This window comes from Copadichromis virginalis, linkage group LG3 (genome assembly GCF_057382275.1).
Source record: "Copadichromis virginalis isolate Kocher_CV1m ecotype Utaka linkage group LG3, C_Virginalis_male_GT1.1, whole genome shotgun sequence".
Lineage (NCBI taxonomy): Eukaryota > Metazoa > Chordata > Actinopteri > Cichliformes > Cichlidae > Copadichromis > Copadichromis virginalis.
This window is the reverse complement of record NC_140620.1, coordinates 9,756,643-9,827,273: the sequence shown is the minus strand read 5'-3', so window position 1 is coordinate 9,827,273 and position 70,631 is coordinate 9,756,643. Positions and strand designations below refer to the sequence as shown.

General features: G+C 42.7%; 5 protein-coding genes, 1 long non-coding RNA gene and 1 other non-coding gene across 7 annotated transcripts; 2 read left to right on the top strand and 5 right to left on the bottom strand.

The window, feature by feature from the left end:
- Nucleotides 1-7,863: 7,863 nt before the first annotated feature.
- Nucleotides 7,864-17,875, bottom strand: LOC146712658 (E3 ubiquitin-protein ligase TRIM21-like). Its single transcript, XM_085452127.1, has 2 exons — nt 17,727-17,875; nt 7,864-9,792 (listed from the first exon to the last, which is right to left on the bottom strand). The coding sequence occupies exons 1-2, from the start codon at nt 17,763-17,765 to the stop codon at nt 8,113-8,115; spliced, it is 1,719 nt and encodes a 572-aa protein (XP_085308253.1). The 5' UTR covers nt 17,766-17,875; the 3' UTR covers nt 7,864-8,112.
- Nucleotides 17,876-31,921: 14,046 nt separating this feature from the next.
- On the bottom strand, nt 31,922-32,963 carry LOC146712657 (uncharacterized). Its single transcript, XM_085436864.1, has 4 exons — nt 32,907-32,963; nt 32,519-32,807; nt 32,199-32,438; nt 31,922-32,115 (listed from the first exon to the last, which is right to left on the bottom strand). The coding sequence occupies exons 1-4, from the start codon at nt 32,961-32,963 to the stop codon at nt 31,922-31,924; spliced, it is 780 nt and encodes a 259-aa protein (XP_085292990.1).
- Nucleotides 32,964-33,096: 133 nt separating this feature from the next.
- LOC146712656 (uncharacterized) lies at nt 33,097-33,782 on the bottom strand. The gene is made up of 2 exons (XR_014919070.1): nt 33,543-33,782; nt 33,097-33,372 (listed from the first exon to the last, which is right to left on the bottom strand). It is a non-coding gene; the product is annotated as an uncharacterized LOC146712656 (long non-coding RNA).
- Nucleotides 33,783-40,518: 6,736 nt separating this feature from the next.
- On the bottom strand, nt 40,519-43,445 carry LOC146712655 (E3 ubiquitin-protein ligase TRIM21-like). Its single transcript, XM_085452133.1, has one exon. The coding sequence runs from the start codon at nt 43,384-43,386 to the stop codon at nt 41,695-41,697; it is 1,692 nt and encodes a 563-aa protein (XP_085308259.1). The 5' UTR covers nt 43,387-43,445; the 3' UTR covers nt 40,519-41,694.
- Nucleotides 43,446-43,536: 91 nt separating this feature from the next.
- On the top strand, nt 43,537-60,441 carry LOC146712654 (uncharacterized). The gene is made up of 9 exons (XM_085436854.1): nt 43,537-43,849; nt 51,802-51,932; nt 54,330-54,504; nt 54,603-54,698; nt 55,004-55,327; nt 56,056-56,388; nt 58,722-59,051; nt 59,223-59,558; nt 59,624-60,441. Exons 1-9 carry the CDS (start codon nt 43,537-43,539, stop codon nt 59,713-59,715), a joined length of 2,130 nt encoding a protein of 709 aa, XP_085292980.1. The 3' UTR covers nt 59,716-60,441.
- A 1,088-nt stretch (nt 60,442-61,529) lies between these two features.
- On the top strand, nt 61,530-61,601 carry trnap-agg (transfer RNA proline (anticodon AGG)). The gene has a single exon. It is a non-coding gene; the product is annotated as a tRNA-Pro (tRNA).
- Nucleotides 61,602-66,325: 4,724 nt separating this feature from the next.
- LOC146712652 (uncharacterized) lies at nt 66,326-70,323 on the bottom strand. Its single transcript, XM_085436841.1, has 6 exons — nt 70,293-70,323; nt 68,624-68,890; nt 68,304-68,543; nt 68,044-68,220; nt 67,344-67,469; nt 66,326-67,078 (listed from the first exon to the last, which is right to left on the bottom strand). Exons 1-6 carry the CDS (start codon nt 70,321-70,323, stop codon nt 67,074-67,076), a joined length of 846 nt encoding a protein of 281 aa, XP_085292967.1. The 3' UTR covers nt 66,326-67,073.
- Nucleotides 70,324-70,631: the final 308 nt, after the last annotated feature.

Here is a 70,631-nt window from a genome sequence, read left to right as displayed (position 1 = left end):
GCTCCATCACAAGGAGGCAGAGCAGCTTCTCCAGCAAACGTCAGTGAATGAGATGTTCCGTTGGGTAATTCAGCTCCGAATCTATAATCCTTTTAAAAAACAAATTCCCTTTTCCTACAAAATGTTAATTGAACTCACATGTAGTTATAAGGAAAAACAGACTGTATGTGTCCAAGTCCAAACACTAAATGTATATCATCACTGTAGCTCCATCTTTGTAGAAGTAGTCAGTTTAAATCTGGTTTTACTATCTTAGAAAACATTATGAGTTGCAGCACTTTATAATAACTAAGAAGCTGTAAAATTAAAGGTGTTGAGGTGGCAGGCAGGATGTAGGACCCAAACGCAGGACCCAGAGACAGAATGATTAACTAAAGTGGCAGCTTTATTGCTGGAGAACATTCGAATAGAAATAGAAGAAAACAAAACTAGAAACTCAAAACTTAAGCCCAAACTAGAAACCCGGGAAACTAGAAAATCAAACCAGGAAAGAGTGAACCAGAACATTACCAGAAGCACATAGAAAACAAAACACAGTACAGTGAGGGTACAACACAACAACTAACAGAGAAACACAAGGCTTAAATACACAAGCAGGACTACGAGAAGATGGGGAATAGGTGGTAACACATCTGGGACAAATCAGGCCTAATGACAGAAGGGAAGCAAAACCAAGCACACTGCACACAGGACAGGGACTATCAAAATAATACAGGAAACACATGAGGCACAGACTTGATACTGAACAGAGGGAACACAGAGCACAGGGACAGGATTGACAAACTGCAAGATGAGACACGACTGAACAAGAAAATCAGCATGAAGACAGAACTAAACCTTGAGTAAACATGAGGGCTACAGGAAGAAAACCCAAGTACTAGAAATCACAAAACAAATAAGAACTAGAGAGCTAGAAACACAGAATCATGAATTTAAATGATAAACCATGATGGAATTAATGATTAATAATAACACAAAACCAAACCTTGATGTTTAAACGGAACCAGTTTAATTGTACAGCCATCACCTTGGAAATAAACATTTTGTTATATTTGTTATGTTATTTAAACATTTTAAATTAACATTTTATCATCATCATTACCATCATCGTCTGATAAAGTCTGATAGAAGCAGGCTGCACATACATTGTTTATACATATACATATACATACTTTATTCTTTAGTGTGTGTGTGTGTGTGTGTGTGCTGCAGGTTGTCTGGTGGGTGTGGTGCAGTTCACCATGGTGACAGAGAGATTCCTCCAATCAGATTTCCCCTCCTACCAACACCTGGGCCCTGTTTCAGGAAGCCGGTTTAGTGGAAAAACTGAGTAAGTATACCCTGAGTTAACGAAAACTCTGGGTTTTCGGTTTCACAAAGCGAGTTCAGCTGAAGCCTGAGTGAGTCACTATGACGACACACTCCGTGAAGCTAACCTGCCCCCTAGCAGGTTTACTACAACTAACCCTGACTGTCTCCGCCCCTTTGTCGGAAACCTGACAGTAGGAAGTGTCAGACATGGCGTGCCCCTTCCTTGAAGAGCCAGTAGATCGTGAAGCCCAAATTCTCTGCAGAGCTCACCGCCGGGAGAGAGTGATTAGAGCGCGTTTGGACATTTTATCATTTCCTGATGATTTTCTGTGCGAACGTTACCGTTTCTCAGCACAATCTATAATTTATTTGGATAACATCCTCAGGCCATATATTACGCATGTGACACATCGCGGACATTCTCTCAGTTCTGTACATATTATTTGTATTGCACTTCGGTTTCTTGCAAACGGGAGCTTTCTGTATAATATTGGTGACGCTGAGCACGTTTCCAAGGCTACCGTCTGTCGGGCAGTCAGGAATGTTACAGTTGCACTGAAACGTCTCCTGCACTCGTTTGTGGTGTTCCCCGGTCATAGACCCACAAGATTCATCAAAGAGGGATGCCACAAAATTGCAGGTATCAGGATGACCAAAACTAAATTTATGATGTGGTGATACTTGGACTACTACTTAAATTTTACATTTATTTTCAGGGTTCCCAGGCGTGATTGGCTGTACAGATGGCACTCACATTCCAATCATTGCTCCTTCAGTAAATGAAGGAGACTATGTGAACAGGAAGTCTTTCCACAGCATTAATGTACAGGTACATAGTTCCCTGTAGCATTTCAAACTAACAAATTATTTCATCATAGTAATGGATGCTAATTTGTGTTCTCTGCACTGTGAAGATCATATGTGATGCTGCCAACATTATCACAAATGTGGAAGCCAAGTGGCCAGGCTCTGTCCATGACTCACAAATATTCCGTGAATGTACACTGAGCACAAAATTTGGACATGGTGAGTTGAGAATACTTTAAAATATATAAAGACCAATTGCTTCAGGGACATTTGAACTGAAGTGTACCCTTCTGTCTTAGGAGAGTTCACTGGCTACTTGCTTGGTGATAGGGGGTATCCATGTTTACCCTATTTGCTTACCCCTTACCCTGACCCTGAACCGGGCCCACAGCAGCGATATAATCTGGCTAATTGCAGGACAAGAGCCAGAATTGAAATGACTATCGGAATGCTTAAGGCCCGGTTCCAGTGCCTGCAAAGACTCAGGGTCACCCCAGAAAGGGCATGTGACATTATTGTGGCATGTGTGATTCTTCACAACATTGCCACAATTAGAGGAGAACACTGTCCTTCTGAACCAAACATCAGCAGTGATCCAAACCATGAACATCCTGACCCTCCCACGGACATACAAGATGGAAGCGCAGTCAGAGACACCATATGTCACAATCATTTCCTTTGACCCATCACCTCAACATGTTGAAAGAAGAATAAACAGATTTTTTGTTCAACTGGCTTTATTGGTCACCTGTGTTTCCTGTACACAAAGTATTAAAAGATGTAAACCTCATAAAGTGTCTCTGTTGCTTCCTCCTCTGTAACAGCTGTCAATGTTTCTTCATTATTTTCCTGTAGTAAAGAAATAAACAACATTGCTGTTCTACTGTAAACTCATATAATCTGTGGAGTATTACTCACAACTGCATGTTGGTCTGGCTCAACAGGAGGCTGCACCAGATGCAGTACACCATCACCATCAACTGATAGAATATGAGGTTTATAAAGGTCACTTAAACTTACAAGGGACCAAATGGCAATTAACAAACATACCAATCACCTTACACTTCATTGTCATTATGCTCTCAAAGACAACCAAGACTGAGGGAAGGCAAAATCAGTAGGAAAATAACTTCACTACAAAATAATCCATTATGGTAAAGAGTTTATCAAATGAATGAGCAGCACTGCAAAGGTGACTGTGAAGAAAGGATGTATGCACATCATGTATTATTTTGAATTTACCCCCTATGTAGGCACTTGTGTCTTGCGGGGTTATTGACTCAGAGGATGTCCCCGCAGAGATGCCTTCGGCCACAGGGCGCCCACTGTTTTGGCTGAGGGCCAACTGCTCAGCCTCTGTGAGTGGTGGTGGTGGAGGACCCCCACCTGTTTTTCGGGCCTCCGCTTTTCTTCTGTTGGCTATAACGGGTCACATTTGAGTATACAGAGTAAGCAAATATGTACTTGTAATGTGCTCAGATAATTTCAATAAGTGCTTACAGAAAGAAAATTAATGTAGCCTCTAACTGCAATTGATTTACATGGGACAAACAGACCAAGCACTATGGCTCATAATACAATTACACCTTACCTGTTTGGACTATATTTTTATATTTCATTTTTACTTGCTGCCAGGAACGTTTGGGGCCTGTTGGGTTGCACCTGCGCTCACATCACATCACAAAATAAAATGTATAAAATAACAAATAAAATAACATATGATAAAATAACGTGTTAAATGGGTGGAAATCCCTAGATCAATGTTTAAATTAACACTCACGCATTGACTCTGTCGGCTATGTTTTGCCATGCATGCTTTTGCAGCTGTGGCTGTGTTACTTTTTTCCGCGGAATTTGCATGTTATCGGCATATACTGCCATCAGAATTTCGGCCTCAAGCGCTGTGAAATACATTGACCGCGCCTTCTTTCCCTCCGTCTCCATGGTGACTCGCTTAATCTGTGCTCCGCTTATCAGGGCTTTATGTATCCTCGTCCGCGCGCTTCACTTGGGGTTAAAGCAACTCCGCGTTGACTGAACTAATTGTTATCAGCCTTTCTGAAACGGAATATTCCGAGTTGGACAGTTCGGGGTTACTCAACCGTGAGTGTCGTTTTTCACTCTGAGTTTTCCAAACCGGCTTCCTGAAACAGGGCCCTGGATCAGGACAGGTTCATCACACACAAACACTGCAGGTACACACACACACACAACCTGCAGCATGCTGACTGCTCATTGGTCCATTCTCTGTGATGTAAGAGGGCGTCTGATTGGTTCAGGATGTGAGCTTCCTTCCTGGTTGTAAACATTACAAGTTAAATAAAGCTGGGTTCAATTCACAGGCAGGGCTCTAGACTAACTTTTTGCCATGGTTGCACTGGTGCGCCTAAAAATAAAATTTAGGCGCACCAGCACAAAATTTAGGCGTACAAGCACAAAAGTTAGGCGTACCCAAATTTTTAAACTGCATTACTTAACACCGCAGTTTTACATGTTCACGTTTTTTTTGATTTGTAAATGATTAACTAACAACCTTTCAAAATGATTAACTTGACACCCCCTTTGCTGCCCAAATTAACAGCAGCTCCATCAGCCCCCATAGCAATGATTTTATCCAACCAGTTACTGCACTGGTCCCCAAGAGCAGCAAATGCTTTCTTTGAGGCAGCATAAATTCCTAAACAAATTTAAAAAAAAATACCATTTACTTATCAGATCAAGAGTTTACAATGCAGTCTTTTTCAGTTTGAGTTTCTATATTCATGTATTATTGCTATGTTTAATTTTCAATGATAAGAACACGACGTAATATTATTAATCATATACATAGGCTACGTGACATGACATGGCTTACCTTGGGCATGGGCATGCTGGACCTCAATGTGTCCAATCAGTATATTCGCTGGTCTTCCTTTTTGCAAGATACGAGCGTACACAATGACACATTCTTTTGTGGCGATGTCTGTGTCTCCATCGATCAGGAAGGCCATGTATGTACTGTTCGCAATTTCCACTGACGTCTTTTTTTTCAGTGTGTCAGCGATTACGCCTATAAACTGGGCGCACGCAACATCATTGCTGTATGTGGGGTTTATGTCCAAGCCATTTTTCCTGTGAAGAGTTATTTCTGACTTGAACTTAGTAAACGGAACTTCTTCTTTTGCAATATTGTAGGCGATGTTAAACTTAATGATCATCTCGGCCTCCTCCGATGACCTGTTTACTCCTGCCTGCCGCTGAAAGGCAGTGGGGAGCGGGGACATTTATCGCGGCATATAATGTGTCTTCTCGATGCTGTATGCTTTTTCAGCGTTTCAATTCGAAACGTATTAGCACCAGTGACAAATGCTGTGTTGCCGGCCATGGTCTTTCCACACTCGCGACAATAAATGCAGTGCATCATATTGTCAGCTTGGCTGTATCTTAGCCAGGGAAACTGGTCAAGCCACTCGATTCGAAATCTATACATTTTCTCACTTTTACTTTCAGTGGACTCCGGCTGGGAGTCGATCGTATGTGGCTCATTTTCTGATGCCGTCTCCGGACCAGTGTTTGACAAAAACGGAGAGGTTGATGGCTCCGTGTCAGAGCGCTGGCTCAGAATTTTGGACTGATCAGGCCTTAACTTAACGAAAAAGTTATCAATTGTTCTTTTCATATTTTCTCAATACCAACTTCATACACTTCTGACCTGGGCTACTCACCCTTCTCTATCTGCCCGCACTTTCAAACGTAAACACAAGTAGGTCTGCAGGAATATCTGGACCACGGCCAATCACAGAGGTCCCCGCCTCTGAGTATCTCTGATTGGTTTAGAACACGACATGGGCATAATAATGTGTGCCTGTTGTTGAACACACGGAGACTTTCAGGGTTGCTGAAACTTTTTTTCCGAGAAAATACTTGGTTGCACCGGTGCGACCAAGTATTTTTTATTAGTCGCACCATGGAGAGATTTGCTCGCATTTGCGACCAAATTGGTCGCACTCTAGAGCCCTGACAGGGTTTACCTGCAGTTCTCTCTGGACCACCTGCACAGCCTGAGTCCATCTGTTGCCATGGAGACACACTTGAGACACAAGGGGGAGGAGCCAGGAGGGGATGTCACTGCCAGGAAGCAGACAGTGGAAGAAGAAGAAGAGACTGCTGGGAGTAAGAGGAGGAGAAGAGAAGAAGAAGAAGCAGACTCCGGCAACCCCTGGCCCTGTGTCTCCATGGTGATCAGGGTGGAGCAGAAGGAGGGTGTGTCCTGGAGGAATACAGGGGTGGAGGCAGAGGATCAGGAGGCAGGGCTCAGACTGTGCTTCTCAGTGAAAGATATATACACTCAACAAAAATATAAACGCAACACCTTTGTTACTGCTCCCATTCCCCATGGGATGGATGTAGAGACCTAAAATTCATTCCAGATACACAATATAACCATCCCTCCCAAACAGTGGTCACAAATCAGTCCAAATGTGTGGTAGTGGGCACATCTGCTATATTGAGATAATCCATCCCACCTCACAGGTGTGCCACATCAGGATGCTGATCTGACATCATGAGTAGTGCACAGGTGTACCTCAGACTGCCCACAACAAAAGGCCACCCTGGAATGTGCAGTTTTGTCTCACAGCAAAATGCCACAGATGCCACAAGCAATGAGGGAGCGTGCAATTGGCATGCTGACAGCAGGAATGTCAACCAGATCTGTCGCCCGTGCATTGAATGTTCATTTCTCAACCATAAACCGTCTCCAAATAAACGTTTCTAACAAATACAATGAAGAAGATTAAAATAATTCACTGTCAGTTACTGTCGCTGTGAGTTTGACGAGGTCAGCTGCTTCATTTGGTTCTGCCTAAAGTTCTCTCAGTGATCCAGTGTTTATATGATAAGATACGTGTTTAATGCAGAGAGTTGGAATTACAAGTTGGTAAGAAGCTTTTTAACAAAGGTTTGATTTAAGCTTTAAGTTCAAAGGTGAAAGAAATTTCACGTTTGATGAAGGAAGATCAAGGCTAACAAGGACATAGGTCAAAGGTCAAAATAAGGTAAGGTGAGAAAATATAATAGATATATATAATCAATCAATAAGGTGAAAATATCAGATAAAAGGGTTTTTTGGTTATAAGGAATAAAGAGGTCAAAGGTCAAAACAAGAGACACTGGTAGAGACCTCAAATCATTGTTACTGAAGAAGGAGGAGTTCTTTAACAGTACGACATTGATAGAGTTTGTTTGTGTGTTTGAGAGTTCAGACTGAAAGGGAGCGCACAATCGTGTGTGTGTCTGCAGCTGTTCTTTGTGTTGTTGCTGCATCGTTGCCTCAGGGGGAAAGTTGTGTGTGTGTTATGCAGACTAGCAGAGACTGCAGCTGTCAGCAGCCACACACACTTTCTATTCTTCAAATCAAATCACAGTGAAACATGTTCACTGACAGCTCAGCTTCAGCATCGTCTTCATGCTGTGACTGCAGCCGTTCAACTCTGTTTGTCTTTAACCCAAATCATCACAACATGCAAATATAATCATCAAAATGATGTGACTGGAAGGATGCAGCAGCCTGTGCTCCACCTTTCTCCTCCACACCTGCAGGTGGAGAACATGGATGCATGAATCTCTACAGAGTTCTTTGAATATTATTCGTCTCATCAGTTTTCAGTGAACAAAACTCCTCACAGAGCCAAAATAAGCAGTTTGTATCCAACATAACTCAGCTGGACTCTGATGCTCCGTATAACAGCCACACATGAGTCTGGATTCACTCAAAGCATTGAACAAACTTTATTGGAAATGAAGCTTTTGGACATTTGTTCTCTGATATTTGCTCTTCAGCTCGAGTCTCCATCAGTGGGAACATTTCCTGATTCAACTTTTCTTCTGTTCAAATCAAACTCCATGAGAATCAAAGTGTGAATCAGAGTCCTGATGATCAGATTCTATAGAAACATGGAGACTGTAGAGGATTTACACTCAACATGTTCATTTGTTCCCTTCAAGAAAAATCAATCATTCATCCAATAAAATCAGTCGTTGATCAGTTTGATTGACAGGACAGATGATCAGAGGTGCAGAGTTTTCACCTCCATCATTGAAACAGGGACTGAAGTATGGGTGGAGTTTGTGAGTGAAGGAGCAGCCAGTAAAGGAGTAGATCAGAGCTGCAGCACCTACATCATAAAAGGAGACCAGACCCTCCTCATAATCCACAAACACCCCCACCTTCTCAGGACCAGGATGAAGACAGAGACGGACTGAAGGGTCAGCAGCAGCTCTGTACTCATTTCCATTTCTCAGCCTCACAGTCCAGAAACCATCCTGAGGTCTCACTGTGATTTGTCCCTTCCTGTTGATCGACTCTGTGGCCACTCCTAAAGTCCACTCAGTCTTTCCTTTAACCTGAACCTCAAAGTAAAATCTGCCTGAAGAGAAACTCTGCTCTCCTAAAACACAAACACACAGAGAAAATCTCTCTGGGTTGTCTGGAAGTTTCTTCCTCACATCACTAGGATAAACTTGTTTTCCATCATCAGACAGGATGAGATTAGGATGAGCTGTATCAGGATCCAGAGTCACATCCACCTCATGCTGCTGCACCCTCTGCAGCTCAGCCTCAAACAGCTTCTTCTTCATGGGTTTCCAGACTGTCTCCTCCAGCTGAGCCGCAGCTCTCCCCACAGTCCCCTCATATGATGGTGGATGAACTCTGACCTCTGTCCAGTCCTTGCTGGGTGGAGCAGCTTTCAGGGAGGAGAAGCTTTGGAGGAGGTGGAGGTGGTCTTCAGAGCGTGAGAGCTGCTCCACCTCAGAGCTTCTCTCCATCAGCTCAGAGATTTCCTGTTCCAGATCTTTGATGAGACCTTCAGCCTGTTTCTCTGTAGCTTCCTGTTTGTCTTCGATCTCCTTCATGAGCTCCTTCAGGCGTCTCTCAACAGACTCCATCAGAGCCGTGAGGACCTGAACACCTTCTGCTTTCTGTCTGTCTGTAGCATCTTTACTCATCTTCACCGACTCTGTGATCTCCTGAATCTTCAGTCGTCTCTTCTGGATCATCTGCTGAATCTCAGCCTCTGTCTTCTCCAGCTCTGCCTTCTTTCCTTCATATTCTTCTCTCAGAGGAACAAACTCGTGGTTCTTGTGGTCTAAAACAGGGCAGAGCATGCAGACACATGTCTGGTCGGTCTTACAGAACAGCTGCAGAAGGTTATCGTGCTTCGTGCACATCCTGCCTTCCAGGTTCTCCACAGCATCAACCAGCTGATGTCTTTTCAGACGTTTCAGTGTCAGATGAGGCTCCAGGTGAGTCTGACAGTAGGAGGTCTGACACACCAGGCAGGACTTCAGGGCCTTCAGTCTGGTTCCAGTGCAGACGTCACAGGGAACTTCTCCTGGTTTGGCAGCTTGTTGCTCTGAGCTGCTGCTGCTGGCTTTCTGCTGAGCTTCACGTCTGAACTGAGCAACCATCTCAGAGAACAAAGTGTTGATCTTCAGCTGAGGTCGAGTGTAGAAAGTCTCTTTACACATGGGACACTGACAGCTCTGATTCATGTCCCAGTGCTGACTGATGCAGGTTTTGCAGAAGTTGTGTCCACATGGTGTAGAGACTGGATCAGTGAACACATCCAGACAGATGGAGCACAGAAACTGATCTTCAGATCGCAGATTGCTGGCAGCAGACATGTCTGCACTCTGAGGGAGAAAGAAGAGAAACATTTGATTCAAAATTCACTTTAAATTTCATTTTACAAAGAGAGAAACAAGCGTCAGTAGTCTGAGGAGCTTGGAGAGAAAAGCGTCTGGACTTCTTTAAGTTTCTACTCATCACAGAAGCTTCTTCACCTCATCCTCAACACGGACCAAGGAATGAATACTGCACTTTTGGAAGAACTCCCTCCCCTGCAGCATCTTATCGTCAAAGGGACGGAGGTGGAGAGGACAAACAGCCACAGATTCCTGGGACTGCAGGTTACATCAGACCTGAGCTGGACTCTCAACACTACAGCAACTGTGAAAAAAGCCCAGCAAAGGCTTTATTTCATTCAGCTGCTCAGGAAAGCTGGCATGAACCACCACCCTCTCACCCAGGCCTGCAGAGGACTGATAGACAGCATCCTCACCGCAGGCATCACTGTCTGGTATGGAAACACTACACAGACAGAGAGGAAGGCTCTGCAGAGTCATAAAGTCTGCAGAGAGGATTATGGGAACAACACTTGCATCCATGGACCTGCACATACAAAGCTGCACATACAATCTCAGACACAACAGAGCAGACAGCAGCATCACACACAGAACACGATTCTTCAACAGCTTCTTCCCCACAACTGTCAGACTGACGGCAAACAAAAACACACTGAACACTTAAAATAACACAGCACTACTTAACCTCACTTTGAATGTATCATCGGTTCACTGACCATCGGGCAATACACTCACAACAGACTTGTGAAACAGATCTGTGGAACAAATGTGCAACACTGTGAGTGCGATAAGAGGTAGAGAACTACACACTCTCTGTACATTTTCTTCTTTTTCTTTGTATATAGAAAATAGTACAACTACCCTACTCCGGACTTCATTTCTATCCTTCTGCTTTTTCTGTCTTTATATTGTTAAAGTGTGATTTGACTTGGAAAGCTCTGCACAAGTATTCCACTGTGCATGGACTGTTGGTCCTGTGTGCAAATGTCAAAATAAAAATCTTGAACCTTCAGTTGTCAGAGTAACTGGTGGAGACCCAGCAACACATTCAGAGACAAACTGGTTCATCTCAAACACAAACTGAACAACGTCGTGTCTGCTGTACAGTGCAGCGTCCAGATGAACAGGATCAACAGGATGAACATCTTTTTAACAGTCGTTACAAAGATGTGAAGTTGTTTGGCTGACACAGACAAACAGTATCCCACATTCTTGATTTTTAGCTCACAAACACGTCTTATAAGGACTTATTGATCCTGAAATGTTGGAGGTTTTAGCTCTTTAAACAGTAAAGTTACAGGAGGATACAGATAATTATCAGGAAAATGTCCTCGGTTTGTTAAAATGATCCCGTCCGATAACACACGAGAACAATAAATGTATCATTTTCTGTTGTAACCCACAAACTGAACGGTCACACTCATCTTTCATGTTGTCACTAAAACATCACTCCTTCCACGTCTAGTTGGTCGTGATGGAGGCGGAGTGCGTTGGGTCCGCTTTCCCTGCCCAGCCGATGTTCCTGACGCAGGGAAACAGATCCTGTTGGGGATCCCTACCTTGGCACAACACCTGCCATGGTCTTTGCACACTCACCACAGTAAATGCATCATGTTGTCAGCTTTACAGTATCATAGTCAGAGAAACTGGTCAGGCCGCTCTCTCTCCACAGAGCTTTTCTTCAAATTCTTTAATTCTCTCTCGCTTTTGCAACTTTGTACTTTTGTGTTACTCGCAGCAACAACTCCACCTCATTGTTAGTCCATTTTAAAACTCGGTGCTTTTCCTCCACCTTTTGCCGCGACGTTTCAAACAGCCGGAAAGTGAATAAGCGGCAGACAGAAATGAGACCGGTTGAATCGTCTTGCGTTTCACGCATGCGCAGGACTGGAACGTAAGCGTTTTCAGCCGTCTTAATGTGGACGCACAACTCTGTGAAAACGACTGAAAACACTAGTGTGGACGCGGAGCGCTGTTTTCAAATCTATCCGGGCGAGTGTGGATGTAGCCTAAGTGGCACCATGGAGAAATGAGGTGGCGCTGGCAGTCCCAGGCTTCTACCTTTCTACCTTTAAAACCCGCCACCAGCCAAATGGCTGGTAGGCTTTTAGCTAAGCTTTAGCTTCAGGCAAGTGGAAGCTAAATTGGCTAGTCATTCATATGTATATTAGGTTGTTAGCTGGGAATTCTGGAGGGAGGGGAGTGGGGGTGTGTGGATGAGGGGGTGGGGGAGCTGCTAAAAGCTGTGAACTTCCTTTTGTGTTCGTCTTGATGCATTCTCAATCATCCAGGGAAATAAATCTCCAAAAGTCACCAACTTGGAGTGTTTCAGTTTGCCATCTTAGGGAGAAATCAACACACATGGGTGTATGTCCTTTGTTGCTGAGATTTATTGATAAAAACAGTACAAAAAATCAACCATTTGTACACATTTTTACAAATAATTATAAAAAGTGAGTGAGTACATTTCAACATTTTCAGCAATCACTCACAATCCTGGCACTGCCATGGTATCTGTAGTCTGCATTTACCTTGGCTTGGCTTCCTGATCAATTGTCCACTACCAAAAGGAAGCCAAGCCCTGTGATCACACCTTGTTTTGTTGTAAAGGGTGGCAGGGCTTGGCTTCCTTTTGGTAGTGGAGCATTGATCAGTCGTCCATTGTGGCATCAATGTGATCACACCTTGTTTTGTTGTAAAGGGTGGCAGGGCTTGGCTTCCTTTTGGTAGTGGAGCATTGATCAGGAAGCCAAGCCCTATATATATGATACAATCTCACTACACTTATCCTAATCCTTCATTGCCCTGAAGAATTCTGTGGTGTACGGACCTCCTCTCCAAGGAAAGAAAATGCAGAGAAGACTCACCACTCAGCAGGCCTTGGAAATGATCCTGAGGGAAGTCGACCCTTGTGACTCGGATGGAGAAGACCTACAAGTTCAGCCGGATTCGGACTCAGAGCTGTCTGATCAGTCTTCCGGTTAGTTGCATTTCATGTTATTTCCTATTTCATTTCAAATAAGTAAGTGGATGTAGTTTGTAAGTAAGATATTTCAGACATTATTCTGATACAGAGGAGGAGATACTGGACCTTCCCATTGCTCACAATTTGAATTTGTTCACACTGCAGATGAGGAGACTGCTTCTGCACCTAAAAAGAGAGCTTGTTTGGGGACTGAGACAGCGAAAGATGGCACAGTGTGGCGTGAAGAACAGGTGGGGACCTGTCTCCCTTTCACCCCAATAGAAGCGTACGCTGCAGATGGAGAGCCAACGGCTAAGGCCAGGAGAAATATCACGAGTCGCCTTCGGAGCTTCCTGTGTTTCATCACTCTTGACATGCTTCGTAGCATTCAAGAATGGACTGTTCAACATGCACAGCAAACGGAGCATGTTCATTGGTTCATGGACCTCCCTGAACTAATGGCATTTATTGCAATTGTCATCTTGCGGGGGGTTTACAGGGTTCCATCTCTAAATGACTGCTGGTCAGCAAACCTGGGAAACCCACAGATAATTGGAACTATGGCACGAAACCGCTTCCAAGAAATCATGCAACACCTACGCTTTGATGACAAGTCCACCCGCAGTGATCGAGCAAAGACTGATAAGTTCGCTGCAATTTCCAGTTTGTGGGGATCATTTGTCACCAACTGCATCACGTGCTACAACCCTGGTCTACATATCACCGTTGATGAACAGCTTTTCCCATCAAAGACTCGGTGCAGTTTCCTGCAGTATATTGCAAGTAAGCCGGACAAGTTTGGGATCAAGTTTTGGGTGGCTTGCGACCTAAAATCCAAGTACATTTGCAATGTCTTCCCATATCTTGGCAAGGACCCCAGTCGTCCCACTGGGGAGAGACTTTCTGAAAATGTAGTAATGAGGCTGATGGAACCATTCCTAGACAAGGGCAGAAATGTTACCACGGACAATTTTTTCACATCGCTTTCACTTGCGCAAAAACTTCTTAGACGGAAAACCACCATCCTCGGCACAGTCAACAAGATTCGCAGGGAAATTCCTCAATCCACTAGACAGACAGATCGCAATGAATTCACCACTCAGGTATGTTGCAGGTCTTTTGTGGTTCTATGTTTATGTGTTTCATTGTGTGTAAAAGTGCTATGGAAATAACAATTTATCTTATTTCTTAGGTGTTTTCAACCTCTGCTGCCACGCTGACGGCGTATGCGGCCAAACGGAAGAAGACAGTCTATATTCTTAGCAGCATGCACAGCGTGGTTCAGACTGATAACACTACCAAAAGGAAGCCAAACACTGTCACCCTTTACAACAAAACAAAGTGTGGCGTGGATGTGATGGACCAGATGGTTCGGGAGTACACTGTCCGCAGAGGAACACGGCGCTGGCCAGTTGCCGTGTTTTATAACATGATTGACATGGCAGCACTGAATGCACATGTGCTGTATCAAGCATGCACCGGGACGAAGGAAAGACGGGTGGACTTCCTGGTGGAGCTTGCAAGGGAGTTAGCTCACTCTCATGTAGCTGCGAAGAAGGCAAGAAAAGAACAGTTGCCTTTGACACAACCCTCCACACCGAGCCCTGGAAAAAGAGCCATGTGTCAGGTCAAACACAGATGCAAGAACAATCATGCCACTGTGCGATGTGTTCACTGCAACAGATACACATGTGGTAAATGCAGACTACAGATACCATGGCAGTGCCAGGATTGTGAGTGATTGCTGAAAATGTTGAAATGTACTCACTCACTTTTTATAATTATTTGTAAAAATGTGTACAAATGGTTGATTTTTTGTACTGTTTTTATCAATAAATCTCAGCAACAAAGGACATACACCCATGTGTGTTGATTTCTCCCTAAGATGGCAAACTGAAACACTCCAAGTTGGTGACTTTTGGAGATTCATTTCCCTGGATGATTGAGAATGCATCAAGACGAACACAAAAGGAAGTTCACAGCTTTTAGCAGCTCCCCCACCCCCTCATCCACACACCCCCACTCCCCTCCCTCCAGAATTCCCAGCTAACAACCTAATATACATATGAAGAACTAGCCAATTTAGCTTCCACTTGCCTGAAGCTAAAGCTTAGCTAAAAGCAATTTGGCTGGTAGGAGGGTTTTAAAGGTAGAAAAAGCCAAATGGCAGTCCGTGGTGATGTAAGTGCTAGACCCTGATGAAGTGAACAGAGTGAAGATTTGTGTAGAAGCAGGAAGTGTGATCAGCTGCACTCACCACTGTTGCTGAGAGGAACCTGATGGACTCCAGTGAATCTTCTTTTAGAGACAAACAGGACTCGACTGCAGCTCTGCTGCTGCTCTCTCACACTTTCACTTCTGCAAAATGACGTTGAACTTCTTGTTTTTCAGCTGTTGCTCCGCCTCTTCTTGCCTCTCCCTTTACAGGAATCAGCCGGTCTGTACTCAGTGACTGTGTGCAGCGGGTGGGAGGAGTGAGGAGTGGTGTGTGGGTAAAGTTCAAACAGTAATGACGGCCTCAGGTGATCAGGAGAAACTCACCTGGATTTCCTTTTTCCACAGCAGACTGAGAGCTTCAGGTGGACCCTGAAGGAGGTCTCAGACGCAGGTGGTAAAAGTACATACAGTCTGTACTGAAGTAGAAGTACTACTGTTAAAAATACTCCAAGTACTAATTCAACTTCTTTACTCAAGTAAAAGTAAAAAGTACTGGCTGTGAAATGAGAGTAAAAAGAGCTGATTGAAGAACATTTCTAACACGTGTTTATACAAAGCTAACTGAACCATGTGCTGCATCAACGTGATAATAAAATAATATTATTCACTTTGTTTCTGTCTAAATTTGAATTCTAATAAATATTTTAGCTTGAAATAAGTGAAAAAAATCTGCCAATGGAACAAGTTAAAACTCTCTATTTTTTCTCTGGTTTCAAGATTCACTGTCTTGAAAAAAGTTCATATCCGGTGGCAGACGCCCTCAGACATCGGTGCGTTGGTGGTTCTTTGTGTCTGGGGATGGGCGTCCAGGTACACGCCGGCTCACTCCTTGGTGGGTGCTTATCGGGGCCTGGAGCCTGGGGCTCGCTCGGGCCACTTCGGAGGTGGGGTGCAACCGACCTCTGGGCCTGGGGCTCGGTCACTCAGGCACAGCTGGCTACCGGCAGAGCTCACGGGCGCGTCACTGCAACCCCCCCTGGCTTCTGCTCCGCGGCTGCTGAGTGAGCCCTCATCTGGGACTCTCCTCAGCTCTTTCTTTTTTTTTTTTTTGATCTCCTCCATACCTGCTTCATGCCCTGGAGGACGGGGCTGTGGCCCCCCCACACCCTCTAGCAGATCATTACATGAAGGAACCTTTTAAAAACAAGCGCGTCCATGCTCACAGGTGTACACACGGGTGATCGCACCCACAAACTACACCCTTTTTGGCTCCTACCTCAAAGCACACTGTGTTCTGTTGATCTTATGTGCTGCACAATAATGTTTAACATTTAGTATTAACTGTTATATTCCCATATATCATTGTGATGTTGTTTATTCTATTGCTCTTGTTCTCTGGATTCAAATATTGGGGATGGAAAATGGTCTATTTTTCCTTTTAATTTTTTTTTTAGGTAGAAATTCTCAAATTACACGAACCTGCTCTCAACTCAGGCATTTTAGACTAAACCAACTTCAGAATTCTCAAAAGAACCTCAAACCTATTTTCAGCTCTGGAGACCAGAGTCACTGAATAGGAGACTTGGATTTGCACCCTTTAAAAATGTGTAGCTAGTGTTAGTGTGTTTATTTAGGAATCACAAGCCAAAACACTTTATTTATGACTATTGTTTTTTAATGCATTGGATGATTAAAAAATCGGCGTGTACATGGATCTCTTCCATTCAGAAATCCGCATGGCTGCAGCCAACTTCCCAGGAGAGAGTAACCTGTCCTAGCAGTTTTATATCAGGACCAGTTAAAACTGCTGGGGTTGACCTGCTTGTTTTGCAGGCCCTAATTCTTTTATATTGATACGTCTGCAGGTTTCTAAGTAGTTGTTCAGTAAGTAAAAAACTACAGATTCTACTAATCACAACATTAAACCCAACATTAGCAGGTTCCCATAGCCAGTGCTGGCAAAGGTAGGTTAGGCCCAATCAGCTCTTACTGGCTAAGTAAAACAGAGACATTTAAAAAAGCAATCAGAGTTAATGAACCATCAAACCACCGAGATCACTGGATTAAAGTTAGGCGACTTTGGCAATATCAGCTGCTGAGTGAGCGACCTGAAAAATCTGTTTAGTAAACATTACAGTCGTTTGAGTCCCGCTCGTCTAAATCGCCATCAGAAAATTAACAAAGCGTACAGAAAATGAGGAAAATCCAACTTTAATTCTGAAAAACCAACTATCTTCAGTCATTTAGTTAGACTCAGTCAATCTGGTCTGAACAGAGGAAGTGATGATTACAACAGGCAGATAAGAAGAACATGTGGTACATGCAGCTAGGAGCCGTGGTTTCCTGAGTAAAGGTTAATGTTTGATGAAAACAGGTCACTTTCCTCTCTTACAGACACGACATGAAGCTTCAGCTCTGTGAGTCAGTCCAGATTACAGGACAGAGAAACGCAGAGTTAAACTTCTAAATTTTAAAGAGTTTATGCAATTGAAACAGTTTTCTGTCATTTGCTGTATCTTCATACACTCGAGTTAAATATGAGGTGCTTACAGGAAATACACCACTTGATTTGTGTCCAAACACACAAACAAATATCAGATACAACCAGCCTTAGATAAACAAAAGAAGTAGTGATCACTTCTTCTCACTAAGGAAAAAAAACCAACAGATCTGAACAGATTTCATGTGAGAGAAACTATCAGCGAGAGCTTCCAGCTGCTGAAAATAGGCTCTTTACCTTTGACCTTTAGTGTGTGTTGGAGCTGTGATAAAGAATTGAAGAAGGGAGGGTTTGACTCACCGAGGAGCAGAGCGACAGATGAAGTCGGCATGTTGTCATGTTGGAGACCGACAGCAGAGTGATACCTTCAGCTTCACCACTTCCCTGTTAACATCATCAGCTCGTCACGCTGCTGCTTCTCCACAAGGACGAGCTGTTTCTAATACACTCGTCTTCATCAGAATCACAGAAACTTTATTGATCTCAGAGGGAAACTGAGTTATCATAGCAGCAAATATACAAGAAACAACATATAAAATCAGTGTAGAAACAGAGATATGATAACAAAACTATTAAGATAAACAGATGAACACAAAGACATGGGACTAAATATAAATATACATATGAACGTGAAAAGACAAGCATACAGTCCTGAGTGGACATAAATTATATGTGCAGTTTGCTAATACTGCAGTTCATGCAGTCTATGAACAGCTCAATGCTCCTTCTGAGAACAGGAAATAACAAAGAGAATACAACTTTATTTATACAGCACATTTAAAACCAGCAGTACCCCAAAGTGTTTTACAGTAATACGATCATTTATAGGAGGGAAACATTAAAAGCCAATAAAGACACCAACAGGTGGAGCGCACTAATTTGCTGCAGTGCAGTGAAAATATGTAAAAGAAAATACAAACACAACTCGACTAGGAGATTATTTAACAATAAAATAAAATAATTAAAACTACATAAAAGAACATTTACAGGATACAGACAATAACTAGGGAAGGCTAGATTGAGTAAATCTTTTTATTAAATTATGACCCCTGTGACTTTACCTGTAAGCTTCTCACTGGGAAGCTGCAGTTTCAGATCGCTATGAAAGTCCCGTGACCGACTGTCACTGCAAGGCTGTGCTGAGCTTGAACAACTGCCTTTACAAACCCAGTTACACAAGATCTGGGGGCCTTCGTAAAATGTAAATAACAACAGAAAGAACTGTTTCGCAAATCTCAGATTTCATTTTTTATTCACAATAGTATGCAGAAGTCATTTAGAAAAAGACTGAGGTTGTGATCAGGAAGATTTTTCATTTCATGAAGTTTCTGCATCTATAACCAGAAATGGTGGAATTATGTAAAAACATACAGAAAAATGTGTCAGTGCTTCTTTAATTACCTTATTAAGCAGAGAAGACATCAGATCATCTTTTTTTAATGGAGTGTTTGCCCAGGGTGCCAAACAGGCTAGCCTCTGCCTATTACTAAAAACATAAATAAAAACATTTAAGTTTGTGGTTTTAAGGTGAAAAAATGTGTAAATTTTCAAGGGGTATGAAGACTTTTTCAAGCCGTCCTTAATCCCACAGATGATCTTCTGTAAGGGAAGTGAGTCTGGAATCAATGAGGCAATTAAACACCTGGTTGGTGGCAGAGCCTGTAGTGTGGATGGGATTCACTCTGAGTTCCTGAAGGCTCTCGATGTTGTAGGGCTCACTTGGTTGACAGGCCTTTGCAACGTTGCATATCTGGGGCCCTTGACTCTCAGACTCGGGTAGTGGTCCCCGTATTTAAATATTGGGGAGTGAAGGGTGTGCTCAGACTGTAAGGGGATCACACAACCTCAAAGTACAAATTTTGACCGAATTTTTCTTCCTTTCAGCTGATTGGTTAACGTCATGTCAATCACAAATGTAACAATCCAATGAGAGAACAGATAGGTTTGGCTGTTGGAGGGGTGCTTTACTGAGCTTCAGGTCCTGGAGGTAGTTCATTCTTATGGTTCTTATGGGCTAAAATTGTTGGTTCTTCAGCCTAATTATTATTAGGCTGGTAACAATAATAATTATTGTTATTATTATTTTTCTTTTCTTTCTTTAAAAAAAAAAACAAAAAAACCCAAATCTTTTTTGCACACACACCAATTTGCATCTATAGATGCACAAACATAAATGTTTTAGATATTTTGGTTTACAAGGTTACAAAACTCAGTTCACAACTAGTCGGTCAGATTTACAAGTACAAAATATTTATGACCACAATTTGAGCCCATAGATGTGTGTGGAGAATCAGTTTGTGTTGAACATGTTTCACCTTCACGAATCCTCACAGTCAAGGGAGGAGGAGACAGGAACCAATGAGAGACAAGGAGGAAACTGAAAAGAAGAAAATAAAGAAGAGTGAAATAAATGAGACAAGGAGAGAGTAGGCAACGAAGGAGGAGTGAAGGATGAAGGAAACTTTGAGACAAGAAGATAGAGGCAACATAGGAGGAGGCAGGAGATAAAGTGAAAGAAGAGAAGGGTAAAAAGAGTAAAGAAGCGATGAAGGAGACATACATAGAGGAGGAAGGAACAATGAGACTGGAGAAGTAAGAATGTGAGAGTGGGGAAGACATGGTGGAAGGAGGGAGGAGACAAGGAGGCAAGATGAAAGGAGACACATAAAGGGAACAGAAATAAAGAAAGTTAATTTTGGACAATTTATGCCTTTATTTTCAATCATGTGACTCCGACGCCCTCTGCTGGTCAGTGCTAACGTCACACAGCTCACAGAAGAAACATTTCCCTTTGTTTGCACTCAGGTTTATTTCTGATGTCATCACTCATCTCTGTGTCTGATAGAAGAGACAGGTTACTGTTAATGTTTGTCTGACTGACACAATAAAGCCTAAACATTTATTCTTTACTGACTTTAGTCACTTTGAATCAATAACCAGGATCCATTTACCTGACTTTACCTGTTTAAACTCATTTGTGCCTTTAATGCTACATGGAATATACAAAGGAGCACGAGGAAGATGAGGAGAGGACTGAACAGCGCTTGCCTTGCCTGAAGATCATTACCTCTCCTCACCAGCAAGTCTGCAGCTCTGACCTCAGTTTCCATCATTCATTTTCCATTTGATCTTCTTCTTTTGTGGTGTCTGTAGGCCCCAAAGACCTGGGCCTTCGTATGATGTGCCCAGTCACGCCACCCAGGTCTCACTGTCATTGTCCACATGAGCTCTAAAGTCTCCAAAGATTCACTGGATGAAGAACCCTTGAGTACCCCACCCAGTGACCCCCAACAGACTGGCTGCTCTCAACTGTTGTTTGGTGCATAAATACAAACCACAGTCAGGATTTGTTCACTTTCTAAAGATGAATTCATTTGTTCATGATTCTCTGGACCTCTGTGGTTAGTCCACATACAGGTACGCCCAGCCTACCTTCGTTCTCACCTGTGTGGCGACGTCAGTGTTGTTGTGTATGAGTGAGTGAAGGACTGAGTTTGAGTTTCTGTCTGTTGAACTGAACTCAGATTATTTGTAATTTTTTTTTTTACTGAGAATGTTTAGAGACAGTCTGAATGTCTGAGAACAAAATGCTTTTGTTCATTTGTCCATTTTTGAAATTGAGGTGCTGCGATAGTCCAAAGCCGAGACCCTAACATTGAATGAAATGTGTTGGTGGGATTTCAGAGAGCTGTGCATCACGTACATAAACGTCAGTGAGCTGAAGCAGCACTGTGAAGAAGATCACGTTTTTCAGTAGTCTTGAGATCAATGTCTCATGGAGGCTTCACCTGTTCACCTGTAATGACCTACGCCTGTATTCACACCTCTGCTCGTGTGATGACTCACATGATCAATATTCGGTCAATGACCTTCAGGACAGAGGTTAGTGTCACAGTTTCAATGTAGAAACAGACACAGTTACTCTTAATGACCTCTTTGCAGAGACCTTCATCAGACTGCTGCACATTAATCATGATGCTCTGTTTTGGTTAGTTGTCCATTAAAGTAGAAATAAGCAGTGACTATGCCACCAGTTTTGTCTTTGCAGCGTAGAGTGACATCACTTCCTGTCTTTTCAGGAAGTGTCAGGATGTCAGGATCCTTTCTTTATATAAAAATTAAAACAGCGTGCTGTTATTCTGATGATTAAATGAACGTGTCATGAGGGCCAGAACTGAGCAGAACCCTGGAGGAGAAGCAGGGTTTAACAACATTTATTGGTCTAGCACAGGTTAACACTTGGCAGTAGCAGAAAACAGCGACACAGAATGTAACAGTGACTTGGCGTGAGAAACCTGGTAACGTGGTTGTGGACCAAAAGCGGAAATTGGGCTGGAAGGGTAACTGGAGCGTGACAGCTTAGGTCTAGCTGTCAGGAGAACGGAGTTAGAAGAAGGGGAAACACTGGAGAGGGTAAGTTTAGCTGTATTTATAGCTCACTGGGAGTTGGAGTGAAAAACGCTTTGAGGGAGGGGCAGGGACATTTTGTACGTGACTGTAAGAAACAAAGAAGACAGTAACTCAGAATACGATAGCAGCTCAGGTGAAGAGAGCAGTTCAGACTGGGAAGAACCAGTCCAAGGAGCAGCCACCAGGCCCAGGATCCTGCAGCAGCCACCAGGCCCAGGCTCTTCCAGCAGCCACCAGGCCCAGGATCCTCCAGCAGCCACCAGGCCCAGGCTCTTCCAGCAGCCACCAGGCCCAGGATCCTCCAGCAGCCACCAGGCCCAGGCTCTTCCAGCAGCCACCAGGCCCAGGATCCTCCAGCAGCCACCAGGCCCAGGCTCTTCCAGCAGCCACCAGGCCCAGGCTCTTCCAGCAGCCACCAGGCCCAGGCTCCTCCAGCAGCCACCAGGCCCAGGCTCTTCCAGCAGTCACTAGGCCCAGGATCCTCCTGCTCCACCAGGCCCAGGATCCTCCAGCAGCCACTGGGCCCAGGCTCCTCTAGCAAGGCACCAACAAGTAAATCAACAGTGACTTCAACGGGCCATCACAAGGAAATACTAATCTCACCATTTTCAAAATGCCACCTAAAAAAGCTAACCCAGGAGTTGAAGAGGAGTTGGAGGAGATTAGGAAATCGCTTAATTTCATGTCTGATGAACTGAGCAAAGTGGCTAAACAACAAGGTATGCTACATGACCTAATGGATGAAATAAAACAACTAAAAAACCTCATAAAGGACAAGGACAAGAAAATAGACGACTTGGAACGGCGAATCGAGGACCTTGAACAATACACAAGAATGGATGATTTAGTCATAAGTGGTCTGGAGACGCAACACCGAACCTACGCCAGAGTAACAGCTGGCGGAGGTAAAGACGGTGAAGATGCCCCGGTAGAGGAGCTGCAAACGCTTGAACAGCAAGTGATAAAATTCCTTCAAACGAAGAATGTAAGTATTCAGAGCCATCATATTGCAGCATGCCACACGCTCCCCAGAAAAGACAGTAAAACAAAGCCAGCAATCATTCTTCGGTTTGTGAGTCGCAAAACAAAGATTGAGTTACTGAAACAGGGTAAGAAGCTAAAAGGGACTGGTGTGTATTTAAATGAACATTTAACGAAAAAGACTGCTGAAATTGCAAGACAGGCACGCAGCCTGAGAAAACAAAATAAGATACAAGCGACATGGACGAGGAACTGCAAAGTAATGATAAGACTAAATGGCAATCCCGAAGAAGCGAAAGTTGTGATGATAAGAGAACTCAAAGACTTAGAGCAATATAAATAATCAGGAATCTGCTATGGAATCTATTGGAAAAGTGACGATTGGATAATGAACAATGGGTATGGAAAGTGTTTCTGGCCTTACGGCTCAAAAACAATGGAAACAACAACAACAAAAACACATAAATGACAAGTTTGGACACAGATTATAGGTTTCCATTCGGAGATATTGAAGAGGAAGACTTTGATTATGAAAAGGACTGTCAAGGTGGTTATTTTGCCACACACGCTGAGAAAACGAACTTCAAAATGTTTAACTATGCAGAGCACAACATGAATGACCCTGAAAGTAACATTGACCCAGATACCCACTTCTACAATAACACCAATAATACTTGTGAGTACTATACAGATGACCAATTCAATGTGAATATTAAAATGGCAAATGCATTGTCGGTCATACATTTCAATAGTAGAAGCCTGTATAAAAATTTTTCTAAAATTACAGAATGCTTAAGTAAGTTAAAAAAGTTTAACATAATTGCAATATCAGAAACATGGCTCGATAATGAGAAAGTTAGTGAAATGGGACTGGAAGGATACGAATTATTTACAATGAACAGGGTGAATAAAAAAGGAGGCGGTGTTGCTTTATATGTAGATAAAGTTTTGAAATGTAGTCTGATTGAATGCATGTCAAGCACCATAGATAACATATTGGAATGTGTCACTATTGAAATTCATGTTGAAAAAGCTAACAATATAATTATAAGTTGCATCTATAGGACACCAGGTTCATGCCTTGAGATATTCAATGAAAAACTTGCTGCTATGTTTAGCAACCTAAATGATAAAAAAGTGCAAATAATTTGTGGTGATTTTAATATAGATTTGCTAAACCCAAATGGACATCAGAAAACAACAGATTTCATAGATACAATGTATAGTAACTCCCTTTTCCCTGTAATTATAAAACCAAGTAGAATAACAATTGATACAGCTACATTGATAGATAATATATTCACAAATAAAATTGACCATGAAATAGTAGGTGGACTTCTTATAACTGATATAAGCGATCATCTTCCTGTTTTTGCAATTTTTCAAAATTATTTTGGGATTAAAACTAAACAAAAGAATCAAACATTTGATATGATACGACATAGAACAACAAGAGCCATTGCTGCCCTCCAGGTGGACTTAAAGGAACACAATTGGAATGAGGTTTTTGCAAATGAAGATTCAAATAGTGCGTATGATGCATTCTTATCAACTGTAATTTCACTATATGAAAAACATTGTCCTTTAATGAAAATCACTAGAAAGCATCACAGATCAAATAAGCCATGGATCACAAAGGGGATAGAAGATGCATGTAAAAAGAAAAATAATCTATATAAGAGATTCATAAAACAGAGGACAAAAGATGCTGAAATAAAGTACAAGTTATATAAAAATAGATTAGTAAATATTATAAGAACAAGTAAGAAAGAATATTACCACAAATTATTGGAGCAAAGTAGAAGTAACACACAAGAAACATGGAGGATATTAAACAGTATAATCAAAAAGGGCTCAAAAAATAAGAATTATCCAGATTATTTTAAAAAAGATAAAGATATTGTGCTTGATAAAACTAAAGACATTGCAAATGAATTTAATGATTTCTTTGTAAATGTTGGCTTTAATTTAGCAAAAGAAATTCCAGAGTCAAGAAATAATAACGACCTAAATAAACATATTACTCAGAATGTGTCCTCCATGTTTATTGGTGCTGTAACTCATAGAGAAATAATTAACATTGTGAAGACATTTAAAAATAAAAAGTCCACTGACTGTTTTGGTACTAACATGATATTAGTTAAAAGTATTATAGAATATATAGTGCAACCTTTCGCATACATTTGTAATCTGTCCTTTCAAACTGGTGTGTTTCCCTCACAAATGAAAATAGCAAAAGTTATTCCAATCCATAAAAACGGAGAGAGATGTCAGTTTACCAATTATAGGCCAATATCACTACTCCCACAGTTCTCAAAAATTTTAGAAAAGTTATTTGTTAATAGACTTGATAAATATATTGAGAAGCATAATCTCCTAAGTGATAACCAATATGGCTTTAGAGTGAAAAGGTCCACTTCAATGGCAGTGATGGAACTTGTTGAAGGGATATCTAATGCTATAGATAATAAGGAATATACTGTTGGTGTTTTTATAGACTTAAAAAAGGCGTTTGATACAATTGATCATTCTATATTAATGAATAAACTAGAGAGATATGGCATAAGAGGGATAGCATACAAGTGGATGAAAAGTTACCTGGATGAAAGATATCAATATGTCGAATTCAATAATGTAAAATCTAAGCAGTTGAAGGTAACTTGTGGTGTTCCTCAGGGCTCTGTGCTGGGCCCTAAATTATTTATATTATATATAAATGATATATGTAGTGTTTCCAAACTGTTAAAATGTGTATTGTTTGCTGATGATACCACTCTGTACTGCTCAGGTAAAAACTTAGAACAGCTTCTGACTACAGCGGAAAAGGAGTTAAATATATTAAAAAACTGGTTTGATGTAAATAAGTTATCATTAAATATAAAGAAAACAAAATTGATTATTTTTGGCACTAGACCAATGAAAAATGTATCTAAAATAAGGGTTAATGGAATTGAAATTGAAAGAGTGTACGAAAATAAATTTCTTGGAGTGATAATTGATGATAAGCTGAGTTGGAAGTCTCATATAAACCACGTGAAAACAAAAATGTCAAAAACCATTGCTATTCTCTATAAAACAAAGCATGTCCTGAACAAAAAAACATTATACACACTTTATTGTACTCTGTTGCTTCCATATATGACTTACTGTCTGGAGATATGGGGTAATGCATATAAAACGAACACTCTTCCTATTTTCAAGTTACAAAAAAGAGCTATAAGAATTATAAACCAATCAAACTATATAGAACCAACTAACATTTTGTTTATTAATCTGAATACCCTGAAATTTTATGATTTAGTTGAATATAAAATGGCACAGATAATGTATAAAGCACAAAATAACTTGCTTTGCCCCAGTACTCAGAAGCTGTTCAAAGTCAGAGAGAGTCAATATGACTTAAGGGGAACAGATTTCTTTAAAAAAAACAAGATAAGGACAAATATAAAGCAGAGATGTGTTTCTGTTAGAGGAGTTAACCTGTGGAATAGTTATGACAGTGATTTAAAAAGGTGTAGTTCATTTTCCTTGTTTAAAAATATGTTTAAAAATAGAGTATTAGAAAAATATATAAATCAAGAATGAAAAGAGCAAAAAGGAGAAAGAAAAAAAAAAAAAAACAACCTCTTGATTCTTTTGCTTTGATGTAGTTACTTATCTAAGGTGGAAAGTTTTTTTTTTGTTTGTTTTTTTTTTTTTGTTTGTTTGTTTGTTTGTTTGTTTGGTTTTTGCTTTGTTTTATTATTTTCTTCAAGCCCTGTGTACAGGAGCTGCATACAAAAAGATATTTTGTGAAAAGGGTTGGCGTAATAAGCAAATGCTTCAGCCAATACCTTTTGATTAGCCTTGTCTCATGCTTTCTTTCTTTATGGTAGATTTTTGTTCTGTTTTCACTGTTTGTTTGTTTGTTTTTTCACTGTTTTCACTGAGATTTGAATTTGAATGCTAATCAATAAAATCAAATCAAATCAAGTGTGAGTCCAGGTGAGTTGGATGGTGTGAGCTGGCTGATCTACGTTCCACAGGTTTGGATGGAGCGGGATGGCAGGCCGGTGAGGCACGGAGAGATTTCCAGAGTGAAGGTAAGTTGTTCGAGGTCCAAGGGATGAGCTTAAGGTAGAGTAAGAGACGTGGAAAACTAAGGCACACGAGAACAAGGGAAGCAAAGCCAGCTCCAACATGGAGTAGCTGACTAACTGGTGGAGAAGGAACGTCAGTGTGAGGCTTAAATATCTCCAGCCTGATTGCCAAAAATCAGCTCCAGGTGAGTGGAGCAGATGAAGAGATTATGGACCTGCTTGGGGCGGATATGAAAGAGGTTCAAGAACCTGGTGGAAATTTGCAGCCACTCACCTCGATTGTAACGGAATGACACACCAGTAAACTCCACTGATTTGTTGTTTGTTTGAGTTGATGCTCCCCACTCAGGCTCTCAGCAGCTTTGGCTAAGTGGACAGTAAAGGTACTGCAGGCAGGTCTTGCAAAATAAAAAAGCACATTCTTGAAGGTTAGATGTTTATTCCACCTCAGCTGTGGGATGAACAGTGTGAAAAAGCTGTTTCATGGATTCTATTTGCAGGTTTACGTCCTGTTTGAGTCTCACTTTGCTCGTATTTGAAGCTCATCATCAGAAAGTAACAAAGCATACAAACTCTGAGAGAAATTAAATTTGACTCAGTTGACATGATGGAAAATTTGTAAACAGAAGAGGAAGTGAAGACTATACAACAAAGGCCGGTCAGACAAACATTTAGTACATGCAGCTAGCAGCTGTGGTTTCCTGAGTGAAAGCTGATATCTGATGATTGTTGGCTGATATCTATACAAACCATCATGTTACAGAAACTGAAAACATCTCTACTTGATTTCCTCTTCACAACATGACAAACAAATATCAAATAAAACCAAAACACAAAAGAAGATGAGTGAACTCTTCCTGTCGCCTAAACAACACATGAAACTGTGGACAGACCTGAACAGATTTGATTTGAGAGTCAGTCAGTGAGAGCTCACACTCTGTTAGTGTGTCCATCTGTGACAGATGAGTGAAGCACTTCAGTGTTTACACTCAGTGTTTGTCCTGGACCATGGTTCACTTCATCAACTCACCTGCAGTGCAGACAGCAGCAGCACACACACACCTGCAACAGGAGGTCAGAGGTCACTGAAGGTCAGAGGTCACTAAAGGTCAAAGGTCATTTAAAGACACTGTTAATTTAATGTTACAGTCACATAGTCTTTGGCTGTTGCCAAATTCAGAGGCCGCATTTGTAGGCCGAATACGTCACAGTGAGGCGATGAAGGTTGTTCATATTTGAAGGCTCCTCCAAATGTGGCCCACAAATGCGTCCTCTGTCTCCCCAGATTTGAAGGATGGGTCTCGCGAATCCTTCATGGACAGCCATAAATGCAGCAGCAAGGCGCATTAAGATCAAATGAATATCGTGGAGGGGAAATCAACAGAGGACAGGAAATCTCTACCTTATCCCACTGGGATTCAGCATTCTGAACAAGCTGAAGATGAGAGAGCAGAGCCTGGCTGATACCAAAATAAAGACTATCACAGTAATCAAGCCTGGATTAAATAAATGCATGAATAACTTTCTAAAGTCAGCAGATTACAAAATGTTCTTATTTTTTGCCCTGAGCTGGAAGAAGTTGGCTTTTACAACGGAATTGATTTGTTTCACAAATGAAAAACTGCCATGAAAGAAATCACTTGCAAATTTTTTAATCAGGAAGTTCTGGAGTTTTCCAAAGGGCTAAGGTCACCGTAAAGATAATAACGGGGCTCAAATCGTAAAATCTACGTTCTTTGATCATTTACATGCAAAATATTTAATGTCAACCATGATTTTAAATCATTGGGTTAATCTAGCAAAACTGCACCAGCTGTTTGTGGTCAAACAGCCGCTAAAAAGAGCTTAGTAATAGTAATAACGAGATAATAATAATAGTAATAACATCTTGGAGATTGAGAGACCAGTGACGGACATCTAGAGCAACTGTAAAATTGGCAGAAACAACCAGAAAGAAAGAAAGCAGGGAAACTATAACTGATACGGGAAAATTTGACTGAACCACACGGCGTTGTTGAGGTGGAACTGCTGAGTGAAACAAAGCTGACCTTGAGGAGACAGGCATTTGAGGAGGGAGTTTGTGGGTCGTCTTCTTCCTTCTACTCATCATCATCATTCTTAGTTTACTGTAGTTCATGAGGTCATGGTATTTCATTCTCAGTAATAATTTGATCCAGTTCAGCACACTCTCATGTTCTGTCAGACACTGTTTATCTTTTCTTTCTTCATGGCGGGAAACAGTCCACAACGTTCGAACAGCAGTTAAACTGAACTTAAACACATAAAACACTTCGTGGTTTATCACACCGGTTGTTTTACCTTTGATCATTTCCCACTGGTGTCAACAAGGAAGCCCTGTCACGCAGAGACTTCAGCTTCTCTCAGCAGTTAACCACACCAGCAGCACCTGTTTTGATGTGGGTGAATGAACACTCGACTCTGGGAAAAAACAGCTACTGACTCAGGTGACTTCACCATTTATCTGCTTTTGATGTGACTGCTGCGTCTCACACAGGAGAACTTTCTCCCGTCACTTTGGTGACTCTGCATCTTCATCAGCTCCTCGTGTGGAATCTAAAAGGTGGCCTAACCTCATCTTTGATCTCTCTCTGAGCGACTTGTCAACTTTATTTTTCACCAAACACACATGGATAAAGAAAATTTCCCACATTTATTTTGGAAAAGGGCAGACGTTCATACTAACCTGAACTGACTCACACTATGTACCAATCACATTCTTCCAATGCAGCGATCTGTTGAAGCTGCAGGATCAGTGCCACGGCTGTCTGACACTGTCACTGTCCCATTTTTCAAACAGTGACTCGACCACAGAGACCACAGTAAAGGTTTAGTGGAAACCAGTGACAACGTTAACTGTAAAACAGGAAACTAGCGACAGAGCTGCAGACCTGCTGTGGATCCTGCGTTCCTGTCCCACTTTCAAAACTTTTGATATATTTGAGGTAAAAATATTTTTTCCATGACCACATGTTACGACCTCAAAGTAGTGATGCTGTTTAAAACAAATAAAAACAGAATCCAATGATTTTCAAGTCTCATATTCTCTCAAAGAGAGAAAACCAAACACATATCAGAAGTGTAATTTTGTAATGCTCCTGTACAGCCTCGCCTTTTAACATCATTCTGGAAATGTCTGTGAACTGAGGACAGCATTTTGGACTTTTTGGGAGTGGGATGTTGCTCCATCCGTGTCTGATGGAGGGTTTTAGCCGCCCAGCAGTCCTGGCTCTTCTTTGTCCTGCTTCTGGTTTCATGATTGTCGCGGGGTCCTCTCCTAAACTTCTCCCGAACAAATACAGGCGTAGTCGGAAAGCATTCAGTGTGGATAATTTATTTATTTTGCCGGCCTCCCAGGTGCACAAAAAGTTATTTACAAAGAAAATAGAACTGACTTAAGTCAGCTCAAACAAACATCTATATACAAAACACAGTCTGCATGTTACCCTCTCTGTAACAGCTCACTGGAAAAAAAACAACAGGTGGGCCCTGACCGCCTTCTCTTATACCCCATAGCCCCTCCCACTAGGCGTAATAGTCATCTCTTTATTATTTCTTTTATCAAACCGTCTTTCCCCCTCAGCTTATTTCCTGCTGTAGTCCTACAATACATATATGTATATACAGACATTTATGGCCACTTCCAGGCAGCCTACAGTGTTTCACAATAACACCAAACAAACCAAAAGAATAATGCAGTTCACGTGACCCTTCAAGCGCACGCGAACCCACTATTTAAACCCCGGAACACCATACCATCGGCTTGCATAACCCCCGTATAATCGGCGATCACAGCGAGTCTCTGCGACCGGCTTTATTGAAGGTAAGTGGGAAAATATGTTGGCCACCCTCTGCGCTGCTCAAAATATACCTCTCACCCTTTTTTGTTTATCTGCCCGGTCGCCGAAAAGCCGCGCAGCCACGGTAATTGTAAAAACTAATGGTGGTGGTGCGTGTATGCGCCCAGATCAGCTGTCGGCGGCTCGGGACGGTGTAACTCCGTCACAATGATGCTCCAGATGTTTTCATTGATGAAAGATCAGGACTGCAGGCAGGCCAGTTCAGCACCTGACTCTCCTACTATGAAGCTGCGCTCCTGGAATAGGTGGTGTGGTGAACTGTGTTCATTGACAGTCATTTCTGAAAGTGTTCCTCCTCCAGCTGTTGGTCTTTGGTACCACTTGGTTTTCTCTTCTTTTAACCTGTAGAGACAGAGGTCAAATACACATGGCAGCATGAAGAGGAGAAAAAAAGTCTCATCTTCTTCAACTCTCAATTTCTCTTGCTTTTATCACTCATTTATGTCACCTGCTAGAATGTGTACCTGTAGTGTTTATGCTCAGGCTGGAGTAAATCACTTCTGGTTGGATGACTGACATCTTATTGGCTGACTCTCTAATGGTGACCTCGGCATATGTGACATCATTTGTAGAGGCTGGCTGGTGTCTCCCTGCAGAAATGATGTGATGTGAATGAACGTTGGTGATCACTTCACTGCTGTAGGATGTTTAGAAGACTTTCATAGACAGTCTGATGTTACAGGTACAGGATTCAGGAGCAAAGACTGGTTGATTATGGATTAAGCAGAGCCATGATGGCAGCATCAGAGTGATGAGACCACAGAACACTGTTCCTGTATCATACCACCTTAACAAGTGACAGCCAATCAGGAAAAACAACCCAAACTGGTGTTTGTGTCTGTGGGGTTTTAGTCTGAATCTAATTTCTAGGGAGCGATCCTACAATTGAAACCCTGATGGAAGCTGTCTGGACGTGACTTTGGATGAGAGATAAGCCCAGTTTATATCAGTAATACTTTTCATTTTTATGGACCCACTTCCAGAACTTTTAAAACTTTTCAATTGGGCCATGGGAACGCATCAGTCTAAAGATGTTGGGACCCAGTGCTCTACAAAATAAATGCAGACAGGAAAGTCCCTCAGATTTTCTCAAGTGAAATTTCAAAATATTTTAATTTGCTGCTTGAACCAAAAGAGCCCAGGTGGGTCAGACAGATATCATATCTGTGTGTTTCTTCCAAAGAAGCTGAACTAGAACCAAAACCAGAACCACAAGGACCAGAGAACCTACAGTAACTATGACTGGGATGATGAAGGAGGGATTAGGAAGAGGAGGAGGAGAACAGGAGATATGGATGTTTGCTGATGTTTTTGTTGTTGGTGGTGTTGGTGTAGTAGGATCTGCAGGAAAGATATGAAGCTGGGTCATTCAGTTTGTTATCTTCTCAACAGGTTTAAGCTTTAAGAGGAAACAGTGTTCTGACCTCTGACCCTCAGAAAGCTCTGAGGAGATGATCCAAACTCATCAGGAGCACACCAGTAGAGACCTTCATCAGACTGCTGCACGTTAATGGTGATTATGTTCTCTGATGTAGGTCCAACAGGACGTCCATTAAAGTAGAAATAAGCTGCAGCTGTGCCACCAATTTTGTTTTTACAGCGTAGAGTGACATCACTTCCTGTCCTCACAGGAAGTGCAGGGATCTCCAGGATCACTTCTTTATCTGAGGAAAAGACCCACAGAGTGATGTAGAGGTGGTATAACAGTCTGCTGTTAGTCTGATGAAATGAATGACTTCATTACCTGATACAGTGATGTTGACTTCTTCACTCTTCTCTCCAGCTTCACCTTCACACCAGTAAACTCCACTGACTGGGCTGAACTCATCAAAAACACAGGATGGACCATTTATCTTCCCAAAGCCCCGCCCACCCGCTCCACATGACTCAGTCCCACTTCCTGTGTCCCTCTTCACCGTCCATCCATCAGAGCCCAGCTGACCTTCACATGTCAGAGACACTGAGGCTGCTGTGAAGAACTGCTGAAGGTTTGGACTGACGCTCAGAGAGACTGGAGGACAGACGGACAGTTTCTATCAGTGTTTACACTCAGTGTTTGTCCTGGAACCTGGAATTTTAAATCATTATGCTATTATTATCATTTCAAAATGCCAATCACTGGCTGTCACTACAGGTCTGTGCTGGACTTTCAGTAACAGCCACTTCCATGCAACAACTGCCTGAAACATAGTACACTAAAAATTCATTCTTTACAAATCCCTTTGCAGCCCTGGCAAAAGCCTGCTTTTAGTAAATGGTAGAAGGACTGGTTCTTATGTAGCACTTATATAGCGCTACTCTGACGCCACAGCCAGGGTTCAGTTTATCAGCAAGAGATTTTTATTTAAACAAAGGAATAAACTGAAGGCTTATTTTTGGCCAAGACAAACATCAAAGTTGAAGGCAGCTGGACATTTGGATGCAGAATGTACACTTTTTAAGCAATGGCAAGAAAAACAGATGAGCAGGGCCTTCATTCTGAAAAACAGGACAAGCTCTAAATCTTAGCAGGGAGCTGACGGGACTGGCAGAGAGAAAATCCTCTTCTTCCCATCCTCCTTTAAATTTGATCTGGGAAACTCCATCAATAACTCAGCCCTGATGCACAAGAGAACGAGAATGAGTAGATGGTTAAAAGAGAATCCAGGAGATGGAAAGACAAGAAGAATAGAGGAGCAAAGAAATTATCACAAGGACCCACAGTGGACAAAGGGTCATAATCATATTTTGTGAAGCAATAACTTGTTGGATAACAGCTGAATGTGTACCTGCAGTGTCCTCGGACTGGAGAAAACAACATGTGAGTGTGTATCTGTAATTTTATTGGCTGATTGTCTGAAGTTCATATCCTGATAGGTGACTTGACTCAGACTTGATGACAGCGTCCTTTCTGCAGGAATGAGAAAGACGAGGATTTAAACACGAGACAAATAATAAAAGATTCTAAACCGAAGACGTCTGCCAGCATGGAGCACAAACTGGGTGTCATCAGGACGCTACAACACAGAGCGAACACCATCCCCACAGACACAGCAGCCAGGAGGAACATCACATCAAGAAGGCCCTGAGTAAATGTGGTTATCCCAGCTAGTGATGTGTCGGTCGCGAAGGAAACTCTCAGAGCCGACTCTTTGACGTGAACGACACGAGCCGGCTCCTTATCGCGAGCCGTGGGTTTTTTTTTTCTCTCACCCTCTCTCTCTCGCACTTTTTTTCGCTTCACTGAGCAGAGGGGGGAGGGGCGGTAGTTACACTCAGTAGCACAGGAACAGAGCGGGAGGGAGAGAGAAAGAGAGGCAGGGACAACAACGTGACATTAGAAAGGTATAGTAATCATCCACAACTATTTTCAGTTGCAGATGATAAAGGATTCAGAAAGTTTATTCATGCAGGTCCATATGACAGAGAATATGCATCTTCTTTTTGTTTTCATATTATAATTTATATTTAATTGTGTTGTGGTTTGCAGTGTTTTGTGTTGTTTCACTTTAAATTTGTAAAAGGAAAAAGCTGAAAATTTAAATAGTTAAAAGTTGAAATGTAATTAGTTGGTTTTTGTATTATATGATTTATTTATTACATTTTATGTGGAGTGAATAAAAAAGTATATTTACGGTGGCCCCTACAGACAAAGCACGTACAAACTCCGAAGCACATACAGAAGACAACAGAAGTGCTCCAGGATGCTAGGGGGCAGTGTTGAGCTTTTGTTACCTAGAGGCTACACAAGCCAGCAAGTACCAACGACCGGATTTGGTGTGTGGTAGTAACAGGCAGTGTTGGTCAAGTTACTTGAAAAAAGTAATCAGTAACTAATTACTGATTACTTCCCCAAAAAAGTAATCCCGTTACTTTACTGATTACTTATTTTGAAAAGTAATTAATTACTTAATTACTTAGTTACTTTTTAAAAACATGATTTACAACCTGAAGAGGTGATAAAGCGATAGATCTTTCAGCCCAATTCTAATTTTTCTGCATAATCCATCATACAAAATGTAATCAAATGGAAAAGTCTCTTTTTTTTAACTTGTTTTATCAGTTTTAATCTTTTAACTTTATGCATCAAGCAAAAATTTAATTATATGCAACATTCTCTGACTTGAATAAATTAGTTTAACATTTAAACCTATTTTCTGCACATTCCAGCACATAAAATAAAATATTTTTTGTGTTTACACTCAGTCTTTCAAATAGATGCAAGTAAAACACAGCAGAAAATAAATAAAGTCAAAGACTCAGCGGTCCTGTTGCTCTATTTTCACCTGTAAAGCAGGAGTGGGGTGTCAGCAACATGGTCTTCATGTTGCTGACACTTAGCTGGGCAGAAAGTTTAATCGCTGACTTAGTCCAGACTATATGGTGACTTTCCTGCAGGATTCCAGGTTAAACTGCTGAGTCTGAACCTCTGAGAGGTTTGCAGTGATGATGAGATCGATTTAAACCGAAAAACTTTCATCATGCATGTTTGAAACCATTTTCTATCACTCTTCATACATTTCAGTTAAAAGTGTGAGCTCCATTATTCAACATTAACATCACTTCTTGGTTCCTGCCCAACTTCACAGCCACCAATCAAATGAAACCAGAAAGACATAAGAAAGAGAATGAACTGTTCCTCCTGCCTTGACGAAACTTTTCAGAATTTTTACATGAACTTTAAAGTCAGTAGCTGCAAGCTTGTAACTGCTGAAAGGTTGTTTTCCTGCCATATTGTTTGTTGGAGCTGTGATAAATAAATCGATGATTTTAGTGTTTGACTCACCGAGGAGCAGAGAGACCGATGCAGTCTTCATGTTGTCTGGATGACGACTGAACGTCAGTCTGAGCAGCAGAGAGACGCCTTCAGCTTCAGCACTTCCCCGTTAACAGTCTTCAGTACGTCACGCTGCTGCTCCATCACAAAGAGGCAGAGCAGCTTCTCCAGCAAACGTCAGTGAATGAGATGTTCCGTTGGGTAATTCAGCTCCGAATCTATAATCCTTTTAAAAAACAAACTCCCTTTTCCTACAAAATGTTAATTGAACTCACATGTAGTTATAAGGAAAAACAGACTGTATGTGTCCAAGTCCAAACTATAAATGTATATCATCACTTTAGCTCCATCTTTGTAGAAGTAGTCGGTTTAAATCTGGTTTTACTATCTTAGAAAACATTATGAGTTGCAGCAGTTTATAATAACTAAGAAGCTGTAAAATTAAAGGTGTTGAGGTGGCAGGCAGGATGTAGGACCCAAACGCAGGACTAGTGATGTGTCCTGTGTGTCGAAGCTTCGAATCGTGCGTCGGGTAATCGCGGGGGCGTTTTTCTGAAGCGCGTATCGAGGCTTGCTTTGATTACGTATGCAGTGACATTCGAGGCCTTGCGGGCAGTCCGTACCACGTAACTGATTCAGGGACTGGTTCACCGGTTCGCGCCAGATTCGAAATAACATGGGCAGGAAAACAGCTGATTCCCCATCACACCGTGTTGTGGAATTGGATTACGTACGTGCTACATAGTTACTTGTGCATTTCTTCTTCGATGGAACCAGCAAGGAAGAGATTTTTTTTTTTTTTGTCTCTCCTAATAAAGTATGCACACAATAATAAATATCACAAATGATAAACACCAAAATATAAATAAACAACACTACACATCCTATAATCTGATTTCTGTCTTTTAGTTTATTAAAAAGTGAAGCACCAAACACTAGTTTGTGTCATTATCCAGATGTACATAAGGTTTACACATCATTATAATCAAAGAGCCCGCTTCACTTGAATTGAGTAGTAGAACAAATGAATCATCACAATGCTTCGAACCATGAGTCGACCAATTGGATGGAAAGCTTCAGTTCATCATGAGGCTTCATCTCACCATCACTACGCAGGACCCAGAGACAGAATGATTAACTAAAGTGGCAGCTTTATTGCTGGAGAACACTCGAATAGAAATAGAAGAAAACAAAACTAGAAACTCAAAACTTAAGCCCAAACTAGAAACCCGGGAAAGTAGAAAATCAAACCAGGAAAGAGTGAACCAAAACATTACCAGAAGCACATAGAAAACAAAACACAGTACAGTGAGGGTACAACACAACAACTAACAGAGAAACACAAGGCTTAAATACACAAGCAGGACTACGAGAAGATGGGGAATAGGTGGTAACACATCTGGGACAAATCAGGCCTAATGACAGAAGGGAAGCAAAACCAAGCACACTGCACACAGGACAGGGACTATCAAAATAAAACAGGAAACACATGAGGCACAGACTTGATACTGAACAGAGGGAACACAGAGCACAGGGACAGGATTGACAAACTGCAACATGAGACACGACTGAACAAGAAAATCAGCATGAAGACAGAACTAAACCTTGAGTAAACATGAGGGCTACAGGAAGAAAACCCAAGTAGATTAGATTAGATTAGATTAGATGAAACTTTATTAATCCCTCGGGTGGGTTCCTCCAGGAAATTCAGTTTCCAGTAGCAAAGCACCGAAAGAAGTTGCATGTTACAGATACATTAAGGGGAATAAGAGTAAGGATATAAGCATAAATACACCATATATACACATATAGATACAGAATATACAATATGGATAAATAGGATTGCTCATTTGAGTGAGTATATTTCACCGTTGCTTTCGTATACATGAAGCGGACATACCTGAGTGGCTGTGATCTAATCCTGTTTACATAAAGTAAGCCTGCTCCCGAGCAGGTTTACGCTTACGGATCTGTTGCTATGACAGCAAGTCCCGGATGAGCTTCGGAGAACCGAACGATCCAAGATCACGCGAAATCGTCAACAATCAAATCCAGCTAACTTACTTACCCCCTACCCACCTGGCCTGTTGCCGGGTAACACTCTGCTGTTGTCTGGTTTCCAGAGGAGTCTGTCCAGGTGAGACACACATAGACAGGCTTATAAATGTTTGGACTCTTTATTTGGACTCATTTCCAACAATGTCAGCCCCAATAAAGTTCTGGATCATCTTGCATCAATAGGCTGCTGGTTTTCTTTACTGGTTTCAGGTGTTACCAGCAAAATAGTTGTTTAATCATCTGGAAATGTACCCAGATTTATTTATTTAGACAGAGATCTTGACCCCCCAATGTTCAATACAAAGTCACGCCGATGGTTACGTACCTGTGCGGTTTACCTGTGTGTGTGTTTCAGGACAGGAAGTGTGTACTGCACGTACTTACCTGTCAGCTCCATAACTGTGGTCTCCCTGGGAGACACCAGGTAAGTTTACAGGTAAAGTCTGGTTCACGTGTTTGTCGTGCTGTTGTTTATTTGTTTGTTTGGTTTCTATACGCTCGGCCCAGCCTCCTCCTCCTGCTCCCATCATGCACCTGGGTGAGTGGGCTCTGAGCAGTGAGTCACATGCTCATCGTCGTCTTTAAACTTTATTTTATCTTTAAAAATTTAAGATCGGGTCATGTTTTTATTCCTGAGGCTTTAACTGTGAAAGGGCACATCCTGTTTACATCCTGGTAACAGCTCCGTCTGCTCACACTTTACTGCCGAACTGGTTTGGGGGCGTGGCGTCAAACTGAGGGTTTTCTTCATATTTACAGTCGGTGTGAAAACGTCAGAAGGTTTGAGTGAAAAGAGAGAAAAAGATGTTTGTGAGGATTCACGTTGTGGATATCTGAGGTTATCAGAGTGTCAGGAAGGGAAACCTGAAGAAAGTCAAAGAGCCGCCCAGCACAGAACAAGCCTGTCAGAGCAAAGACTTCAAAGACTCTACAGGCTGCACAGGGACGCACTGTGAGCTCACAGAGCTCCACGTCTGCAGACACCTTCAGCCACACTGCTGAGGACGAAGACCTGCAGACTGAAACGTCCTGTGGTCAGAGGAGGTGAAACGAGAAGAAGATGCAGCTACAACCCAAAGAACAGCGTCCACACAGTGAAGCACGGTGGGGACGCTGTGGGGGGGCCACCACAGAGAGAAACAGGCGTCCTGCAGGACGTTTCCACAGGGCCGAGCCGTGACTCTGCAGAGACATAACCTCTGTGTCTGTCTCAGGTGTGTGACGGGGACGCTGACGACTTCCTCCTCCACTTCCTGTTGTGTCTGTGCAGCAGTGATGTCATGATTCGGCCGCTCAGCCTCACCTGCAGGAAACGCACCAACCAGAGACCAGAAGATAACCCCACCCTCACCACCCTGACTGCAACCTTCAGAGTCGTGTGTGTGTGTTTCAGAGGTGAGGAGGTTCACTCGAGGAAACAGAGTTCCTGACCAGACTGGCTCCTCCCCTTCAGCTCACCTGTCTGCACCTCCACCCTGACTGAGCTCCACCTGCTTCGTTCTGACTTCATCTGTTCTACGTGTTCGTACAAATAAAACTTTATTGTTCCTCCTCCTGTCACATGGTATCTCACCTTCACTGACCCTAACGCTGGTGATCAGGGTCAGAGGTCACACGAAGCTCTCTGGGTTTAACCTCACACGAAAGGGGCGTCGCTGTCATCATCACAACGGGGCCTATAACAGGTCATGTGACCCTTCTACAGGAAGTGATCCCTGTGGGTGGCGCCCACATCAGAGACGTTCTCAGATGGTGATTCATCAAACCTGCACCAGTAAAATCTGACAGTAGAAGGATGATGAGTGAAACTGGTTAATCTGGTGTTTGTGGCACAGAAGGTTTGACCTCCACTGTGTGACACGGGTCAGACTCCAGCTGGGCCTGCCGCTCTCAGCCTCACTCTGAGGAAGCCTACAGTCTGTCACAGTGGAAACTACACCGGGGGACCCCATCCTTGGGGTGGACCCATTTTTGTTTTAGCGTGTTTTGGGGTTTAAAAGCCACAGAGACGCGGTGCTTAGGAAAAATGCATTTCAGCTGTGCTGATGCTCCTGACACGTATAAGACTGGGGAAACCTGCATTCAGCTGGACCTGAAAAACACTATGTCCAGATAAACACAATCAACTTTTGGAGAAAAATAAAAGATTCTTCATCAGACTAACAACTAAAAACATGACACTTACCTTAACAGTATGGGCTACATCAAATATATTCAAGACCGACAACAACACTTCTCACTGCTGCTAATTTTAACAAAACTAAACAAAAAGTAGAAAAAGGCAATTCACCAAGTCTTGAAAAGTAAAACTGAAAAATAGAAACACAGAATAAAATAAAACATCCATCCAGATCTTTACCACCAACAACATAAAATCTATCTTAATTAAATGGCCAAATTCTCCAATAAATGAGCAATAATAAAGTAAGAAAAAATAAGACATTCAATTTATGGACGCTCAAATTAACAGAGCGACATTAAACGCACCTCATTGCCTGCCGTAGCGTTCTTCGCAGCTGCACTTCACCTCAAAGGTCGGTTAATACATCGGATTGAACTTAACCAAAGTCCAATTAAAGGAAAATAAATGTTTCTAACAAATACAATGAAGAAGATTAAAATAATTCACTGTCAGTTACTGTCGCTGTGAGTTTGACGAGGTCAGCTGCTTCATTTGGTTCTGCCTAAAGTTCTCTCAGTGATCCAGTGTTTATATGATAAGATACGTGTTTAATGCAGAGAGTTGGAATTACAAGTTGGTAAGAAGCTTTTTAACAAAGGTTTGATTTAAGCTTTAAGTTCAAAGGTGAAAGAAATTTCACGTTTGATGAAGGAAGATCAAGGCTAACAAGGACATAGGTCAAAGGTCAAAATAAGGTAAGGTGAGAAAATATAATAGATATATATAATCAATCAATAAGGTGAAAATATCAGATAAAAGGGTTTTTTTGGTTATAAGGAATAAAGAGGTCAAAGGTCAAAACAAGAGTACTGTTAAGTTAAAATTAAAGGGTCAAAGGTCAGATTAAACAGGTTACACAGAAAGGATCGGCAAAACTTAAACAAGGATAAAGAAATAATACATTAAACAAGGAAATAAATTAAAAGTCTGAGTTAATGAGAAATTAAACGTTTAAATCAGGTTAAGAGTTAAATTTTAAGCTTTTCTTAGTTAAACTAAATAAAATAATCAGAATAAACGATTGGAGGAAAAAAGCAAAGATGTTGTGATCAAATAGTTTGTACGGCAGAAAGAAAAACATGTTTCAGTAGATTGTATGTTGGAAACCACAGTAGACACAGTAGACTCAAATCATTGTTACTGAGGAATTCTGCCTTAAACAGTAAAGTGTTCTTTAACAGTGTGTGTGTGTCTGCAGCTGTTCTTTGTGTTGTTGCTGCATCGTTGCCTCAGGGGGAAAGTTGTGTGTGTGTTATGCAGACTAGCAGAGACTGCAGCTGTCAGCAGCCACACACACTTTCTATTCTTCAAATCAAATCACAGTGAAACATGTTCACTGACAGCTCAGCTTCAGCATCGTCTTCATGCTGTGACTGCAGCCGTTCAACTCTGTTTGTCTTTAACCCAAATCATCACAACATGCAAATATAATCATCAAAATGATGTGACTGGAAGGATGCAGCAGTCTGTGCTCCACCTTTCTCCTCCACACCTGCAGGTGGAGAACATGGATGCATGAATCTCTACAGAGTTCTTTGAATATTATCCGTCTCATCAGTTTTCAGTGAACAAAACTCCTCACAGAGCCAAAATAAGCAGTTTGTATCCAACATAACTCAGCTGGACTCTGATGCTCCGTATAACAGCCACACATGAGTCTGGATTCACTCAAAGCATTGAACAAACTTTATTGGAAATGAAGCTTTTGGACATTTGTTCTCTGATATTTGCTCTTCAGCTCGAGTCTCCATCAGTGGGAACATTTCCTGATTCAACTTTTCTTCTGTTCAAATCAAACTCCATGAGAATCAAAGTGTGAATCAGAGTCCTGATGATCAGATTCTATAGAAACATGGAGACTGTAGAGGATTTACACTCAATATGTTCATTTGTTCCCTTCAAGAAAAATCAATCATTCATCCAATTAAATCAGTCGTTGATCAGTTTGATTGACAGGACAGATGATCAGAGGTGCAGAGTTTTTACCTCCATCATTGGTACAGGGACTGAAGAATGGGTGGAGTTTGTGAGTGAAGGAGCAGCCAGTAAAGGAGTAGATCAGAGCTGCAGCACCTACATCATAAAAGGAGACCAGACCCTCCTCATAATCCACAAACACCCCCACCTTCTCAGGACCAGGATGGAGACAGAGGGGGACAAGAGAGGAAGCACAAGCACTGTACTTATTTCCATTTCTCAGCATCACAGTCCAGAAACCATCCTGAGGTCTCAGTGTGATTCGTCCCTTCCTGTTGATCGACTCTGTGGCCACTCCTAAATCCCAGTCAGTCTTTCCTTTAACCTGAACCTCAAAGTAAAATCTGCCTGAAGAGAAACTCTGCTCTCCTAAAACATTAGGACATGGAGAAAATCTCTCTGGGTTGTCTGGAAGTTTCTTCCTCACATCACTATGATAAACTTGTTTTCCATCATCAGACAGGATGAGATTAGGATGAGCTGTATCAGGATCCAGAGTCACATCCACCTCATGCTGCTGCACCCTCTGCAGCTCAGCCTCAAACAGCTTCTTCTTCATGGGTTTCCAGACTGTCTCCTCCAGCTGAGCCGCAGCTCTCCCCACAGTCCCCTCATATGATGGTGGATGAACTCTGACCTCTGTCCAGTCCTTGCTGGGTGGAGCAGCTTTCAGGGAGGAGAAGCTTTGGAGGAGGTGGAGGTGGTCTTCAGAGCGTGAGAGCTGCTCCACCTCAGAGCTTCTCTCCATCAGCTCAGAGATTTCCTGTTCCAGATCTTTGATGAGACCTTCAGCCTGTTTCTCTGTAGCTTCCTGTTTGTCTTCGATCTCCTTCATGAGCTCCTTCAGGCGTCTCTCAACAGACTCCATCAGAGCCGTGAGGACCTGAACACCTTCTGCTTTCTGTCTGTCTGCAGCATCTTTACTCATCTTCACCGACTCTGTGATCTCCTGAATCTTCAGTCGTCTCTTCTGGATCATCTGCTGAATCTCAGCCTCTGTCTTCTCCAGCTCTGCCTTCTTTCCTTCATATTCTTCTCTCAGAGGAACAAACTCGTGGTTCTTGTGGTCTAAAACAGGGCAGAGCATGCAGACACATGTCTGGTCGGTCTTACAGAACAGCTCCAGGAGTTTATCGTGCTTCGTGCACATCCTGCCTTCCAGGTTCTCCACAGCATCAACCAGCTGATGTCTTTTCAGACCTTTCAGTGTCAGATGAGGCTCCAGGTGAGTCTGACAGTAGGAGGTCTGACACACCAGGCAGGACTTCAGGGCCTTCAGTCTGGTTCCAGTGCAGACGTCACAGGGAACTTCTCCTGGTTTGGCAGCTTGTTGCTCTGAGCTGCTGCTGCTGGCTTTCTGCTGAGCTTCACGTCTGAACTGAGCAACCATCTCAGAGATGAAGGTGTTGATCTTCAGCTGAGGTCGAGTGTAGAAAGTCTCTTTACACATGGGACACTGACAGCTCTGACTCATGTCCCAGTGCTGACTGATGCAGGTTTTGCAGAAGTTGTGTCCACATGGTGTAGAGACTGGATCAGTGAACACATCCAGACAGATGGAGCACAGAAACTGATCTTCAGATCGCAGATTGCTGGCAGCAGACATGTCTGCACTCTGAGGGAGAAAGAAGAGAAACATTTGATTCAAAATTCACTTTAAATTTCATTTTACAAAGAGAGAAACAAGCGTCAGTAGTCTGAGGAGCTTGGAGAGAAAAGCGTCTGGACTTCTTTAAGTTTCTTTTCATCACAGAAGCTTCTTCACCTCATCCTCAACACGGACCAAGGAATGAATACTGCACTTTTGGAAGAACTCCCTCCCCTGCAGCCTCTTATCGTCAAAGAGACAGAGGTGGAGAGGGCAAACAGCCACAGATTCCTGGGACTGCAGGTTACATCAGACCTGAGCTGGACTCTCAACACTACAGCAACTGTGAAAAAAGCCCAGCAAAGGCTTTATTTCATTCGGCTGCTCAGGAAAGCTGGCATGAACCACCACCCTCTCACCCAGGCCTGCAGAGGACTGATAGACAGCATCCTCACCGCAGGCATCACTGTCTGGTATGGAAACACTACACAGACAGAGAGGAAGGCTCTGCAGAGTCAGAAAGTCTGCAGAGAGGATTATGGGAACAACACTTGCATCCATGGACCTGCACATACAAAGCTGCACATACAATCTCAGACACAACAGAGCGGACAGCAGCATCACACACAGAACACGATTCTTCAACAGCTTCTTCCCCACAACTGTCAGACTGACGGCAAACAAAAACACACTGAACACTTAAAATAACACAGCACTACTTAACCTCACTTTGAATGTATCATCGGTTCACTGACCATCGGGCAATACACTCACAACAGACTTGTGAAACAGATCTGTGGAACAAATGTGCAACACTGTGAGTGCGATAAGAGGTAGAGAACTACACACTCTCTGTACATTTTCTTCTTTTTCTTTGTATATAGAAAATAGTACGACTACCCTACTCCGGACTTCATTTCTATCCTCCTGCTTTTTCTGTCTTTATATTGTTAAAGTGTGATTTGACTTGGAAAGCTCTGCACAAGTATTCCACTGTGCATGGACTGTTGGTCCTGTGTGCAAATGTCAAAATAAAAATCTTGAACCTTCAGTTGTCAGAGTAACTGGTGGAGACCCAGCAACACACTCAGACACAAACTGGTTCATCTGAAACACAAACTGAACAACGTCGTGTCTGCTGTACAGTGCAGCGTCCAGATGAACAGGATCAACAGGATGAACATCTTTTTAACAGTCGTTACAAAGATGTGAAGTTGTTTGGCTGACACAGACAAACAGTATCCCACATTCTTGATTTTTAGCTCACAAACACGTCTTATAAGGACTTATTGATCCTGAAATGTTGGAGGTTTTAGCTCTTTAAACAGTAAAGTTACAGGAGGATACAGATAATTATCAGGAAAATGTCCTCGGTTTGTTAAAACGATCCCGTCCGATAACACACGAGAACAATAAATGTATAATTTTCTGTTGTAACCCACAAACTGAACGGTCACACTCATCTTTCATGTTGTCACTAAAACATCACTCCTTCCACGTCTAGTTGGTCGTGATGGAGGCGGAGTGCGTTGGGTCCGCTTTCCCTGCCCAGCCGATGTTCCTGACGCAGGGAAACAGATCCTGTTGGGGATCCCTACCTTGGCACAACACCTGCCATGGTCTTTGCACACTCACCACAGTAAATGCATCATGTTGTCAGCTTTACAGTATCATAGTCAGAGAAACTGGTCAGGCCGCTCTCTTCCAAATGTCTACACTTCACCCTTTTACTGTCAGTGGGCTCAGAGTCCATCTAATGTGGCTCATTATCTGATGCCGTCTGCAGACCAGTGTTAGACACTGAGAGGTTGATGGCTCCGTGTCAGAGCACCGGCCTTAACGAAAAAGTTATCAATCGTTCTTTTCATCTTTTCTCATTACCCACAGCTACATCCACTCCTATCACGCTGCTCACCTCTGCTGCGACGATTCAAACAGCCGGAAAGTAAATAATTTGGAGACGGTGCGTTTGTGTCACAGTGAACAGTGAAAACAGAGACTTTCTAAAACAATGATGCATGTTAGTCATGTGATGCAGGCATGTGACCAATTAAACAAAGATAGTGGAGAGCATTATACAGCAGCAGTTTTGACAGTCCTATTAAAGATGAATATCAGTCTGCACATGCTCCACAGAGCTTTTCTTCAAATTCTTTATTTCTCTCTCGCTTTTGCAACTTTGTACTTTTGTGTTACTCGCAGCAACAACTCCACCTCATTGTTAGTCCATTTTAAAACTCGGTGCTTTTCCTCCACCTTTTGCTGCGACGTTTCAAACAGCTGGAAAGTGAATAAGCAGCAGACAGAAGTGAGACCGGTCGAATCGTCTTGCGTTTCACGCATGCGCAGGACTGGAACGTAAGCGTTTTCAGCCGTCTTAATGTGGACGCACAACTCTGTGAAAACGACTGAAAACACCAGTGTGGACGCGGAGCGCTGTTTTCAAATCTATCCGGGCGAGTGTGGACGTAGCCTAAGTGGCACCATGGAGAAATGAGGTGGCGCTCTAGACCCTGATGAAGTGAACAGAGTGAAGATTTGTGTAGAAGCAGGAAGTGTGATCAGCTGCACTCACCACTGTTGCTGAGAGGAACCTGATGGACTCCAGTGAATCTTCTTTTAGAGACAAACAGGACTCGACTGCAGCTCTGCTGCTGCTCTCTCACACTTTCACTTCTGCAAAATGACGTTGAGCTTCTTGTTTTTCAGCTGTTGCTCCGCCTCTTCTTGCCTCTCCCTTTACAGGAATCAGCCGGTCTGTACTCAGTGACTGTGTGCAGCGGGTGGGAGGAGTGAGGAGTGGTGTGTGGGTTCACACAGTAATGACGGCCTCAGGTGATCAGGAGAAACTCACCTGGATTTCCTTTTTCCACAGCAGACTGAGAGCTTCAGGTGGACCCTGAAGGAGGTCTCAGACACAGGTGGTAAAAGTACACACAGTCTGTACTGAAGTAGAAGTACTACTGTTAAAAATACTCCAAGTACTGTTTCAACTTCTTTACTCAAGTAAAAGTAAAAAGTACTGGCTGTGAAATGAGAGTAAAAAGAGCTGATTGAAGAACATTTCTAACACGTGTTTATACAAAGCTAACTGAACCATGTGCTGCATCAACGTGATAATAAAATAATATTATTCACTTTGTTTCTGTCTAAATTTGAATTCTAATAAATATTTTAGCTTGAAATAAGTGAAAAAAATCTGCCAATGGAACAAGTTAAAACTCTCTATTTTTTCTCTGGTTTCAAGATTCACTGTCTTGAAAAAAGTTCATATCCGGTGGCGGACGCCCTGAGACATCAGTGCATTGGTGGTTCTTTGTGTCTGGGGATGGGCGTCCAGGTACACGCCGGCTCACTCCTTGGTGGGTGCTTATCGGGGCCTGGAGCCTGGGGCTCGCTCGGGCCACTTCGGGGGTGGGGTGCCCTCGGCCTCTCGGCCTGGGGCTCGGTCACTCAGGCACAGCTGGCTGCCGGCGGAGCTCACGGGCGCGTCACTGCAACCCCCCCTGGCTTCTGCTCCGCGGCTGCTGAGTGAGCCCTCATCTGGGACTCTCCTCAGCTCTTTCCGGGACAGTGGCGCGGCTGCCCCTCTGTTGGTCTTCCTTGGTCTCTTGTGTTCTGGGGGCCTCTGGATGTCTGGAGTTTTGATCTCCTCCATACCTGCTTCATGCCCTGGAGGACGGGGCTGTGGCCCCCCCACACTCCCTAGCAGATCATTACATGAAGGAACCTTTTAAAAACAAGCGCGTCCATGCTCACAGGTGTACACACCGGTGCTCACACACACAAACTACACCCTTTTTGGCTCCTAACTTAAGGTCAAGGTCATGGTCAAATTTATTTATATAGCACATTTCAAACAGCCGATGCTGCACAAAGTGCTTAACAATATAAAAATGGTATTGAAAAGCAACAATGTAATACAATAATAACAATAAAAAACAATAATAGGACAGTAAAAGAATTAAAACAATAACTAAACTAATTCAAATAAGACCAAAATGTTTGGGTCATAGTTTGTTAAAAGCCAGGGCATAGAAATGTGTCTTTAGTAAAGATTTAAATTGCTCAAGTGTTTGTGCAGATCTAATATTTAAGGGGAGACTATTCCAGAGTCTGGGACCTGCCACAGAGAAGGATCTATCAGCACGGGATTTGAGGTTAGTCCGTGGGATGGACACCATTAGTTTTGAGCTAGACCTCGTGGTTTTTCCTGGAGCATAGGCAGAGAGGAGCTCAGACAGGTAAGGAGGGGCTCGGGCGTTAAGTGACTTAAAAACAAAAAGTAAAAGTTTAAATTGGATCCTGTAGGAGACAGGAAGCCAGTGTAAAGAAGCTAAAAGTGGGGTTATATGCTCTCTCCGTTTGGTACCAGTTAGCAGGCGAGCAGCTGCATTTTGAACCATCTGAAGATGATGGATGATGGCCTGATCTAGACCATAATAAAATGAATTGCAGTAGTCCAATCTGCAAGTAAGAAAAAGGTGAATAACACGCTCAAAGACGTTAGCCGGAAGGTATGGCTTTACCTTGGCTAGCTGTCTTAACTAAAAAAAAAACAGGACTGAACTACTGCACTCACCTGCTTATTCAATTTAAAAGAACCATCAATATAGACACTGAGGTTTTTTACATGTGTTTTACAATACGAGGAAAGTAGCCCAGAGTGCTGTCGATATGATTAAAGTTGCCAAAAATGACAACCTCAGTTTTATTTTCATTTAGCTTTAAAACATTTAATGACAACCACTGTTTGACATCATCAAGGCAGCGTAATAAGAGCTGGGGATGGTCTGACCCTGCTTTTAAAGGTAGATAAATCTGCAAATCATCAGCAAAACAATGAAATGAAATGCTGTACCGCGAGAAGATGGAGCCCAATGGCAACAAATAGAGTACGAACAGAGCAGGACCCAAAATAGAGCCTTGAGGTACACCGTATTTAAGAGGGGCTATTTTGGAGTTGTGGGGGCCCATACTGACATAAAAAAACCTTTCTGACAGATAGGACCGAAACCACTGTAAGGCAGATCCTTTTAGGCCAGCATGAAATTCTAGCCGTGATAACAGGATGTCATGGTCGACCGTGTCAAAAGCTGCTGACAAGTCCAACAATAAAAGGGCAGCAGGGCTGCCAGAGTCCAGAGTTAAATGAATAGCGTTAAAAATCCTTAAAAGTGCCGTCTCAGTGCTATGTAGTGGAGGCCGGAGACAGCCCTGATGCCAAAGGATCCCAAGAAGCAAGTGGTCTCACCCGAATACCTCGGTACTTCAAGTTCCTGTTAGGCATAGCAACAAAGAGGAATAAGGATTAATATGTGAGTGGGGCACACAAAGGAAAACTACACTGACCAACATCTGCACCACCTGCATTTACTACAAGAAAGCCTATGACTCTGAGCCTCACACAGGGATCCTGGAAGTGCGCAAGATCAACTGGACTGCAAGGACCTTCATAAGTCACCATCAAGTGCATTATTTACCAAGGAGTTGCTCTGTCCTCACAGCTGTTTCTTGAAGACGTTTCATCCGAGAAGCTTCTTCAGTTCTAGGGTCGAACCGTGGAAAATCCCAGATTTAAGCCCTGTGGGAGTGTCCCCCCCAAGAGGGACAATGGTGTGAAAACGGGTGTGGGTCACAATCAGCCAAGGTTTTTGGGTGAGTTCATTGTAAAACCTAACGCCACCCTATCATGTGATTTCCTGAGGTCAGATGGCCCAGGGTGTGAGTGGGCGTTAAGGCGTCTGGGAAGGATCTCAAAACTGGATTATAGATGGCAGATAGTTGGTGTCGTAAACCACCGCCTCTGTTCAAAGATGGTCGCTCACAGTGGACATAGATGGCTTGTGAACTTTGGCATCCTCAAAAGAGTGACCTTTGTCCTTTAGATGCAGATGGACTGCTGAGTCTTGTCCTGTGGAGGTGGCTCTTCTATGCTGTGCCATACATTTATGAAGTGGCTGTTGGGATTCCTTAATCTTAGATAAGTAAAAGCCATATCTGAACCATGGCTGAATGAAGGCACCTGTGAAGCCAGAAGAAAGTGTAGAGAGCTGAACGTAAACGGAAGAAGAATGAACTTCAGGTGTCAGCAAATATTACAGTATTACTGAAATTCACATCCTGAAATGACTGCAAATTACAGACCTATTTCCAAATTGAGTTTTATCTCAAAGATTCTTGAAAAGGTAGTTTACAAGCCATGAATATCCATTTTTAGAAGAATGTTGTATTTCAGAAGTTTTTCAATCTGGTTTTAAAGCTTTGCATAGTACAGAATCTGCACTTTTAAGAGTTTTTAATAATTTTTTTTAGGAACTGCATCACATGACTGTGTTATGATCGTGCTTTTAGATTTAACAGCTGCCTTTGATACAGTGGATCATAAGATTTTAATTTGCAGTTTAGAGCAGGTGGTGGGTGTTAGGAGTACTGCACTGCAGTGGTTCAGATCCTAATTGGCAGACCAAACTTTCTCTGTGAAACTTGGTGAGCTTGTATCCTCTGCTGCTTCTTTTCAATGTGGGGTTCCACAGGGTTCAGTTTTAGGCCCGCTTCTTTTCTCCTTATATCTGATACCACCCGAGTATATTTTCAGGAAACTGGGAGTCATCGGCAAAACAGTAGAAAGAAATCCCATGATTTGTTTCCCACTTAAAAGATAAATGGTTTCTCAGTAGGCCCTCTGCTCAGATGTCTTGATGAAATAAGGGCCTGGGTGGCTTTGAACTTTTCACATTTTAATGAGCAGAAAACAGAAGTGATGGTTTTTGGTGGCACTTCTGAGACCACTACTATGGATCCTGGTTTGCTGGCACAGTTTGTTAAACCAATCACCACTAGCCTGGGAGTTTAAATGGAGGCAGATGATGAAGTTGAAAACCAGGTCAGAGCTGTTGTAAAATCTGTCTTTTTTTCATTTGAGACAACTGGCAAAAATAAAGCCCATCTTATCAGAGCAGCTTTTTGAGACAGTGATCCATGTCTTTGTTACATCTAAGATAAGAGATGAGATAAGATGTACCTTTATTAGTCCCACATGTGGGAATTTTCTAGACTCCATTATTGTAACGCACTTTATAGTGGGGTTAGTGATGCATCTGTTAGGCGTCTGCAGGTTATGAAGCGCATCTTTTAACTGGAACAAAAAGGTCTGAGCACATTACCCCCATTTTAATTTCACTTGCTGGCTTCCTGTCACAAACTGGTAGTAGGAACTCAAGAGCAAAGTTTCTTTTAAACTTATGACACACACACACACATATTTACACAAGCACACACACACTGGTTTTGCTTACAGAAACAGTCAGACAGGTTTGTGCATGTTGATCTGGAAGATAAGTTCTCAAATGCCGCAGGTTATTCTCACATAGTTAAAGCCAAAAGAGAGAATTGTTTTTTGTTTTAGGACCAAGTGTATGTTTGCACCAGACTTTTACCATAAGAAGTATGTAAATGAGAAAAAAGTGAACTGTAGTCCTCTCATTTCTTTTAAAACAATGACGGGACTCAAACACAAACACACTGAAACTGAAGTCCAGCTGTAATCCAGGCCAGAGTTCTGAACAGTAAGACAGTCAGTGGGTAAAATATCACAGGCAAGGGGGAGAGATGACAGACAAAATATAAAAACAGCAAAGGTAAACACACACACACACGGCATTATTATAGACAGGAGAAACGTCTTGGAAATAGTCTTTGAGCATGTAGAATCCACATCTGTCACTGGTGGGCAGATAAACTGAATCCGTTGATACAGCCATCCTTGGATGTGCATCTGAGGCAAATGATCAGACGGAGCAGGTGGTGGTCAACCTCCCGAGCAAACCACACCTCATCCAAAGTTTGGGCATGGAGGTGGTCACCACGTACAAGCTGCTGGGTCTTCACCTTAACGATAACCTGGACTGCTCAGAAAACACTCAAACTCGGCACCAGGACCAAAGTCGACTGTGCTGACAGGCTGAAGTCTGCAGGACATTACTGAGGATGTCTGCAATCTTTTATCCAGAGCTCTGCTGTGGAGGCGGCAGCAGAGAGAGGGGCAGGTAACGGCTAAATAGCCTGGTGAAGAGGGCCAGCTCTGTCCTGGACAGTCCCCTAGACCCCATAAAGGAGGTGGGTGGGCTATTATGCACAACATCTCTCATCCCTGCATGAGACTGTGGACGGAGACTGTGGATGGAGACTGTGGATGGAGACTGTGGATGGAGACTGTGGACGGAGACTGTGGACGGAGCGCTATCACAGGTCCTTCATCCCGACAGAAGCCAGGCTGTAACATTATAAACAGGATAAACACTGTTTAGAAATATGTGTGTATAACTATCACTGCCTGCACTTTATGTGCACATAAAACATCTTGTGTTATTTTTCTGCATATAGTTGCACAGAATCTTTTTATTATTTATTTTTTCTATTTTTATGTGGGATCAATAAGGTCTTTGTCTATGTCTGTCTCCTCAGTTTCCCAGTGTGCCTCAGGTGTGGAGGTACTAGAGGGGGCGGAGTTTGTTCTCCTGCCCTGTGAGTTTCCCACTTTTGAAGAAAAAGAATCCACAGCTGTGTGGAGTCGCTATGACCTCAATCCCTCCACAGTGCACCTGCGTCGACGAGAAGGCGATGACCTCCAGAACCAAAATCAGAATCAGAATCAGAATCAGAAAGGGTTTTATTGCCAAATGTTGAGCAGGTTTACAACATTAGGAAATTGCTGCGGTGCTTCAGTGCAAACATAGTGTTATAAATTACGTTTAAATAGACATGAAAATAAAAATAAGAGTAAGAATTAAAAGTGCTAAGTAGATAGATATAATAATAATGGATTGGATTTATATAGCGCTTTTCAAGGCACCCAAAGCGCTTTACAATACCACTATTCATTCACTCTCACATTCACACACTGGTGGAGGCAATCTACGGTTGTAGCCACAGCTGCCCTGGGGCAGACTGACAGAAGCGAGGCTGCCATATCGCGCCATCGGCTCCTCTGGCCAACACCAGTAGGCGGTAGGGTAAAGTGTCTTGCCCAAGGACACAACGACCAGGACAGAGAGCCCGGGGATCGAACCGGCGACCTTCCGGTTACAGATACGCTTCCCAACCCCCTGAGCCACGGTCGCCCCACAATCATGTATATATATCATATATACATGATATATACATGAGTGCAGGTGGTGATCAGTGCCAAACATGGAATGATGCAGTGAACACAGCGTAGGGTCATGTGTTAGTGGTGGGAACAGTCATACGGTTATTGTTCATGTGTCCAACAGCAGAGGGGAAGAAACTGTTCTTATGGCGAGAGGTTCTGGTGCGAATGGACCGGAGCCTCCTGCCTGAGGGGAGCAGGTCAAACAGACTGTGTCCAGGGTGAGAAGGGTCAGCTGTGATCTGAGCTGCACGCCCCAGTGTCCTGGAGGTGTACAGGTCCTGCAGAGATGGGAGTCTGCAGCCAATCACCTTCTCAGCAGAGCGCACAACACGCTGCAGTCTCTGTTTGTCCCTGATAGTGGCTCCAGCGTACCACACAGTGATGGAGGAGGTGAGGATGGACTCGATGATTGCAGTGTAGAATTGCGTCATCGTCCGTGTTGGCAGGTTGAATTTCTTCAGCTGCCTCAGGAAGTACATCCTCTGCTGGGCTTTCTTAATGACGGAGGTGATGGTGGGCTCCCACTTCAGGTCCTGGGTGATGGTGGTACCCAGGAAGCGGAATGAGTCCACAGAGGTGATGGGGGTGTCAGTCAGGATGATGGGGGGGAGTGGGGCTGTGTGCTTCCTGAAGTCCACAATAATCTCCACTGTCTTCTGGGCATTCAGCACCAGGTTGTTGTGGCTGCACCAGGACACCAGACGTTCAACCTCCCTCCTGTAGGCAGACTCATCCCCGTCAGAGATGAGCCCAATAACGGTGGTGTCATCTGCAAACTTGATTAGCTTGACAGACTGGTGGGTGGAGGTGCAGCAGTTGGTGTACAGGGAGAAGAGCAGAGGAGAAAGAACACAGCCCTGAGGGGAGCCGGTGCTGATGGTCCGGGAGTCCGAGACATTCTTTCCCAGCCTCACATGCTGCTTCCTGTCCGTCAGGAAGTCAGTGATCCACCGGCAGATGGGATCAGGCACATTCATCTGGGAAAGCTTGCCTTGGAGATGGTCTGGAAGGATGGTGTTAAAGGCAGAGCTGAAGTCCACAAACAGGATCCTGGCGTAGGTTCCTGGGGAGTCCAGATGCTGCAGGATGAAGTGTAGGGCCATGTTGATGGCGTCATCTACAGACCTGTTGGCTCTATATGCAAACTGCAGGGGGTCCAGGAGGCCGTGAGGGTCTTGAGATAGGAGAGAACCAGGCGCTCAAATGACTTCATGACCACAGATGTCAGAGCCACGGGTCTGTAGTCATTTAGTCCAGTGATCCTAGGTTTCTTGGGGACAGGGATTATGGTGGAGGACTTGAAGCAGGCAGGCACATGACATGCCTGCAGTGAGGAGTTGAAAATGCCAGAAAACACTGGGGCCAGCTCGTTTGCACAGTGTCTGAGGGTGGCAGGAGACACACCGTCTGGGCCGGGAGCTTTTCGAGCATTCAGATTCTTAAACTGCTTCCTCACATCTGCTTCATGAATATGAAGAGTTGTGGTGGGAGGAGGTGGTGTGAAATCCTCTTTTGTGTGGGGTGAGGAGGGGGGTGTTGTAGGTGAAGTGTTTGAATGTGGTGATGGCTCTATGGAGGGGGGAGAGGTGGGGGAATGAGTGTCCAAAGTGCCTCTATTGTTGGGGCCGTTGGAGGTGTGAAGGCTGCCTGATGACTCGTCAAAACGGCAATAGAAGTCGTTAAGGGTGTTGGCTAAGAGCAAGTCATCAGTGGAGTGGGGGGTTTTAGGCTTGTAGTTGGTGATATTCCTAAAACCTTTCCACACAGAGGCCGAGTCATTCTCTGAGATCTGCTGCTGCATCTTCTCAGAGTGCTGGTGTTTTGCAATATAAATGAGCAGTTCAGCAGCCGAACATCCATGAATCCCGACGCTCTGGAAACCGGAGACCTCAGTCTCACTCTGAAAAAGCTTCAGCTGTCTGACAGCGGCAGCTACACCTGCACCATCCGTAAGTTTGGAGTAGAACTGGGTCAGTCAAGAGTGGAACTGCAGGTTCAGCGGGTCAAAGGTGGAGGTCAGTGCAAAGAGATTCAAAATCACATGTAGTGTCACAGAGTGTTAATCATTTTATGTTAACATCATGTAATGTTCATGTTTTCATTGTGTTATAAGTTCCCATCAGTGTCCCAGTGGCTCTGGGTGTCCTGGCTGTAGTTGCAGCTGTCATCGTGGGTGTTGGAGTTCACTTCAGAGGCTATTTTAAGGAAGGTATGTTGTGTGTGTGATGTGTTTGCATTGTGAATAATCTGAATCATCCCTAAACCTCAGATTTGTTTTACTTGACTTGTAGTGTTTTTTCTTCTTCTTAATCTATTAGTTATGTTAATAGGTTGTTTTAATTGTCTCCTTTCTTTCAATAAAACACAAACCAGTGTTTCCCCATGTTTCATGTTCTTAAGGAATCCTCCAGCGCATTTTGCAGAACAGGCTCCCCTCACACACTTTACATGTCAAACATGGGAGCTTTGACAGACTGCGCGCACAAATCATTATTTGTTGTTCTTACTTCACAGTCTCACAGGTGGATGTGGATTCGGGGGTGGAGTCTGTTCAGCTGCCCTTTATAACCACAGGTCACCGACATGAAGATGTAACTGTAGAGTGGACTGACAGCTCCAACAGGATAGTGCACGTGTTTAAAAACGGTTCTGACCACCTTGAAAAACAGCACTGGTTTTACAGAAATCGAACAATGATGAGGAAAAACCTGCAGATAGCTGTGGACCTCAGCCTGACTCTGAAATACCCGACAAACAGAGACGCACTCACCTACACCTGCACCGTCTACAGGGGGGAAAACATCCTAAAGAAGAAACAAGTGAAGCTCTACGTCAGAGGTGAGTGCTGTAGACAGAAGATGAAGATGGTGAGTCATGAATTAAAGAGCTTGGTGACCACACTGATAATCTGTCCCTGAGGTGAACAGGACTTGATGAGTGAGCTACAGTAAGATCTATTAAGTTAGGTTTTTCAACCATTACTTTTTTATCAGCTCAAACTGAAGATGTGACACAAGTCCGAGAAATTGAGGAGTTTAAGAGAAATTTATGAAATGATTTAGAATGAAAATATTATAATGATAATGTTTTTGAGTCAATGTCAGCCTGAAAGCACCAGGATTTTGAGGATCAGATGTTTTCTTAAGGAAACTCACACGAGCTTCTTCTATTTCTTCTATTCCACACTAAAACAACCTCATTAAAATGCTGCACGCTTTGTCTGGGCCTGCATAGCCCAGAATAATAGCTTATTTAACAAAAGTTCATAATAATCTACATGTAGAGAGAAAATTCAAAGGAAATATTAAGTAGGCAAGCTCACATGATGGTCTATTAACGTTTCCAGTTTGGGTGTAGGAAGTGAAGATAAAGACAGATGATAAATTTCTTCCCATAATTGATTTAGGACACCAAAGATAACACAGTGTCTGCTCAGTGGAGCAACAGGACAAATCCCAGGCTGCAGCCAGTCAAACATGTTTTCAGTGCAGATGTTTCACTTCATCCAAACAAAATGTTCTGATGATGCTGTGTTCAGCTCATTGTGGTATTTTTTCTCCTTTCAGTCCCCCTGGTGGAGGTGGAGCAGGGGGTCGAGTCTGTGCAGCTGCCCTGCAAAACCAAACTTCACCTGCTTAAAGGCAGTAAAGTGGAGTGGACCTGCATTTACATCCGGACCACAAAGGTCCACGTGAATGAGAACAGCTCTGACCAGCCTGAAGAACAAGACCACTTTTACAGAGACCGAACGAAGATGAATGAAGACCTGCTGAAAACTGGAGACCTCAGTCTGACCCTGAGATACCCCACAGACAGAGACAACGAAGTCTACACCTGCACCGCCTACAGCAGCGAGGGAAACATCCTGCTGAAGAGAGAAGTGAGGCTTCGAGTCAAAGGTCAGAAATGAATTTAAGTCAGTTATTTATACAGCACCAAATCACAACAACAACTGCGTCAAGGCACTTTATATTATAAGGTAGTTCCTTCAATAATACAGAGAAAACAGAGAAAAACCCAACAATCATATGAGCCCACTATGGGTAAGTGCTTTGGTGATAGTGGGAGGAAAAACTCAGTTTTAACAGGAAGAAACCTCAGAACCAGGACTGGGGCGGCCATTTCTGACCCATTCCAACAAAACTATGGCTGATAAACACACGTGCTGTGGTAGAGAGGCAGAGGTTATTAATGACTAATTATTACATTCAGAGAGGTGTATTAGTGTATTAACACATCATCACAACCACAATCAACACAATCATCATCTCGGCTCCTCTGACGACCTGTTTGCTGTTGCATGCTGCTGAAAGGCAGTGAGGAGAGGGGACACTCGGGCAGTGCATTTATCACGTATAATGTGTTTCCTGGATACACTGCTGCTTTTACAGCATTCAGAGATCGATGGCTCCGTGTCAGAGCTGGCTATGAACTTCAGACGGATCAGACTTTAACTTAACAAAAAGTTATCAGTAGTTCTTTTCATCTTTCCTTATTACCCACACCTACATCCACTCTGTCAGGCCTAGGCTGCTCACTAGGGCTGGGTATCATCACTGATTTCTATAATCCCTTTGATTCCGATTCACGAGGTCCCGATTTGATTCAATTTAGCCTCAGACAGTCAGAAATATTATAATTCTGATCATTTATCAGCACTGATACATGTGAGACTTCATCACAATTGTGAACATCACAGCTGATGTCTTTGTGTGAAAGTAACTGAGGATAAAACTCAGAAAAACATGAAGGAGATTTTCCTGGTCTGGCGTTTTATAGCAGATAACCATAAAAATATTCTACAGTAGATCAAAAACTGTAGAAAACCATGAATCGACATATGAACATTACCTGATGCTGCTGAAGTAAAGCAGAGCAAAGTTGCAGAGGTTCTTTTTAAAAGTGGAATTAATGATGACATTTATCAAATGTGAGTTGTAGTTTGGATCTTGTCTGTGAAGCTTCTCAGTGATCCAGGTCATCGTAGTCTAAGGAGTGTGGAAAGGAAAAACATCTGGACTTCTTTAAGTTGCTTGAAGACGTTTCACCTCTCATCTGAGAAGCTTCTTCAGTTCTAGGACCTAATTGGTCACACTCTAGGGACTCCCCGGCAGACTACACCTATTGCAGCATAACTAAGGGAGGATTCAGGGTCACCTGGTCCAGCCCTAACTATATGCTTTAGCAAAAAGGAAAGTTTTAAGCCTAATCTTAAAAGTAGAGATAGTGTCTGTCTCCTGAATCCAAACTGGAAGCTGGTTCCACAGAAGAGGGGCCTGAAAACTGAAGGCTCTGCCTCCCATTCTACTTTTAAATACTCTAGGAACAACAAGTAGGCCTGCAGAGCGAGAGCGGAGTGCTCTAATAGGGTGATATGGTACTACAAGGTCATTAAGATAAGATGGGGCCTGATCATTTAAGACCTTGTATGATTAGCATCCCACAGTGAAGTGCTCTGGGTAAACTGGTGTAAGATCCAATAAAGTGTCATCTTGTCATTATATGCTCCACTTTCTTGTAACTAGTTACCAAAATAGATTGTACTGATACAATACAATAGATACTTTATACACAAAATGAGTTGAGATCAGGAGTATCTGTACTTCATTGATTTGATTGATCGCAATGTGTGTGTTACATGAACACACAGATTGTAGTTTTGGGTAAGTTTAAGGGTCCAAATATGTGTTTCATTCAATGATATACAGATGAATTTACCCTTTTTATGTAATCTTTCTTTTTTGGATTTTTTGTTAATAAATGGTAAATGGCCTGTATTTATATAGCGCTTTACTCAGTCTCTAAGGACCCCAAAGCGCTTTACATTACACTCAGTCATCCACCCATTCACACACACAGTCACACACTGGTGATGGCAGCTACAGTGTAGCCACAGCCGCCCTGGGGCGCACCGACAGAGGCGAGGTGATAATTTGTCTCCCTTTATTAAAATCAAACTACCATAAAAATTAGAGACTCATTCTTTCTTTGTGAGCAGTCCCACTCAAATCCTACTAAAGTGGACTGAAGGCAACAATTCAAAAGAAATGAAGAACAACCATTAAAATACATTAATCCTGAATTAAATGAGTGTAGTATATTTCATCTTTAGGAAATCAACACAAGCAAAGACAAACATCATAGTTTGAGCTTAAAATTGAATATTAAAGCTCTCTTTGGAATCATTGAATAAAACTGCTGCTGTGTCATGTTGTGTTTGTTGTCCTCTCAGTCTGTCAGGTGGAGGTGGAGGAGGGGGCGGAGTCTGTCCAGCTGCCCTTCACAACCACAGAAAACCTGCCTGGAGATGCTGAAGTGGAGTGGTGGCGCTATGAACCTGAACCACCGAAGACTGTTCACAAATATCACGCCGGCTCTGACCAGCCTGACGCACGAGACCAGTTTTACAGAGAGCGAAACGAAATGAGAGACGACTCACTGAAAACTGGAGACCTCAGTCTGACCCTGAAACTCCCCACAGACAGAGACACTGGAAAGTACATCTGCAGAGTTGAGGGGAAAGGGATCAAGAGAAAGAAAACAGTTCTGCTGAGAGTGAAGAGTCAGTGCAAATACCTATGAAATATTTCTTACAGTGTATTTGTTTATAAAATGACAATAACAATAATTAAATGTAAATATCAGACTGCAACATCTATAAAGAAGCTTAATAAGGTGTTTTCTAGATTCACTGCTGTCTGTACAGCTCATGTTGTGTTTGTTGTCCTCTCAGACTGTGTGGTGGAGGTGGAGGAGGGGGCGGAGTCTGTCCAGCTGCCCTTCACAACCACACAAAACCTGCCTGAAGATGCTACAGTGGTGTGGAAACGCATTGACCATGTACCATCAGTGTTGGTTCACATGTATAAGAACGGCTCTGACCAGCCTCACAAACAGCACCAGGATTACAGAGACCGAACGGAGATGAATGAAGACCTGCTGAAAACTGGAGACCTCAGTCTGACCCTGAAACAGCCCACAGAGAGAGACAGTGGAGAATACATCTGTAATGTCTGCAGCAAAGAAAAATGCATTTCAAGAGAGACCACAGTGCTGCTAAAGGTCAAAGGTCAGTATGAAAATATAAGTTTGTCTCTTGTTGTCTGTCCCTGTCTGACTGTCTTGTCTCTGCAGGGAGAGTTCAGGTCCAGGATCAAACAGGGGACATCAGGAACAGAAGCAGCTCCATTGATCCGACTCCTCTGATGGCTGATCAATCAGTTTGATCTGTGCTTAGTTTAGGATCAGCTTTTAGTTCAAGTTAAAATTAAAGTCCCTTTCTCATGACTACACTTTAAGAAAGGGACTGGAGCACACCAGCCTGCGTGGCAGAGTTCCAAGACTGTTGGGGGAAAAAAACCCTGGACTGATGAGTGTGTGTCATTACACACTGCATTTCAGAAAAGGAACCTCATACCAACAGTAAAATATGGTGGTGATAGTCTGATAGTCTGAGGCTGTGTTGCTGCCTCGGGATCTGCAAGACTTGCCTCCCTAAATGGAACCATGAATTCGGCCCTCTTAAAGAAACAATTCTTTAGGAGACTATCTGGCCATCCGTTCTCATCTGACCTGAAGCGCACTTGGTTTCTGCAGCCGGATAATTATGCAAAACACCCAAATAAGTCAAAGTTCTTACCTGAATCTGATTTATATGCTGTGACATGACCTTAAAAAGGTGGTTCATGCTTGAAAACCCAGCAATGTGGCTAAATTACAACATTTCTGCAACAGTGAGTGGGCTGAAAATCCTCCACAGTGCTGTTAAAGATTTATTGCAGGTTGTTACAAATGCTTGGTTGCAGTTATTTATTAAATTCAGGGGGCAATAGCTTTTTCTGACATGTTCATCTAGGTTTGGGTTTTTTCCCCTTAATAATAAACACATTTATTTAGAAACTGCATTTTGTGTTTACTTCTGTTCTTTGTATAATATTGTAATTCAATTAATGTTTTATCACTCACCTTTGAAAGTTCAGGTCAGGGGTTAACGTGTGATAATGAGAAATAACAGAGAAAAACAAAAGGAAGGTGCAATGAGACATAGGAAATCATGATTCATGGCAAATGAAATTTATCAATAATTGAAAGCCATCCTGACAGTTATTACAAATTAATATTAGCAGGTTCAGTCCCAACTGATGACCTATAAAGATCTGTGTCATTACCAAAGTGTCACAAAAGAAACATCTCATGATGGGTAAAACCAGTGAGCTGTCTCAAAACCTTCACAACCGTATTGTTGCAAAACATACTGAAGGTATTGGTTCTAAACTACTGAAGGTTCTAGTGAGCACTGTTGGGTTCTTAATGCAGAGGTGGAAAGAACATCATTTCACCATATATAATAATGATCAGAAGAGTCGTTGAAGAGCCAAGGTGCTAGAGAAAAACCTGGAATCAGCAGGTACAATTGTTTCAAGAAGGCATGGCATGTAGGTCACCATCCATGGTGCCATTGCTGAAGAAAAAGCATGATGAAGAGCTTTTAAAGTTTGCTGAACATTTAGAGAAGCCAGTGAAATATGGTCTGGTCAGATGATCATATGATTGTTTGGTTTTTCTCTGTAGGGTCTACCTTACAATATAAAGGTAACTGTTATTGTGATTGGTCGCTATATGAATAAAATTGACTGGAAATGAAAAGATGACTTGTCCATGGATATGCAGACTGGAGCATCCAGGAAATGATCCCATCAATTTTCCAACTGGGAAATGATCTGCTTTACCTCCTGAGTTGGCCGATTGACACCCCAAGTTGCTCTCTGATGCAAAGAATGAATGTTAGCATATCTTAGCTAGAAAGCACTAAAGCATAGAAACCAGTGCTTGTCTGGTTGAATGAGGCAAGTTCTTTAAAATGACCGTTGCTCTGAGCTGATGTCCTGAAACTGTTTGTGTCCACAATGTGGAAAAACCACGGCGATGTGTTTCCAGACATTTGACTGGCAGCTTTCAAGACAATGTTTCATATATTCAGCTTCAGCTACGTGCTCTGATGTGTGACTTTCAGAAAAGAAGTTGGTGACAGCGTTTATGTGGCTTGTTGGTCTAGGGGTATGATTCTTGCTTAGGGTGCGAGAGGTCCCGGGTTCAAATCCTGGACGAGCCCACCTCACGTCTGTAGAGTTACAGGGTAACCTCCTACATCTTCTAACGAAACCTCTTAGAAATCTGTTATCTACAGCCTGAAATCACACGTTCCCATAGTACCTCACACAGATGTAGCTGAGAGATCTGATTTCCATTTCTTACAATTTTAATTCTCCAACAAGTTTTTTGAAGATAATTATTTGTCTTTCATGTTGGCCTAACAAAAGAACACAGAGTATTATTTTAGATTAAATCAGAGGGTTCAATCCAAACTTGTGCACAGAACTACAAAAATACACAGCTTTCTATCAAATATTATAAGGGCTAAAATTGTTGGTTCTTCAGCCTAATTATTATTAGGCTGGTAACAATAATAATTATTGTTATTATTATTTTTCTTTTCTTTCTTTTAAAAAAACAAACAAAAAAACCCAAATCTTTTTTGCACACACACCAATTTGCATCTATAGATGCACAAACACAAATGTTTTAGATATTTTGGTTTACAAGGTTACAAAACTCAGTTCACAACTAGTCGGTCAGATTTACAAGTACAAAATATTTATGACCACAATTTGAGCCCATAGATGTGTGAGGAGTGAAGGATGAAGGAAACTTTGAGACAAGAAGATAGAGGCAACATAGGAGGAGGCAGGAGATAAAGTGAAAGAAGAGAAGGGTAAAAAGAGTAAAGAAGCGATGAAGGAGACATACATAGAGGAGGAAGGAACAATGAGACTGGAGAAGTAAGAATGTGAGAGTGGGGAAGACATGGTGGAAGGAGGGAGGAGACAAGGAGGCAAGATGAAAGGAGACACATAAAGGGAACAGAAATAAAGAAAGTTAATTTTGGACAATTTATGCCTTTATTTTCAATCATGTGACTCCGACGCCCTCTGCTGGTCAGTGCTAACGTCACACAGCTCACAGAAGAAACATTTCCCTTTGTTTGCACTCAGGTTTATTTCTGATGTCATCACTCATCTCTGTGTCTGATAGAAGAGACAGGTTACTGTTAATGTTTGTCTGACTGACACAATAAAGCCTAAACATTTATCTTTACTGACTTTAGTCACATTGAATCAATAACCAGGATCCATTTACCTGACTTTACCTGTTTAAACTCCTTCGTGCCTTTAATGCTACATGGAATATACAAAGGAGCACGAGGAAGATGAGGAGAGGACTGAACAGCGCTTGCCTTGCCTGAAGATCATTACCTCTCCTCACCAGCAAGTCTGCAGCTCTGACCTCAGTTTCCATCATTCATTTTCCATTTGATCTTCTTCTTAGAAGGGTTAGGCACGGAGAGATTTCCAGAGTGAAGGTAAGTTGTTCGAGGTCCAAGGGATGAGCTTAAGGTAGAGTAAGAGACGTGGAAAACTAAGGCACACGAGAACAAGGGAAGCAAAGCCAGCTCCAACATGGAGTAGCTGACTAACTGGTGGAGAAGGAATGTCAGTGTGAGGCTTAAATATCTCCAGCCTGATTGCCAAAAATCAGCTCCAGGTGAGTGGAGCAGATGAAGAGATTATGGGCCTGCTTGGGGCGGATATGAAAGAGGTTCAAGAACCTGGTGGAAATTTGCAGCCACTCACCTCGATTGTAACGGAATGACACACCAGTAAACTCCACTGATTTGTTGTTTGTTTGAGTTGATGCTCCCCACTCAGGCTCTCAGCAGCTTTGGGTAAGTGGACAGTAAAGGTACTGCAGGCAGGTCTTGCAAAATAAAAAAGCACATTCTTGAAGGTTAGATGTTTATTCCACCTCAGCTGTGGGATGAACAGTGTGAAAAAGCTGTTTCATGGATTCTATTTGCAGGTTTACGTCCTGTTTGAGTCTCACTTTGCTCATATTTGAAGCTCATCATCAGAAAGTAACAAAGCATACAAACTCTGAGAGAAATCAAGTTAGACTCAGTTGACATGATGGAAAATTTGTAAACAGAAGAGGAAGTGAAGACTATACAACAAAGTCCGGTCAGACAAACATTTAGTACATGCAGCTAGCAGCTGTGGTTTCCTGAGTGAAAGCTGATATCTGATGATTGTTGGCTGATATCTATACAAACCATCATGTTACAGAAACTGAAAACATCTCTACTTGATTTCCTCTTCACAACATGACAAACAAATATCAAATAAAACCAAAACACAAAAGAAGATGAGTGAACTCTTCCTGTCGCCTAAACAACACATGAAACTGTGGACAGACCTGAACAGATTTGATTTGAGAGTCAGTCAGTGAGAGCTCACACTCTGTTAGTGTGTCTATCTGTGACAGATGAGTGAAGCACTTCAGTGTTTACACTCAGTGTTTGTCCTGGACCATGGTTCACTTCATCAACTCACCTGCAGTGCAGACAGCAGCAGCAGCACATACACCTGCAACAGGAGGTCAGAGGTCACTGAAGGTCAGAGGTCACTAAAGGTCAAAGGTCATTTAAAGACACTGTTAATTTAATGTTACAGTCACATAGTCTTTGGCTGTTGCCAAATTCAGAGGCCGTATTTGTAGGCCGAATACGTCACAGTGAGGCGATGAAGGTTGTTCATATTTGAAGGCTCCTCCAAATGTGGCCCACAAATGCGTCCTCTGTCTCCCCAGATTTGAAGGATGGGTCTCGCGAATCCTTCATGGGCAGCCATAAATGCAGCAGCAAGGAGCATTAAGATCAAATGAATATCGTGGAGGGGAAATCAACAGAGGACAGGAAATCTCTACCTTATCCCACTGGGATTCAGCATTCTGAACAAGCTGAAGATGAGAGAGCAGAGCCTGGCTGATACCAAAATAAAGACTATCACAGTAATCAAGCCTGGATTAAATAAATGCATGAATAACTTTCTAAAGTCAGCCGATTACAAAATGTTCTTATTTTTTGCCCTGAGCTGGAAGAAGTTGGCTTTTACAACGGAATTGATTTGTTTCACAAATGAAAAACTGCCATGAAAGAAATCACTTGCAAATTTTTTAATCAGGAAGTTCTGGAGTTTTCCAAATGGCTAAGGTCACCCTAAAGATAATAACGGGGCTCAAATCGTAAAATCTACGTTCTTTGATCATTTACATGCAAAATATTTAATGTCAACCATGATTTTAAATCATTGGGTTAATCTAGCAAAGCTGCACCAGCTGTTTGTGGTCAAACAGCCGCTAAAAAGAGCTTAGTAATAGTAATAACATGATAATAATAATAGTAATAACATCTTGGAGATTGAGAGACCAGTGACGGACAATTAGAGCAACTGTAAAATTGGCATGCAGTTTTTGCACTAAAGGAAAATCACTACCATCTCATGCGCCTACCACATTGGCGCCAGCTGTGGCCTCAAGGCTGGAGCTGGACAACAAGACCTTTCTCCATGATAACAGACTGTGTTTAGAATCTTCGTTCCCATCCTTTGCACCCCAAACACCTCTGCATGCTTATCTCCAAGGCCGAGGTCAGGGGGCAGATCTGGGCCCAGCGCATGCTACAGGACCAGATGTGCTGTCTACACCGGCTTACCCCCACCCCTGTTGCTTGTGCTTCCATGGTGTACTAAGATTCGTTGAGCGCTTAGAACAGGTACTGCTGAAGGGATTGGCTGAACAGCTGTCCCAATCCAAGGAATGGGTGCGAGTGCAAGGATAGGTTGTGTCTTGCCCACTGTCACCCCAGGAGTAGGGAAAGGCATAGGAAGTAGTTGGACACCAGCCAGGGTGCAAAGGTGGACTGGGCCTTGGATGTCCTCACGCTGGGAGCAGGTGACAGCTGGACACTAGCTGTTGCTACCTGAGGAACTGATATGGTTGCAGGGACAAGCAGAGCCCTAGCTGCTCTAGGCAACTGGGACTGACTGGACCACAGCGACCACCATTCAGGGAACTGGAAAGGGTGCAGGGGAAGGCAGGGTACAAGCCTCTCTGTGAGCAGGAATAGGCAGAGAGACAGGCTCTAGGATGGTCACGGGAGGGCAGAAACAACCAGAAAGAAAGAAAGCAGGGAAACTATAACTGATACGGGAAAATTTGACTGAACCACACGGCGTTGTTGAGGTGGAACTGCTGAGTGAAACAAAGCTGACCTTGAGGAGACAGGCATTTGAGGAGGGAGGTTGTGGGTCGTCTTCTTCCTTCTACTCATCATCATCATTCTTAGTTTACTGTAGTTCATGAGGTCATGGTATTTCATTCTCAGTAATAATTTGATCCAGTTCAGCACACTCTCATGTTCTGTCAGACACTGTTTATCTTTTCTTTCTTCATGGCGGGAAACAGTCCACAACGTTCGAACAGCAGTTAAACTGAACTTAAACACATAAAACACTTCGTGGTTTATCACACCGGTTGTTTTACCTTTGATCATTTCCCACTGGTGTCAACAAGGAAGCCCTGTCACGCAGAGACTTCAGCTTCTCTCATCAGTTAACCACACCAGCAGCACCTGTTTTGATGTGGGTGAATGAACGCTCGACTCTGGGGAAAAAACAGCTACTGACTCAGGTGACTTCACCATTTATCTGCTTTTGATGTGACTGCTGCGTCTCACACAGGAGAACTTTCTCCCGTCACTTTGGTGACTCTGCATCTTCATCAGCTCCTCGTGTGGAATCCAAAAGGTGGCCTAACCTCATCTTTGATCTCTCTCTGAGCGACTTGTCAACTTTATTTTTCACCAAACACACATGGATAAAGAAAATTTCCCACATTTATTTTGGAAAAGGGCAGACGTTCATACTAACCTGAACTGCCTCACACTATGTACCAATCACATTCTTCCATTTCAGCGATCTGTTGAAGCTGCAGGATCAGTGCCACGGCTGTCTGACACTGTCACTGTCCCATTTTTCAAACAGTGACTCGACCACAGAGACCACAGTAAAGGTTTAGTGGAAACCAGTGACAACGTTAACTGTAAAACAGGAAACTAGCGAGAGAGCTGCAGACCTGCTGTGGATCCTGCGTTCCTGTCCCACTTTCAAAACTTTTGATATATTTGAGGTAAAAATATTTTTTCCATGACCACATGTTACGACCTCAAAGTAGTGATGCTGTTTAAAACAAATAAAAACAGAATCCAATGATTTTCAAGTCTCATATTCTCTCAAAGACAGAAAACCAAACACATATCAGAAGTGTAATTTTGTAATGCTCCTGTACAGCCTCGCCTTTTAACATCATTCTGGAAATGTCTGTGAACTGAGGACAGCAGCTTTTGGACTTTTTGGGAGTGGGATGTTGCTCCATCCGTGTCTGATGGAGGGTTTTAGCCGCCCAGCAGTCCTGGCTCTTCTTTGTCCTGCTTCTGGTTTCATGATGCTCCAGATGTTTTCATTGATGAAAGATCAGGACTGCAGGCAGGCCAGTTCAGCACCTGACTCTCCTACTATGAAGCTGCGCTCCTGGAATAGGTGGTGTGGTGAACTGTGTTCATTGACAGTCATTTCTGGAAGTGTTCCTCCTCCAGCTGTTGGTCTTTGGTACCACTTGGTTTTCTCTTCTTTTAACCTGTTTTTGGTATTGTGTTGTTAATAAAATATAAGATTTACAAATCTTTGTATTCTTTGTTTATTTACACATTTTTTAAATTTAAAATTTTTAGAAAATGGGTTTACATTTAAATTTGTCCAGAACAAGAAGCTTTCAGATTAATTTAGAGACAGAGGTCAAATACTCATGGCAGCATGAAGAGGAGAAAAAAAGTCTCATCTTCTTCAACTCTCAATTTCTCTTGCTTTTATCGCTCATTTATGTCACCTGCTAGAATGTGTACCTGTAGTGTTTATGGTCAGGCTGGAGTAAATCCCTTCTGGTTGGATGACTGACATCTTATTGGCTGACTCTCTAATGGTGACCTCGGCATATGTGACATCATTTGTAGAGGCTGGCTGGTGTCTCCCTGCAGAAATGATGTGATGTGAATGAACGTTGGTGATCACTTCACTGCTGTAGGATGTTTAGAAGACTTTCATAGACAGTCTGATGTTACAGGTACAGGATTCAGGAGCAAAGACTCGTTGATTATGGATTAAGCAGAGCCATGATGGCAGCATCAGAGTGATGAGACCACAGAACACTGTTCCTGTATCATACCACCTTAACAAGTGACAGCCAATCGGGAAAAACAACCCACACTGGTGTTTGTGTCTGTGGGGTTTTAGTCTGAATCTAATTTCTAGGGAGCGATCCTACAATTGAAACCCTGATGGAAGCTGTCTGGACGTGACTTTGAATGAGAGATAAGCCCAGTTTATATCAGTAATACTTTTCATTTTTATCGACCCACTTCCAGAACTTTTAAAACTTTTCAATTGGGCCATGGGAACGCATCAGTCTAAAGATGTTGGGACCCAGTGCTCTACAAAATAAATGCAGACAGGAAAGTCCCTCAGATTTTCTCAAGTGAAATTTCAAAATATTTTAATTTGCTGCTTGAACCAAAAGAGCCCAGGTGGGTCAGACAGATATCATACCTGTGTGTTTCTTCCAAAGAAGCTGAACTAGAACCAAAACCAGAACCACAAGGACCAGAGAACCTACAGTAACTATGACTGGGATGATGAAGGAGGGATTAGGAAGAGGAGGAGGAGAACAGGAGATATGGATGTTTGCTGATGTTTTTGTTGTTGGTGGTGTTGGTGTAGTAGGATCTGCAGGAAAGATATGAAGCTGGGTCATTCAGTTTGTTATCAGCTCAACAGGTTTAAGCTTTAAGAGGAAACAGTGATCTGACCTCTGACCCTCAGAAAGCTCTGAGGAGATGATCCAAACTCATCAGTAGAACACCAGTAGAGACCTTCATCAGACTGCTGCACGTTAATGGTGATTATGTGCTCTGATGTAGGTCCAACAGGACGTCCATTAAAGTAGAAATAAGCTGCAGCTGTGCCACCAATTTTGTTTTTACAGCATAGTGTGACATCACTTCCTGTCCTCACAGGAAGTGCAGGGATCTCCAGGATCACTTCTTTATCTGAGGAAAAGACCCACAGAGTGATGTAGAGGTGGTATAACAGTCTGCTGTTAGTCTGATGAAATGAACGACTTCATTACCTGATACAGTGATGTTGACTTCTTCACTCTTCTCTCCAGCTTCACCTTCACACCAGTAAACTCCACTGACTGGGCTGAACTCATCAAAAAAACAGGATGGACCATTGAACCTCCCGAAGCCCCGCCCACCTGCTCCACATGACTCAGTCCCACTTCCTGTGTCCCTCTTCACCGTCCATCCATCAGAGCCCAGCTGACCGTCACATGTCAGAGACACTGAGGCTGCTGTGAAGAACTGCTGAAGGTTTGGACTGACGCTCAGAGAGACTGGAGGACAGACGGACAGTTTCTATCAGTGTTTACACTCAGTGTTTGTCCTGGACCATGGTGCACTTCATCTACTCACCTGCACAAACAGTCAGTGCAGACAGCAGCAGCACACACACACCTGCAACAGGTCAGAGGTCACTGAAGGTCAGAGGGCAGGAACCTGTTTCAATCTGGTCTTGTTCCAAAAACATCACATTAAAGGGGGGAGACCTTTAATTCACTTTTAAGGTTCTGTTTAGGTTTTAAAAGTACATTTAGACTTATAAACATCACACAAAGCGCCAGCTCAGTTTTAACACATGCTGACGAAACTATGTTGGTACACTTGGTCTGAATGAGGTGGGCGTCATATCTGTTTTGACAATCCAACACCCTGCACCTAAACATTTCCCAAACTAAGCAGATTTTGGGGAATTGTTGATTATTGGAAGCAGAAGAGAAACTGCTCCACACTCAGGCTTCATGAAGACTCAGCAGTTTGGATGGATGGGCAATGGGGAATAAAAGAGTAAGGGGTACAGCAGGCAAGAAAAGCATTCTCAGGATTAAACAGTCAGAACTTATAAACCAAAGCCATGGGATAAGGGTTAGTTGTTTATTCAGCATCAGCTGCTGAATAAAAACCTGGAGAAGCTGCTTCATTGATCTTTATTCACAGGTTTGAGTCCCATTTTGCTTCTGTTTGAAGCTCATCATGAGAAAACAAAATACACAAAAGTAAGGTAAATGACAAAAAACAGTCTCCAGTCCTTTCATTAGAGTCCACATGAAGGAAAGTTTGCTCTCTATAGTGGAAGTGAAGACTACATAACAGAGGCAGACCAGAGGAGCATGTGGTACCTGCAGCTAGCAGCTGTGGTTTCCTGAATGAAAATTGATCTTCGATAAAAAAAAAAGAGGTTGCCTGACTTCTCTACAAGTCAACATGTTACAGACAACAAACTGGATATGAAGGTCCAACTCTCTGAGTCCAGAACACACGATGGATCTGAACTTTGAGATGAAAATAGGTTCTGAGCAGCAAAACATACAAACTGTTGATGAGACAACTTCAAGTCACATACAAACACACTTTCATTGTCCTTCTTTCACCTGTCAGGAACAAATTTCTCTTCATTTGGTGCCTCTGAGTTAAAAGTGTGAGCTGCCGTAAAAAAACAAACACATTTTACTTGATTTCTGTCAAACTTGACAAACAAATATCAAATAAAACAACAAAAACACTAAAGAAGAAGAGTGAACTCTTCTTCTCGCATAAACGTAACTTCAGACTTTGGACAGACCTGAAGAGATTTCATTTTAGAGTCAGTCAGTGAGAGCATCCAGCACACACTCTGTTACTGTGTTATAAGATAAATGAACGCTATGAGTGAGTGAAGGATTTCAGCGTTTGACTCACCGAGGAGCAGAGACACAGATGAAGTCTTCATGTTGTCGGGACGACGACTGGCAGCAGAGTGACACCTTCAGCTTCACCACTTCCCTGTCAAGATCATCACGCTGCTGCTTCTGGACAGCGAGGACGAGGAAGAGCTGGTGATGCGCAGTTAGCTGATTTGGATCAAAGTTAGCTCCTTATTTGGTACAGAGGAGGGAAGTAGAGGGCGGAGGTGGCTGTGAGCTGGGGTTTAAGAAGCTGCTGTACATCCAATCATCCAATCAACACTTAGGAACTCTTTCAAACCAGCAATCAGCAGCATCCACCTGCCTCAACAGTCAACACACACATATCCATACT

What these genes read in the sequence shown, in the direction of transcription:
- LOC146712658 (XM_085452127.1), bottom strand. Translation starts at nt 17,765, where the DNA reads ATGACAACATGCCGACTTCATCTGTCGCTCTGCTCCTCG. An exon ending in ATCTGTCGCTCTGCTCCTCG is followed by an intron (nt 9,793 to 17,726) that starts GTGAGTCAAACC and finishes TTTCTCCCTCAG; the next exon opens with AGTGCAGACATGTCTGCTGC.
- LOC146712657 (XM_085436864.1), bottom strand. Translation starts at nt 32,963, where the DNA reads ATGTTTCAGGCAGTTGTTGCATGGAAGTGGCTGTTACTGAAAGTCCAG. An exon ending in AGTCAACATCACTGTATCAG is followed by an intron (nt 32,439 to 32,518) that starts GTAATGAAGTCA and finishes TCTTTTCCTCAG; the next exon opens with ATAAAGAAGTGATCCTGGAG. An exon ending in GAGCTTTCTGAGGGTCAGAG is followed by an intron (nt 32,116 to 32,198) that starts GTCAGAACACTG and finishes TCTTTCCTGCAG; the next exon opens with ATCCTACTACACCAACACCA.
- LOC146712655 (XM_085452133.1), bottom strand. Translation starts at nt 43,386, where the DNA reads ATGTTTCTCTTCTTTCTCCCTCAGAGTGCAGACATGTCTGCTGCCAGC.
- LOC146712654 (XM_085436854.1), top strand. Translation starts at nt 43,537, where the DNA reads ATGAATACTGCACTTTTGGAAGAACTCCCTCCCCTGCAGCCTCTTATC. An exon ending in AGTGAAGCTCTACGTCAGAG is followed by an intron (nt 55,328 to 56,055) that starts GTGAGTGCTGTA and finishes TTCTCCTTTCAG; the next exon opens with TCCCCCTGGTGGAGGTGGAG. An exon ending in AGTTCTGCTGAGAGTGAAGA is followed by an intron (nt 59,052 to 59,222) that starts GTCAGTGCAAAT and finishes TTGTCCTCTCAG; the next exon opens with ACTGTGTGGTGGAGGTGGAG.
- LOC146712652 (XM_085436841.1), bottom strand. Translation starts at nt 70,323, where the DNA reads ATGAAGACTTCATCTGTGTCTCTGCTCCTCG. An exon ending in AGTCAACATCACTGTATCAG is followed by an intron (nt 68,544 to 68,623) that starts GTAATGAAGTCG and finishes TCTTTTCCTCAG; the next exon opens with ATAAAGAAGTGATCCTGGAG. An exon ending in TCTTTGGAAGAAACACACAG is followed by an intron (nt 67,470 to 68,043) that starts GTATGATATCTG and finishes TCATTTCTGCAG; the next exon opens with GGAGACACCAGCCAGCCTCT.